Source organism: Armigeres subalbatus, chromosome 3, assembly GCF_024139115.2.
Source record: "Armigeres subalbatus isolate Guangzhou_Male chromosome 3, GZ_Asu_2, whole genome shotgun sequence".
NCBI classification, from domain to species: domain Eukaryota; kingdom Metazoa; phylum Arthropoda; class Insecta; order Diptera; family Culicidae; genus Armigeres; species Armigeres subalbatus.
In genome coordinates, this window is record NC_085141.1 from 199089292 (window position 1) to 199161380 (window position 72089).

General features: G+C 38.3%; 3 protein-coding genes and 2 long non-coding RNA genes across 9 annotated transcripts in view; 2 read left to right on the forward strand and 3 right to left on the reverse strand.

Moving 5' to 3' along the window:
• Positions 1-1685: 1685 nt before the first annotated feature.
• Positions 1686-8241, reverse strand: LOC134221017 (uncharacterized). Of its 3 annotated transcripts, none has more exons than XR_009982168.1 (5): positions 8194-8241; positions 7163-7349; positions 6857-7057; positions 3148-3438; positions 1686-2062 (listed from the first exon to the last, which is right to left on the reverse strand). It is a non-coding gene; the product is annotated as an uncharacterized LOC134221017 (long non-coding RNA). The 3 variants fall into 3 exon arrangements; XR_009982167.1 differs by having other exon boundaries at positions 1693-2062; positions 3148-3357; positions 7163-7342; positions 8194-8239; XR_009982166.1 differs by having other exon boundaries at positions 1695-2062; positions 3148-3357.
• A 7403-nt stretch (positions 8242-15644) lies between these two features.
• Positions 15645-21392, reverse strand: LOC134222227 (uncharacterized). The gene is made up of 3 exons (XM_062701369.1): positions 20927-21392; positions 20307-20591; positions 15645-20203 (listed from the first exon to the last, which is right to left on the reverse strand). The coding sequence occupies exons 1-3, from the start codon at positions 21390-21392 to the stop codon at positions 15645-15647; spliced, it is 5310 nt and encodes a 1769-aa protein (XP_062557353.1).
• Positions 21393-27209: 5817 nt separating this feature from the next.
• Positions 27210-29055, forward strand: LOC134221464 (uncharacterized). Of its 3 annotated transcripts, none has more exons than XR_009982353.1 (4): positions 27210-27347; positions 27405-27587; positions 27661-28166; positions 28229-28392. XR_009982353.1 is itself a non-coding variant. In XM_062700655.1 (4 exons), exons 2-4 carry the CDS (start codon positions 27622-27624, stop codon positions 28489-28491), a joined length of 381 nt encoding a protein of 126 aa, XP_062556639.1. In that variant the 5' UTR covers positions 27210-27347; positions 27405-27621; the 3' UTR covers positions 28492-29055. The 3 variants fall into 3 exon arrangements, 1 of the variants encoding a protein (XP_062556639.1); XR_009982354.1 differs by having other exon boundaries at positions 27675-28166; XM_062700655.1 differs by having other exon boundaries at positions 27405-27628; positions 28056-28166; positions 28229-29055.
• An 11467-nt stretch (positions 29056-40522) lies between these two features.
• On the reverse strand, positions 40523-41247 carry LOC134225527 (uncharacterized). The gene is made up of 3 exons (XR_009983268.1): positions 41175-41247; positions 40854-41104; positions 40523-40795 (listed from the first exon to the last, which is right to left on the reverse strand). It is a non-coding gene; the product is annotated as an uncharacterized LOC134225527 (long non-coding RNA).
• An 8916-nt stretch (positions 41248-50163) lies between these two features.
• LOC134225526 (pyruvate dehydrogenase E1 component subunit alpha, mitochondrial-like) overlaps positions 50164-72089 on the forward strand; it is a 155647-nt gene continuing 133721 nt past the window's right edge. The window contains exons 1-2 of the mRNA XM_062705693.1: positions 50164-50323; positions 50380-50433. Coding sequence (XP_062561677.1) covers positions 50279-50323; positions 50380-50433 — 99 coding nt within the window. The 5' untranslated portion in view covers positions 50164-50278. The remainder of the gene's footprint in view (positions 50324-50379; positions 50434-72089) is intronic.

Sequence of the window (72089 nt, forward strand, 5' to 3'; positions counted from 1 at the left end):
CTGCGCACACAGTTGCGTTTACTCCTTCGCACACAGTTGCGTAATCAGATTTGCTCACAAACCACTTGGTACTATTTTGGCCTGAACATCGCACACAGTTGCGAAACCAGATTTACCAACCCAAGCTTAGCAATATGATGCCTGTGCACACAGTTGCGTTTTTTCCTACCGTAGCCAAAATCAAAATAAAAATGGCGGATACACTCAAATGCTTCTACTGCAAGCAACGGGTTGAAGGTTATGTCGAAGGTTTGCGACGACATTTAAAAACTGTAAGTGTTGGTTAGGTTATGTCGAGAGTGTTACCGAGAAATCCGTGTTTAGTGTAGTGTATTTCGTGGAATAAATGTTGTAAATGCAGGTAATACTCGTGTCTCAGTGTAGGTTTTTCCCAGTCAGCTCCCTGTAGTAGGCTAGACCTTAAATTGAGCTCTACCACCACCCTACGCAGCCAACCACCCACTGAAGTACAGTGTCCCACCACCAGAGGACCAAGGAAAAGCCCATGAAGGGGTGGCGTAATGTGGCCATTTGGTTGGAAATGAGGTCACTTCCCGAGGGACGAGGTCATAGACCTCAATGCATGGTATTACCGTCTCCCTGTCCACAGAACTCTTCACTAACGAAAAAGTCGTCGACCAAGAAAGTTTGAGTTGGAAAATTAGGAGCTAGCAATTCGAAAGTATTACATAGTGAAAGAGAAAGTGGACAGTGGAATAAAAGTCGGTGCAGTGGACATCAGGTAAACGGTAGTTACCTCGTAGTAGCAAAACCTGAACGCATTATTCCTCCAATTATCAGAACCCCGCCGTTTTTGGACAAAACCAGAAGGCCGCCGTTTAGAGTCCCGAAGAAAGCCGTGGTGTACCGTCCTCGACCAATACCGGCATCGTATCCGCCGAAGGCCAATCCGTCACCATATTGGCAGGTCGAGAGTGCGCGTCTCCGTCCCGGAAACTACAACGGACGCCCAAGCCACCCCGAAAGACATTGGGACGCCATCGCTAGTCGCCGGCGTTCCTGGATTAGCCGCCATTGAAGAACAGGAAGCAGGAAAGGAAGGGAAGGTGTGGTGGAACTGTGGAAGGAAGTAGGGGCCCCGAAGTAAGGTTAGATTAGCGAATAAGGAAGTGGGAAGGAGAGATTAGAAGGGAAAGAGGTTAGAAAAGAGAAGCCGAATAAAGTGTGTCCTGTTAAAATACTGTGGTTTTCCTATTTGGAGTGCGAGAATTACCTGTCCGCGAGTTTCTGGAGGTGAGCGTGCCGACCCTGAGGCCGTTTGATTCAGGGAGTCTCTGTGTTGCTCGAGGTATACTTACCAGTAATTACACTTTGGCGCCAAACATAAAGTTGACTTACCATCAGTTTCTTGTTGGCAGCTCGGAAAATCGCACTTGAAATAGCTGGTCACTACAGAGGTCTCTGGGAAAACTTCCAGGCCTTCACGAAACAGTTGACATTAGACAGTATTTAGGAAGTGAATCTGTGACTTAACTGGTTCGGCTTCTAACCGTATTCGGAGGGGTTTTGATAGTCCAAAAAGAGTGAAAATAACGATTGTTTGAAAAACAAGTCGGCAATTATTTAAATAATATCGGAGCACATTTGTTCATGCGTGTGTGATTGCGGACTTTGTCAATAAAACACAAAAAGAAAAGTGGTTTATTCCCGATTTCTTAAACTAGGATTTTTTTAAATTATTAGAATATACAATTTTTCAATTTTTTAACGTGCAAAACCGTTCAACATAAAACTAGGTAGTTCTTTTCTAATTTTTCAATTTTTTTTAACGTGCAAAACCGTTTAACATAAAACTAGGTAGTTCTTTTCTAATTTTTCAATTTTTTTTAACGTGCAAAACCGTTCAGCATTTAACTAGGTAGTATTTTCAATTATCCAATTTGCATTATGGAGCTAGCCCATTTGCAGGTGCAGTACCACTCGCTGGATGCTGCACACCTCGCGGATGATGAACTTCATCATGAATTACTCATTCGTAACATCGACATGAGAGATGAATCGCGCAGCAAGCTGGAACGAAAATTGAGAACGAAGATGAAGGCTGAAAGAGAGAATAAAGAATGCATAAAGTACAAATACGACGATATTGACTCGATGAATGAACTAACTGAATGCGATGCGAAGCTACAGACAGTGAAAGTGGTGTTAGAGGGTAGAAAAGTGCTGAAAGCACCAGAAAGAAAGTTTAAATCTAAATTACTACACGTTCTGTTTAGAATGCAGCGATTGAAATCACGTGTGGATTCCGAAGAAGAGTTGAACAGCATAGCAATGATAGCAGGAGAATGTATTAAATTAGTGAACACGTTTTACTCTATTACTTCGCCAATAACAGCAGTGAGAGAGGCTGAGATGAAAATTTTAAATGATAGTTTGAAACAAATTCGTGAGCAATCAGATAAGCAAACTTTAGGAAAGGAGTCAGTTACGGTAGAAAACGCGAGTGAGGATACCAACAAAACACCGAAAATACCCAGATACGCGAAGATAGGCAGACTACTGAAGTTGCAGGCGCGGTAGGATTTACAGTTGAAACAAACAATAAGGAAAAATGGAAGAGCTTTCGCAGGAAAATGTAAAACTGAAGGAAATTGTGAATCAGCTGATTCAGCGGATTCAAGTTTTGAAACTCCGGCAGTTCCAAAGCCTCGCGAGATAGAACAAGCCAAGCAAAGCTCTAGTACGCCAATGGAAAGACGGTCGGTTCAAAATGAGAATGTTGTAGAAGAGAAAGCTAATAATGAGCATGATTTTTATGAATGGGTAAAAACAAAATATGGTTCGATGGAGAGTATATCTGAGAGAAGCAGGCATTCTCAATCCATCAATTTAGATGTTAATGAGAACGCACATCCGAGAGAAGTAGAAAGGCCAAGAAACAATCGATTACCAGTCCATAAATGGTCGGTTAGGTACGATGGAATGGACAACGGGAGAAAACTTAACGAATTCCTAAAAGAAGTGGAATTTAACGCGCGGTCGGAAGGTTTCTCGGATGCGGAACTGTTTGTTTCTGCGCATCATCTTTTACGCGTAAAGCTAGGTCGTGGTTTATGGAGGTCAACGGTAATAACGAATTGCGAACATGGGCTAGTCTAGTTAAAGAATTGAAGAGTGAGTTCCTACCTGTTGATATCGATTACCAATACGAACGCTTAGCCAATGCGCGAAGACAAGGTCCGCGGGAGAAATTTCAGGACTACTATCTAGATATGGTTCGAATCTTTCGTAGTATGTCCAGACAGTGGGATGATGACAGGAAATTTGACGTCTTGTTCCGAAACACCAGGATCGATTGTAGAACAGCAATGTTAGCTGCAAACGTGACTACCATTCCTAGAATGAGAGAGTTTGGTAAAAAGTTTGACTCTATCAACTGGCAAATGTACGCTAGAAAAGACATTCGATTTGAAAGGCCTAAAACAGAAATAGAAGAAGTTAATCAATCACAGTACAGAGGACGAAATGAGTCAGATAATAGGTTCCAATCTAATTACAAAGGAGGGTACCAAGGACGGAATTACAACCATAATTACAAGAAAATGGGCAACCAATATGAACCCACAAAATATAGAAAAGAAGAAGTTAGTATTCACCAGAAATTTCAACCCAAACCTAAATCAACTCCGGTAAATTTTCAACCGCAAGAAAGAAGGCAGGATGAACAAAAACCCAGTTCCAGCGGAACTAGCGCGTTACAAAGGATTGTTAAGGCATACACTCCTATCAAGCGTGGTTTATGTTTAAATTGCCATGATGATGGACATAGTTTTCGGGAATGTCCTGCGGAAAGACACGATTTTGCGAAAATGTGGATTTCCCGGTTTTCCCACACCAATGCCCGTTCTGTCAGTCAAAAAACTTGAAAAAGACTGGTCAGTGAGGCAGAACAGTCTTTTAAATTCGGAAAGTCCTCAGTCTAAATTGTCAAATGATCCAACTGCTATTCTACGTCAGTTAGGCTATTCTAGGATGGATGGCATTCCCGAAAAGCAAGACGAGATTGCCACTTTGCTTGTCAAACTAAGTGGAGACGCCAGGCCATTTACAAGAATAGATATGATGGGAATTGAGCTAATTGGTCTCCTTGACAGTGGAGCTGCACGGACTGTTCTAGGGATAGGTGCGAAGAGAATTATAAAACAATTAAGTCTTAAAATGGAACCCACTTCGGTCACTCTGCAGACAGCCTCTGGAGATGACTTAGAAGTCCTTGGATGTGCTTATATACCAATCACATTCAATGGTACTACAAAAATCTTGCCGGTAATAATTGCTCGAGACTTAACCGTCGGTGTGTACTTGGGTACGACTTTTGGCAAAAGTTTGGCATTAGACCAACAATCCAGGATCTACCAATTGATGCACTAGACGACGGTGTACAAAATGAGTTGGATATTGAGGAAGAATTAACAGACAGTCAAAAGGAGGAATTAGAAAAGGTTAAAAAGGAGTTTCTAGTAGCGATACCAGGCGATTTTGGAAAAACGAGCTTAATAGAACACACGATAGAGATGAAAGAAGAGTATGAGAAGGCAGATCCAATTAGGAAGAACCCGTATCCCTGGAGTCCAGAAATCCAACGGAAGATACATCTGGCGTTGGACAACATGATTCGTGACGGTATTGTAGAGGAATCAGATTCTGACTGGGCGCTACCTGTGGTTCCAGTCAAGAAAAGAGATAGCGAAGACGTTAGGCTGTGCTTAGATGCCAGAAAATTGAATGAACGCACAAAAGGGACGCGTACCCATTGCCACATCAGAACAGAATACTGAGTCAATTGGGAAGAGTTAGGTTTCTTACTACCATTGACCTATCCCAGGCCTTTTGCAAATTCCTTTGTGTCGTGGGTCAAGAAGGTACACAGCATTCTCAATCCCAGGTAGAGGGCTATTCCAATTCACTCGGCTACCGTTTGGATTGGTAAATAGTCCTGCTACGCTGAGTAAATTGATGGATCGTGTGCTGAGCCACGGTGCACTTGAACCAGCAATATTCGTGTATTTGGACGATATTGTAATCGTGAGCCAAACATTCGAAGAGCACATACAAAATTGAAAGACCTAGCGAAGCGTTTGAGGAAGCCAATCTGTGCATTAATTTACAAAAATCCAAATTTTGCTGCCAAGAATTGCCGTACCTTGGGTACATTTTGTCCCAAGAAGGATTGCGGCCTAATCCAGATCGCGTTCAAGCGATCCTTGGATATCAGGTTCCTAAATCGGTAAGACAGCTTCGTCGATTCCTCGGTATGATAAATTATTACCGTAGGTTCATCGCAAACTATAGCGAAATCACGGCACCTCTCACTGACCTATTGAAAAATAAGCCAAAGAGGGTGCAATGGAACGCGGCAGCCGAAAATGCATTTCAGATCATCAAAGAGAAGCTTATCTCTGCTCCTGTGATGACCAGCCCAAATTTTATGCTCCCTTTTACGGTCCAAACGGACGCAAGCGACAACGCTATCGCTGGTGTGCTCACCCAGATACACGACGGAGAGGAAAAGGTCATAGCTTACCACTCCGAGAAGCTCAAAGGAGCTGAATTAAACTACCATGCGGCTGAAAAGGAGGGACTTGCTGCACTGCGCTGCATAGAAAAGTTCCGGGGTTATATAGAGGAACCAAATTCACTTTGGTAACGGACTCTTCTGCCCTTACTTTTATTATGCGAGCGAAGTGGCGGTCATCCTCCAGGCTGAGTCGATGGAGCATCGAACTGCAGCAGTATGACATGGAGATTCGCCATCGTAAGGGAAAAGAGAACATAGTGGCAGATGCGCTCTCCCGATCGATCGAATCGCTTGATGAGGAGCCCGAAGACGGGTGGTACAAAAATTTATTTGATGCTGTAGAAGAGAATCCGGAAAACTATATGGACTTCAAAATAGTAGACGGTCTGCTCTATAAGTTTGTATCGGCCAGATCCGACCTACTGGACTACCATTTCGAATGGAAACAATGTGTGCCCGCTTCAAAACGAACCCACATTATGAAGCAAGAACACGACCAAAATCTCCACATTGGATTTGTTAAATGTGTCGAGAAAATCAAACGCCGGTATTATTGGCCTCACATGAGTGCCGATATAAAAAGGTACATTTCCAAATGCGTATCATGCAAGGAAAATAAGCATTCGACTGTGTCTACCGCTCCCGAAATGGGGAAACAAAGAATTGCCACACGACCATTCCAGCTAATTTGCATGGATTACATTCAATCACTTCCCAGGAGCAAGATGGGCAACACTCACTTATTAGTGGTCATGGACCTGTTTTCTAAGTATTGCCTACTTGCACCTGTGAAAAAGATTTCTAGTGTATCTCTATGCAAAATACTGGAAGAGCAGTGGTTCAGAAAGTTCTGTACTCCGCAAATCGTTAGCACCGATAACGCGACCACATTTTTGTCGAAAGACTTTAAAAATTTACTTGAACGATATGAAGTTCAGCACTGGGCCAATGCGCGACATAGAAGCCAAGCAAATCCCGCTGAACGACTAAACCGAACGATCAATGCTATGATACGATCGTATGTAAAGCAAGATCAAAAGCTTTGGGACACCAGGATCTCTGAGATAGAATTTGTGTTGAATAACACATTCCACTCGACAATTAAATTCAGTCCACATTGCGTTATATTCGGGACAGAAATAATCAGCAAAGGTTCTGAGCATAAGCTACACGAAACCGCTGACATATCAGTAGAGCAGAGAGTGGATAAGTTGAGAGGAGTGAGCAAAAGGATTAGTGAGTTGGTAAAAGATCATCTCCAAAAAGCTCACGTAGATACAAAAAGACGTTACGATCTCCGACATAAACGTTACTCACCGACGTTTGACGTGGGTCGACGAGTCTTCAAGCGGAGCTTCCGCCAATCGTCGGCAGGCAATCAGTTTAATGCCAAGCTCGGACCGCAATACTCGCCTTGCGTCATCCTGCGCAAAATTGGCACCAGTTCGTATGAGGTAGGAGATTCACAGGGGAAATCATTGGGCGTTTTCTCCGCCGCCGATTTAAAAGCTTAGGTACCTAAAACGAATGAAAGTTAAAGTTCTAATCGTCGATAATTTTGGATAGGGAACGAGGAAGAGATTTTGATAAAAATCATCTCGAAATACTCAGCCTTCTTGTCACCTGCCAGAAGTCGACAGACAGTCGAATCCCGGGTAGTAGAAGTAAATATGTACGTAGATGTCGTCAGTTGAGATGTCCAGTGTACGATCATAATTAGTTGCAACGTTGCTCAATAGTAGGCAGTTGTATTTTCGTCATAGTCATTTAGTCGTCGTAATTGTCGAAATGCATGTTTTTTTTCTGTAAACTTAGGAATTTTTTTTAATTAGCATGTTGTAGCAGTCAGTGTTGTGCTGAATCATTATCAGACGATAATGATTGCAATTTTCATGTGAAAACTTTTCACGTGAAAACAGTAGGCGAGTTGTCGCCGGCGACAACTTCTCAAATTATGTACTCAAACGATAATAAACACAAAATTTTCATTCAAACATTAATCTACACTAGAATCAGCTAATTGTCAACAGTCCCGTTATATCTTCTATTTGGCGTTATGGTTTCATGGTAGTAAGGAAAAAGTGTTCAAAATGTAACGGTAAGTGCTTCAAACCAAGATACGATTTTCAAACGATTATTAATCGCTGGCGAGTTTTTATCACTTGATAATTTAAAAGTAAGATCGCGGGTGAGTTTGATCATCCTCGATTTTTTGAAAATTTGATTTTTCCCAACCCTGGTAGCAGTAGTTTAGGTCTTGTTTTAAAATGTTTATTTGGAAGAGTTAGTTGGTCTCGTACGCAATATTGCAAGCAAGTTTTCGTTTGTAATGTATTTGAGCGAAAATTGTGTGTAGGAGATTGTAAAAATGTGAGTAAATTGTGCAGAAGTAATTCCGAAGTGTCGCTGCGTCACTGTATCACAAAAACAAAAGCAAACACTATTCATACCCACCATTCAATACCACGTGGTGCCCCATAGAGAAGCAACTGATGAGCTTCTAGCAGGAAATTAATTACGATCAACTTAGCGAAAAACCAGAACCAATGGATAGATCAATTGGCCAATATTTAATAAAACACTACCCACGATATTAAGGTTTTTCGTAGCCGGCAGATCATAAAAATTTCGTGCTAAAACCACATCGTACTTACCACATGATAACAGCATATTGTCCGTGCCACATTGAACATCTTTTTGACAGTTTTGACAGAACCGAATCACGCACACAAGAGTAAATGATAACGTTATCTCGAATAACGTACTAGAATAAAGTCCGACAACACAAATGAAATAATTCATTATACATTTTGTTTGAATTTATTATTATACAATGCTCCAATTTATTTATTAGTAGTATTTATTACATTTTAATTTGTATGCATGTTGTATTAAAGTTTTTTCCAAGCAATCGGTGAATAATTGGTAAAAATTGCACAGAGGTTGCCAGGTTTAAAAACCTTGGTATTTGTATGCTGGAGACCGGAGTCATAGACGGTGATGGTCAGTAGTAACACATGTTTATGAAACTGAGTTGAGTTGGTAATTACAACAATGATAACTTATGACCCCGTAACTCAATCGCAATGCTATCCAAATTCACACAATTTTACTGTTATTTGTTCTATTTTAATCTAGTACGTCATGGACGAAAAGTTTCTGATCTACAGTCAAAGAAGTTAATACTGTCTCTATGTTGGTTTTTCGTGTTGTGCAGGTTCAGAGGTACGTGTGATCAGTGAAAGCTAGTGAGGTTTGCAGATAAAAAATATTCACTTTGTAAATATTTTTTACCCGAGCTGGGGAGAGTGTAAGTGTTGGTTAGGTTATGTCGAGAGTGTTACCGAGAAATCCGTGTTTAGTGTAGTGTATTTCGTGGAATAAATGTTGTAAATGCAGGTAATACTCGTGTCTCAGTGTATGGTTTTCCCAGTCAGCCCCCTGTAGTAGGCTAGGTCCTAAACCACCACCCTATGCAGCCAACCACCTACTGAAGTACAGTGTCCCACCACCAGAGGACCAAGGAAAAGCCCTTTGGACGGCCCATGAATGGAGTGGCGTAATGTGGCCATTTGGTTGGAAATGAGGTCACTGCCCGAGGACGAGGTCATAGACCTCAATGCATGGTATTACCGTCTCCTGTCCACAGAACTCTTCACTAACGAAAAGTCGTCGACCAAGAAAGTTTGAGTTGGAAAATTAGGAGCTAGCAATTCGAAAGTATTACATAGTGAAAGAGAAAGTGGACAGTGGAATAAAAGTCGGTGCAGTAGACATCAGGTAAACGGTAGTAACCTCGTAGTAGCAAAACCTGAACGCATTATTCCTCCAATTATCAGAACCCCGCCGTTTTTGGACAAAACCAGAAGGCCGCCGTTTAGAGTCCCGAAGAAAGCCGTGGTGTACCGTCCTCGACCAATACCGGCATCGTATCCGCCGAAGGCCAATCCGTCACCATATTGGCAGGTCGAGTGCGCGTCTCCGTCCCGGAAACTACAACGGACGCCCAAGCCACCCCGAAAGACATTGGGACGCCATCGCTAGTCGCCGGCGTTCCTGGATTAGCCGCCATTGAAGAACAGGAAGCAGGAAAGGAAGGGAAGGTGTGGTGGAACTGTGGAAGGAAGTAGGGGCCCCGAAGTAAGGTTAGATTAGCGAATAAGGAAGTGGGAAGGAGAGATTAGAAGGGAAAGAGGTTAGAAAAGAGAAGCCGAATAAAGTGTGTTCTGTTAAAATACTGTGGTTTTCCTATTTGGAGTGCGAGAATTACCTGTCCGCGAGTTTCTGGAGGTGAGCGTGCCGACCCTGAGGCCGTTTGATTCAGGGAGTCTCTGTGTTGCTCGAGGTAAACTTACCAGTAATTACAAAACACACAGCGATAAAAAAGATTTTGACAAAAGTTTTATCCATTACACCTGCATGCAAGGGGGATGTCGAATAAGTTACAGAACATTTGGGAGCTTAAAACATCACATTGTTACAAAACACCCTTTCCCCAACAACCCGGTGAACCACAATACGCCTGGTGAACTACTAATAAGTCAATCTCCAGTTCTTCAAAACAATGTCGATACCGAGCAGCCTCCTGATATTTTAGTACAGAATGACCATGAAGCAGAAATCGAATACCTATTGCACTTCGGAAGCCATAAAGGAATTTGCAGCAATATCTGTTTGTCGGTTAAAAGCAGACTTGTCTTTCACCGACAAAAAGCTGAAGGAAGTGATGGATTTCTGTGAATCTATCGTTGGACAAATCAATACTTTAGTTCGACATAAAGTGTCCGAATTTATAGACCAATACGCACCCCAGATTCCCACAGAACGAATAGTTGAACTGCAAAACAGCATGTGGTTGGATGATATCTTAAAAAAAAGTCAGAACGCATGCTAAACAACGGAATTTCATAAACGAAACAGTAGGAACGATTCCGGAACCTCGTGCCGTCATGCTAAGAGAAAGGACAGGTATCCGATTCGCTATGGGCAAAGAGATATCAATCAAGGTAAATTTTTTTACAACTATTACAATGCCCAAATTATTCGCATATTCCAACATTGATGTTCCATTACGCTATTTATGTAATTTTATGTGAGCTGTTCAGTATCAGTTTGACGTTAGACTTTTCAATTGAGTTGAACAAGTCACTTGAATTGAACGAACGTGTAAACACCACCGCTCAACAACCGAATCTATCATTAAAAATTAATACATACTTAGCTTAAGCTGCTCTATAGTATACCCAAATTTTGATGAATGGTGCTAATTGTAAATTATTAAATTATTAATTAAGAAATTTCTATCCATTTAATTTTTATGGATAATGAATAATGAGTGGGATTTTTGAACTCATATTATCCCAGTATTCTATAAATAGAACAACTGTTTTATACGTTTGGCAAGCAATAATTATTCCATAAGATGGTATGCATAAAGGTGATATTAATTTGATTATTTCGACTATCATATGGGACAGATATGTACGAGCGAGTATGGGCAGAACTATAAATTAACCGAAAAACTATAGTGTGTATTTTATTGTATTTATAGATTAAAGATACATTCCAATACATACCGTTACAGTTTGTTTGGGTGATGAAAAAATTACCATTCGCGGGACAGTTGTTGTTGTAGCTGGTGATACATTGGCGATGCATGAACTGTTTGGGTTGTTAGGACCATCTGCAAGCTATTTTTGAGTGTACAATAACCCGAAATGAATTTCTTGATGATTCTCATTCGAACAATTATCCCTTGCGCGATCGCCAATGGTATGAAGAGAATCTCGGTCGACTACACAACAAACAAATAGCTCCGAAGGATTGTGGACTTAAACCAAACGGGTGTATCCTGAATGAATTACAACAGTTCCATTTGACCAACAACCATTCATTTGATGTAATGCATGATCTAGCGGAAGGAGTGATTCCCATTACAATACAACTAGTTCTTGCACATTACTACAGGGATAAGTCACTAGGATTTTCAATCGTCTTCATTAATCATCGTATAAAAACATTCTACTACGGCTATCGAGACGCAAAAAACAAACCGTCCGCCAACATAACTGCCTCTATGCTACTGCAACCGACAAAGCACAAGATGAGACAAACAGCTCCACAGTATCTATTACTGCTGCAAGCATTTCCATTTCTTTTTAGTCATAAAGTGCCACATGATTGCAAATATATGGAACTAATAGGCGTACTTATCAACATAACGCGAATATCCTTTTCGCCAACTGTTCCGGATTATCTAATAGCAGAACTGAAACATATAAAATTTACGAGAAAAATCAATTGCTGAAAAATCAGCAAAAGAGGACGGGACAGGTCAATTGCTGAAAAATCAGCAAAAGTTTCTCAATGAGCAATTGCTGATATGTCAGTAATCAAAATCAAATTGCTGAAATATCAGCAAAATAGCTGTCATTTTTCGAAATGTAGTTTTGCTGGTTGACAGTAATCTAAGTTGCGCTTTGCTGATAATTCAGAAAACGATCTGTCATATTCGGAAATAATGTTTTGCTGGTTTACAGTGAAAATAAATTTACCTTTGCTGATCTTCCAGCATAAGAACTGTCATGCATCTAAAATAAAATTTGCTGGAATGAACCAGCATTAATTTTTGCTGGAAAAATTGCTGGTTTAACAGCACAAAAAAAACCAGCAAAATTTTGCTGGATTTCAGCGAAAAAAAATTAGTGTGTACCTTATTCTCTTGCAGAGTAGCATCTTTCCATGAGCCAATCTAGTCGTCAGCCATTTTTTTTCTAACACGAGGCTGTATCCATTCAATGTCAGTAGCACTTATCAAAATCAATTTCTTTTAACCCAACTTTTCTCCACAAACTTCCACCTCAGTCGCTAGATACCCTTTTAAGGTGGTTATACAACAAAGCCACAAATCGGCCATCTTGGAAGCCACGTGTTTTTCTAGTGATTTTCCAAGAGCACGAATTGAGAGAACCACAACGCCCATGGGGATGAAACATCCGTAGATTGTTTGCTTACTCATGCTAAACAATCGACTTCAATATCAGCATTGTACGATAATTTTTACGCTAGATTTGAACTTTTGATAATAGCAGTATAAAACCGTGTGGTGAATTTAAAATTCACCATGGCTTGATTGTATAATCACCTTAAACCTGCACTCCATGTACTCAAATAACCACTATCAGAACAATTATTCACCATAACCATTTTTATATAGATTTTCCATTTGAAGAGCAGTTTGATTCCAGATATATTCACACTGATCTCATTTTTTTCGCCATTTTGGATTTGCAAGAATTTCCAACCCCACGACACAATCGCATTTTTAATTCGGAATTTGTTTCCGAGTATCATCTAAAAACTCACCTTCCACTTTATCGCCGAAACCGTAAAACCACAACAATCGAAAAACAAGTTAATCTAGAGATTTATTTTACTCTCGTCGCCAAAAACTGTAGTGTCGGATTGAATAAAGAACAACCGCGTCGCTTCGTAGCTAACAATCAACTCCCCGTTTATTTCATCTTCTTCTCTTCTACTCTACATGTTTACAAGTATATAATGCTTAAGGGTCTGTCTCAATTGGATAATTAAACTGAAATTAATCTTAAAAGTGACATTTCAATAATTATCGAATAACCCTGCTCGCAGAGCAAGATTACTTTTGACAGATATCGAATCATTTTCCATCGATGTCCTATTGGAATTGCTGGGTAGCACTAGCCATTCTTATAACGGGCTGATTTTTTAATTTTCGAGCTGTCACTTTTAAGTTTAATTCTCCAAATGAGACAGACCCTAAGTATATAATGCACTCTACGTATGCATACGTGTATTCTACACCACCCAGCCCTAAACAGTATTCCTCGAAGTTCCAATAACATTTTAGGGTGGCACAATAAGTGGAATACACTTTTGAAACGAGGAAGGCCTCCGTTTTACAGCGTTCCAACATGGTTACCACTGGAAGAAAGAAATGCGACCACTGCAGGCTAAGGCTTTGGTCCGATTCGTGAATCAAAATCGAATTAAACTTAAAAACTTGACAGTTCAAAAATTTCCAAATAACCCTGCTCGCAGAGCAAGATTACTTTTGACAGATATTGAATCATTTTTGATAGATGTTTTGTTGGTCTTGCTGGGTAGCACCTGCCATTCTTATGAGCGGGGGATTTCATAATTTCCGAACTGTCACTTTTAAGTTTAATTCGCTTTTAATTCACGAATCGGACCAAAGCCTAAGTTGCTTCGTGTCTCTGGCCTTACGATCACCTTCGTATACAATGGAGCTAAGGGTCTGTCTCATTTGGAGAATTAAACTTAAAAGTGACAGTTCGAAAATTACAGTTATTATTGAATTATTATCAGCACAGTTTGAGTATAGTTTTGCTTTAATTTTATTTTCCGACAATGGAATGAAACAGTGAAATTTTTGGGTTCCTTGGATCGTTTTGCATTATTATATTGCTCGCTGAGCTCTGAAGCCTCAGTAGTATTAAAACAAAATGATAATTTGGTTAAATCTTTTTCTTTTCTACGATTCGCCCAAATCAAAAAGTTCTTTCGCAGTTATAATTGGATGCTCACGTTCTTTGGCTAAACTTGCTCTTGTGGCCATGCGCTTTATTGTTCCTCCAATAGCACCACAAGGACCTTTGCTATGTGACGTAGCAAAAAAATGCCATTCTGCATCAATTCCGTACATTGATTTAAATTGACATAGGCTCGAAAAATTCTTATGATTTTTGTACTGCGACGCTGCTCCATCAGACATGAAATATATCTTTTTGACTACTTTATTCTTATCAACGTGTAAAAAGTTAATCATTTTTTCAATGAACAAGTTTACGGATACTGAATCGTGTCTTAAATCTTCGGAAATTATAATAAAACTTAAGTGTTCAATTTGCGTACTTCCGTTAAAATACATAACGAATGGATGAATTGTAGCTTGTTGTACGTTCCAGTGATGGGACTGCACTTCATCTTTTCAGAAAAAATTTCAGAAAAATCACAAATGACTAAAAATTCAACATTCTGTAATGTATTTTTCGTATTTTTTAAAAAGCTGGATTGTCTAGACGTTCGGACCTCTCGAAGGCAAACTCGTCCTTTTAGTTCAGAGTAAGCTTTAAGCTGAAATTATTTATTTTTACTTTTTGTTTAGGTTTTAATAGTTTTAGGTTACTCACAATATCTAGTCTTCTTCGTTCACAAATCCGTCCTCGTGTAACAAGTTTTTACGTTGAAATAAGTGTCCTTCAAACTATTTATTTAATGAGTGTTGAATGTACAATTTTAATGTGTTTGTAATACTTACGATAGTAATTTATTAATAGAAACTAAGCAAAACTAACTTTTAATTTATTGAATTTCAACGTGTGTCGTGTGTCTAACAATTTGGAATCACAAATGACAACGAAAATTGTCCTAATTTACTGACATTTGCATGACGTCTGCGAAAAGTTACAGTTTCAGTTAACCAGTCTCAACCGTCCTTAATGTGCGTTACCCAGTGACGAGGGGTCCACAACTGTTGCGCACATACTCCTCCCCGTATTGCTGCAAGTTACTTCAGCCATACCTCCAATATTACGCACGTCCAGGACCGCCAGCTTAGTCACGGGCCGTACGCAAATTCCTGTTGAAGTTCTTACATCTGCACTTCTTATTCGACCGTCTTTTCCAGGGTGCACTCCAACGACGACTCCTCGATTCCAGCTATTTCTCACCTTTTCGTCGACAGCAATAACTAAATCGCCAACTTGTAGCGGTCGCACCTCGCCGAACCACTTCGTCTGTCTTGCAATAACGGGTACATACTCCTTGATCCACCTTTTCCAGAATCTATCTAGCATTACCTTAACATGGTTCCAATTTGATCGCAGCACCGATTTTTCGTCCTGTGGTGCTACTGCTGGTTGGCATACCCCGTTGGAGCTAAGAAGCAGAAAGTGATTTGGGGTCAGCGCTTCATCCTCTGCAGCTTCGTGTGTTTACCATAGACTCAACTTCCGATAATGTAGCGAGCAGTGTATCTTCATCGGCATTTCTGGGGATCTCCATGGCAGTCAACCCATTTTTTTACTGAATTCACCTGCCTTTCTTATACGCCCCCCATGTGTGGGGCGTAGGGAGGGTTTAGGTTTAGCCACTGTGTAACTGCATTAGTAAATGACGTTGATAGTTCAGCGTTCATTCGACGAATTTGTTCTCTGAGCTCTTTCCTTGCTCCTTGGAAGTTCGTTCCTTGGTCCGAATATATTTCCAACGGAGCACCACGGCGAGCTATAAATCTTCGGACAGCCATCTTGCACGATTCTGTGGAAAGAGTGAATGCCACCTCCAGGTGAACTGCCCTGGTTGTGAGGCAGGTGAACAGCGCCACCCACCGTTTGACCTTAGCTCGGCCGATTCTCACCGTCAGTGGTCCAAAATAGTCAAGGCCAGTATAAGTGAATGGCTTCACGTATGGCGCAAGTCGCGCCTCCGGGAGTGAACTCATTCGTGGAGCCTGTGGAACAGCTTTTTTCACTTTGCACAGTTTACAATTTCTTGCTACTTTCTTCACCAGAGCTCTAAGAGTGGACACGTGGTATTTCTGCCTCACTTCATTGACGATCGTCTCATTATTGGCATGGCCAAACTTGCGATGAACTTCGTCGATGATCAACGCCGTAACGTAGTGCCCTTTGGGCAGAATCACAGGGAATTTTACATCGCTTGCTAACCAGGGGGCTGCACCAATTCGACCATCCTTTCGTATGACACCATCAGCTCCAATGAAAGGGCACAACTTGTAGATCTTACTAGTTTTGTCTAACACTTTCGATTCACCGGTTGGAGCCTGTTGGTTTGATTTCAGCAACAAGTATTCGCTAGGAAACGCTTCACGCTGGACCAAGCGGAGTATGGTCCATTCTGCTTTCTGCAACTCATCACTACTGAGAATTTTGGAAACTGGCAAGTGTTCTCTGTTGACTGCCTTATGAAGATTGCTGCAGAATCGCAGAACGTATCCTGCGGCACGCACTAATCTTCCCCATTTGGAGAAGCGCCTAAAACGTATAGTTTCTTGTGACTCATTCTGTAGGTGAACGTAAAGTGATGCTCGCGTTTCTTCATCGGTGGTCCAGTTTTTGTTTTGTTCGGGCCACTCTGATTCATCTTTGTAGAGGAATTCTGGTCCTTGCACCCACCTGCTTCTTTTAGACGCTTTCGGACCATTTCCCCACTTCGTTGCCTCATCCGCTACGTTCCAAGCCGATGGCACCTTTCTCCACTCTGAAACATCGGTGTCTTCCTGAATTTCGCCAATCCTGAACGCCACAAACTGATGAAATCTTCGCTGGTCAGACCGTATCCAGGAAAGCACAGTGTTGGAGTCACTCCAGAATATTTTTCGGCTGATAGAGATAGTATGGCTGTTGGTGATGGACTTCATCAACCTCGTCCCAAGCACTGCGGCTTGTAGTTCCAGTCTAGGCACGGAAAGTTGTTTGAGCGGCGCAACTTTGGTTTTCGATGATACAAGGCTGCAGCGAATGGTGCCACTGTCGACAATACGAAAATAGGAAACAGCGGCATAAGCTGCTATACTGGCATCCACAAATATATGCAGTTCCAAGGTTTCAAGTGCCATTGGATTATAGCCCGGAAAATAGCAACGATCAATACGTATTTGTTTAAGATCACGTAGCGATCGAACCCATAGTTGCCATGCCGGAAAGATGTCATCAGATATGTTTTCGTCCCAGCCGGTGTTTGCTCTCCATACGTCCTGCACTAAAACTTTGCCATGAATAACGAAGTTCGCCACCAGTCCGAGCGGATCGAAAATGCTCATCACCAAGCTGAGTAGCTCTCTTTTTGTAGGGTAGATACTCCCATCCAGCAGTCGATCAAGGTCAGATCGAAACTGAACAGCAAAGGAAAATACGTCCTCCTGCGGTAACCATATCATGCCCAAAACTCGTTCCGCACCGCAGTCCTTACCCATAACGAAGTTTTTTGTCGCTTCCGAAGGTTCCTCGCCAATTTTTTCCAACACTTCCTTCCGGTTGGAGAGCCAGTGACGGAGTTCAAATCCTCCATGCTGATGAATTAACTTCACCTCCTTTGCCAGCCGTGTCGCTTCCTCGACCGTATCGACGCTATCCAGGTAGTCGTCGACATAATGGTTATCAACGACTGCAGTGGCCGCCCTTGGGTATTCAGTTGCGTGTTCACTCGCGTTGAGGTTTTTTGCAAACTGTGCAGAGCACGGCGAACATGTTGCGCCGAATATGGCGACATCCATGACGAATACCTGCATCGGTTCCGTCGGGTTGTTTCGCCAGAGGAAACGTTGAGCTTGACGATCTTCTGTACGGATGAACACCTGGTGGAACATTTCCTTGATGTCCGCGTTAATGGCCACCTCTCTTTGACGGAATCGGCATAGGACTGTTGGTAGGGACTGCAGCATATCTGGCCCTTTGAGAAGAACTGAGTTCAGCGAAATTCCTTTCACTGAAGCCGCGGCGTCCCATACAATACGCACCTTGTCAGGCTTTTTGGAATTGTGGACTACGCTTAGCGGTAAATACCACACCTGCCATGGGACAGTGTGCTTCAATTCATTCATGGTGGCCTTATGAGCATAACCTTTTTCGACATAATCGATCATCTGTTGCCGCACCTTTTCGTACAATTCCGGGTTTTTGGATAGCCGATTCTCGAGGCATCGCAGTCGTTTCTCCGCCATCGGTTTGCTATCAGGAAACGCTACCCTGTCGTATCTCCATAAAAGGCCTGTTTGGAACTTTCCAGATTTCATACGCACCGTAGTTGCTTCCAGGATTTCTCGAGCTCGTTTCTCTGTTTTTGATTCGATGATTGCGTTTGCCTCAACACCTGCTCCCTCGATCGCAAAAAAAGATTTCACCAATTCGTGGAGATCTGCATCTGTTGGTTGATGACACACGTGTAAAACTCGATGTGATAATGCAATTTCAGTTCCTCCTGACTTCCCGAATACAGTCCAACCCAACCGTGTTCTTGCTGCGACTGGCTCGTCGCCACCACTTTCCCGAAGCTTCAGAGTTGTTTTCAGTTTAGTGTTGTCCAGACCGATGAGTATTCTCGGGATTGCGTCTTTGTAGCTTGATACAGGCAGCCCTTTCAGATGACGAAATTTGGATTGAAGCTCGTCGAAATCCAGCGTCTGCCGAGGAAGGTCTAGGGTTGAGACTGTGTGAACGCCACTCAAAGAATAGCGCATGGAATTATTTCCAGATATCTCCATTTGAACTCGTTTAGAATCATCTTCTGTCCGTGTTACTCCGTTTGTCCACTGCATACAGAGTGGAACCGTCGGCCCAGTAATGCCAAGCTCAGAAGCTATAGAACTTTCCACCAGGGTTGAGTCGGAGCCCCCATCTAAGAAAGCAAAGGTTTCTGCTGTTTTCCCATTCGCATGAAGAGAAACCGGAATAATACGGAATAAAACCTTCTGATGAGAATGTTGATGAACTGTTACGACTCCAGTGTTTGATGACGAAGAAGCTGCATTTCCCACATTGGTGCCAGGTCGCGGATATCCAGGGTGTAGAAATCTATGGTGGTTTTCCTTACATCCATCTGTTCCGCATGGAGGGGCTTTGCATGGCCACTTGCCGTGGGGATACAAGCATCGCTTGCACAGTTGAGCTTCTTGAACTGTCTTCCATCGATCGTTGATGTTCCTTGCTTTGAAAGTGGGACATTCCTTGGGCTTATGACCGTCCATTTTGCACACAGCGCACGGCCGAACTTTCGGGCTGATTGTCGGCTGTGAGTCGCTCGTCCTTTTGTTACAGCTACCTGCTGCTTCTACTTCAGCGCGCACGGAGTTGACGAACGCTTTTCCTTTCTGCCGATCCGGTTTGGGAATCTCTCCCAATCCGCTAGAGACGCTACTTGCCGCATTGATGATTAAGCTCATGTAGTCAGAAAAGCTGCGAAGATCTGCTTCCACCATCGTTTGTTTATGTAGTGCCCATCCCAGTTTAACGTTTGCTGGCAGCTTGTCCACTAGTTCCTGTAGAAGAATCGGATTTCCCAAATGCATGTGCTGTCCAGATGCGATTAGGTGCGCACACAGATTGCGCACTACTAATCCGAAGTTGACCAATGTTTCCAGCTTCTCTGGCTTCGGCGCTGGAGTGTTCCTGACTTCATTTAGCAGCGAACCGATGATAGCGTCCGGACGACCATACAGAGTGCGAAGCGTTGATAAAATCTCCTCCACGTTTGATGGATGAAGTAGAAAACTATTCACCGCCTTCCTTGCATCTCCTCTCAGACATCTTTGGAGCCTCAGTAGATTTTCCGCCGAAGTGTACCCACACATTTGCGTTGATGTTTCAAAGCTGCTCCAAAACAATGGCCATTCAGCAGGATTTCCACCAAAGGGTGGAAGGTCTTTCGGAACGACGTGACGCGCAGCGAGCTGTTGCGCATTCGGTCCCACATTTGCCCCATCTAACGGTTGCCACGGTGGCCCTAACACACTTGAAGTTGGATAAACCGAAACGTTCGGGGCCGAGCAACCGCTTTGTAATATCCCTGTTGACAACGGTTGAGATGGCGGAATCCTAATTTGCTTTCCCATGTGTCCCTGATATACCTGATTACCAGAGTATCCTATCGCGTGTGGTACAGATTGCGACATTGAAGGGTTGGGAATGAAATTCCACAGATTCTGTTGTGTATTTTGCCAATCATTACCCCAGTGTTGATTACTTACCGCACTGACCGAGGGAACATACTGACCAAAACAAGAATTCGCGGCAGCACCTAGCCCTATATGCGATGCACGGTTGTCTGATGTCGTCCGGTGCTGAGCCAGATAGGGGAAGTTCCCCGTCATTCCATTCGTTGTTTGACTTCTCGGCGGTGTGCCTGTTGGTGTAGACTGGTGTGCTGGGGGTGGCAATGATACATTCCAAGGAAACGTAGATGGCTGCACATACGGCACAGATATCGATGGCATTACTGCTGCTTGCGATGTGCGATACTCGGCTGCTGATGTCTGTGGGTGTAGTGGTAGAGTTGATGTGGGCATCATCGCAGTTTGTTTACTATACGATGAGACTGAAGCCGGCGCTATCGTACTACACGATGCTGTAGGTAGTGCGTATGCAACCGTCGTGGATGTTGTTGGTGAGATCACAAACAGACTGTTTTCATGGCTCGTCTGGCGAAACGTAGAAGCTGTGATTGCACTCTCTCGCGTGTTAGTCGACGGAGCAGGTATTGGTTTCCTGCAACACCACATAGTCGACATGTGATTTGTTGGCTGTGTTATTAACGACTGCACTGATAGAGGCTGACTTGGCATGAATGATATTGGGAGCGACGACACACAATTCGATGGAGCAATCAGCGAAATGTCGGGTGCATTGACTGCATGAGTGGATGTGCTGACTTGGGATGCTGCAGTGGTGATAGGAAGAACCGTGGTAGTTAAGGAGGTGCTTGGGATAGAACTGTGACGTGCCTCTTGCTGTAACGTAAGCCCAGTGGTATTACTACCAGGATTGGTACTTAGGGTTACTGGTGCATTCCGTTCCATCCAGTTGTTTACCTTGCTGGTGCCACTATTTACGCGGCTACGCACACTACGTACATCTCCGTCGTCGCTCAGCTGCGTGTGGAGCAGATTATACTTCTGTTGAATGTGCTCCCTCTCCAAAGCAAGCTTTGCCGCAATCGCCTTTTCTCCGCGTTCCCGCTCCAAGCGTATCGTCATTTCTTGCAGGACCCGTTCTTGATTTTCTCTTTCCTCTCGCAACCTTTCCTGGAGTAGCTTCTCCTCTTCCAAACGTTGCATCTCGAGTTGAATCCTCGCTTCTCGTACACTGTTGGATGTTGATGCCACGGACGGCTCAGGCTGGTTGCATGCCACACATATAGCTTCGATTTTCGTTCTCGATGCTATCGTTTACGCCAGCGCACATAAAATGAACCCAACGATCGCATACATCGCACTGGACCATCTTTCTATCAGCTTCATTCGGGAGACTGCATACCATACACCGATGCTGTACTGAGTCGGTAGATTGACTCGATCTGAGGTTAGATCTTCCTTTCGGCTCATCACTCGACATGGTTATGAAATATCCGTATAGATATTCTTAAAGTCCTTGTTACGGAGACACGGAGACGTTCAGCGGACCTCTCGAAGGCAAACTCGTCCTTTTAGTTCAGAGTAAGCTTTAAGCTGAAATTATTTATTTTTACTTTTTGTTTAGGTTTTAATAGTTTTAGGTTACTCACAATATCTAGTCTTCTTCGTTCACAAATCCGTCCTCGTGTAACAAGTTTTTACGTTGAAATAAGTGTCCTTCAAACTATTTATTTAATGAGTGTTGAATGTACAATTTTAATGTGTTTGTAATACTTACGATAGTAATTTATTAATAGAAACTAAGCAAAACTAACTTTTAATTTATTGAATTTCAACGTGTGTCGTGTGTCTAACAATTTGGAATCACAAATGACAACGAAAATTGTCCTAATTTACTGACATTTGCATGACGTCTGCGAAAAGTTACAGTTTCAGTTAACCAGTCTCAACCGTCCTTAATGTGCGTTACCCAGTGACGAGGGGTCCACAACTGTTGCGCACATCTGTTTTAATGAAATCGTGAGAGATAAAACTTTCTAATTTCAAGCAAAAATATGACACAAACTCATCTACAGGTTTTACAATAGTTTCTAGGTCACACCTATCCGTGGTCACCCATTGCTCAAATGATAACTGATCAATATATTTTTCTTCAAACTCAGCGAATAAAGTATTTTCCAATGATGAAGAACCTGGACAATACGAACAAGATCGCAGATAGCAATTTGATGTTGTATTTTCACACAAAAGACTACCAGTTAACATTTTAATATCCTTTGTTAAATTGATTCTTTTCAAACTATGTAAAATCATGGGTTCTCATTATGTGTTTCTGAATTGGAAAGAAGCTTGCATTGCCTTGGCCGAAGGCTTGCCATTGAGGAAAACCCTACTTTAATATTATCGTGAATGTCCTTGAAACGTGTGTACGCTTCTTTCAAAGTCGTCATCATTAATCGTTTTTGAATTGCTTGACGCTTTCCATCTTTTTTTACTGATACATAATCTTTTTGACCAGGCATAGCTCGTCTTACTTCATCATCTTCAAAATATTGAACTACTATTTCTTTTGTCTCATCTGTTAATGCAGTACTAGACCTAGTATTTTTGGTTGAAAGACAGTTATTCTTCAATTGTTTTGCCTCTTTTACTGTACTTCTATTGGTTTTGAACTCATCAATGGCATCCTGAATAGACCACGAACTTGGCAGCATCGACAAAATCAATAATTTTTCTTTCTTTGTCGTGGCTGCATTCGAGAACCTTTCCTTCATATTTATAATTACCTGTATTTTCTGTATTTTCCACATCATCAGGTCCTATTTTGAAGAGGTTTCTTCGTACAGCTTCGTTTATTTCACGGCATTTTTTCTCCGGGTAATAAACGTAGTCCATCTTACTCCATTTAATCAGAGTCACTTTTATCCCAGCTATGCCCTCTTTAAAGCGTTCGATGTTGACCTTTTGGATACACTCATCTTCCGATTGATTTGTTGAAACAGATTTCGCTGATGGTACGGTGGCAAGGCTCTCAGCACTTGATACTTCTGGTAATTCCTCAGTTGTTGTCGGTACATCTGGCAATTCCTCAGTTGATGTCGTTTTCGAACTTCCTGCGCTTTGCTCAACCGATGATATACAGATTGTTCTTTTGTCAATGTTTAGACGACAGGACGTGCAAATGCGTAAATTTGTATTCAATGTGGACATTGGATCATAACCAGTCACTTTCAGTTTATCTATGGTGCTTTCGGTGAGATTTCGTAACTCTTTTGAACACTTTTTTCCATCAAACGGCCTACAACAGTTGAGAAAGCGGCTTCTCATGTTGTTCGTTATATTCCAATAAACAAAATCACTTTTGAGTTTTTACTGACTAGTTTGGTGCCATTTGCTTGACTGAACAAAAAAATTACCATAAGATCTTTAACAACCTTATTTTGCTTTTTCGTGAGCATTGTCATGTATGTAGCTATCATGCATTTGTTGTTGTTGAAGATACCCGTTTCCTCCCGATCATAAAGTCTATTCTCTAAGAGGTTTCCCGTAACACGGTAGATCACTTTGACGTAGTGTGTTGCGGTGTAAGATCTACCAAACAGAGCCCTGTAGCATACTAAATATCTATTTCATCTGCAAAGATCATAAATAAGAGATCTTAACGTTTTCCAACAGAGCAAACATGCAGCTCAATTTCAGAATGTTCTCACGCGCAAGCCAGATGCGCTTATTCACATTCACTTAAGTGGAATTAGGGGAGAACGGTCCAAAATGCACCCCTTAAGCTTTTTCGATGTTTTCGCCCATATAAACAAAAATACACAACCATTTCAACGTATAGGTGCAACATTTACAAACCCAGCTACATTTCACAATGATCTCCTATTCAAAACAATAAGGTTTTCATGATTTTCTAACGGATTTAAAAAATGTTTTAAAAATAGGCCTAGGGCAAAACGCTCGAATGGTGGTCTAAAATGACTCAATTGCATGCAAAATGATGGTGAACGCATGGTTGTTTGTTTTTTCTTAATGGATTGAACTACAATCTTACGGATGTGGCGGAAGAATAACAAATCGTTGAATTCAAGTGAATATGAAGGGATTTTGCTAAATTTTTCCAATGGAGCTCACTGATGGATAACTAATTATGAAGTGTAATGGTAATATTCGTTCGTAAATGTACTACAACAGATTATATGAGTGAACTTATGAGTGAGGTCATTTTGCCCCAGGGTGCATTTTGGACCGTTCTCCCCTACAACAATTCCATGAATCCATCTGGAACATAATGTTCCATAGCTAATAAATTCCTTTAGGTGACATACAACATTTCTAAGAATTATTCTGTGTCATGTCACTTTACACAAAAGATATTTTAGTTCTAGATAAAGATTGTCGCTTCGGTTCCCTTTGTTCTGCTGTCCGAAACATGTGTGGTACATACCTGTCAAATCGTATGGATTTTTCTTCTTTGACATTTAGCTCCCCTATCCTCGCCAGCAAAAGATGTTCCGGACAGCGACGACAGCGACAATCTTTATCTAGTAACTAAAATATCTTTTCTTTACACCTATCGATTCCCATACCACACAAGTGCTTGTAACTAGAGCAATGCGCTTGTTTTCTTCAGTGACAACATGACAACAAGGCAAGCAATGTGAACACGCCCTTCGATACAACTATGTATACGTATTGGTTATTGCCTGATTTTCTCAAAATTGCACGCGGCGAACCTTTCATGAAAGGTACCGCCGCGCTTTCTACCGTTTACTTGATTCTTATGGGTGAATAGCATTGCGGTGTATTGTTTGGCGCGGCCGTATCTTTCGACAGTCATTCGCCGCGTGAAGTTTTGTGCAAGTACCCATTTGGGAACATTACAAACGCCGCGCAGTGTATCATATCCAGAAAATCTGACAATATTGTCTTTACGATTTTCACTCCTCTGATTGGTTAATTAGTAAATGGTTGTTCCTAGCTTCTCACATCATAGACAGAGAAAGCATAATGAAGAATTAACGATGTACTAGAATTAAGAAGTTTCTTATCCAATAAGACTGACAATAAAGAGAATAACTTTTCCAACCCCGAATCGAAGCACATCTTCATTCTTTAAGATCGAAGTCCAAAGATACCAAAGCCCTAGCCTAATCCATTTTTCTAGCTAGGGCAATAAGTTGTGGTAATTAAGGATTCATCGTATTTAGTTCTCGCTACCAACAGCAGTCTCAGAAATAAAACATAATTAATGTTACCTTGCAGACAGTTGAAAGACTCGAATTCTTATTGTTTGAGGCTAAACTGTATGCAGCGGAAACAACTTTTCAAGCAATTAGTTAAAAAACCTCGGTACCCGGTCCTGACTGACTGCTAGAAAAATCGGGTTAGGGGTTTAAATACGTACTAACTCTTCTTGAACTGGTGAACAATGGTAGTGAGAGGAACACACGGAAGTCCTCATGACTGAACAAATTCTCTTGCTTGAAAAGGTCTTGTAGACAGAGCTAAATCCCGGGTATTAAGAGTTTCACTGGTGATATTCTAGAAGCAAGACAAGGATGTGGATAGGGCTCCGATGCATGGCCAAAAACAGTATTACTGTTCTGTTTTCTCAAGAAAGGATTGATTTCCTATTGATAAGGGGCGCGCCTTCAATGAGATTGCTTTCTATGAAGGGTCTAAATAGCGGGACCTTGTCATGGTGGTCTTGAAAAAACAAAACAACAACTGTATCGAAACCGATACTGCATTGCTTCTCAATAGCACTGGAGTAATTCGATATGCACTTAAACACTAAGGATACGGGTAACTGTACAATAGATCTAATAATTCTCGGGTACTTATTCAAAAGGACGTATGTGATTTTGTAAACAAAGATTCAAATGTCGATTTGTCCAATCCGATAGCACTCCCACGCAAACCATCACCACAGACAGGTAGGTTAAGCCTTTGGCTAGCTGTTGGTGGTGTTGGTTTGCGTGGGAGTGCCATCAGATTGGACAAATCGACGTTTAAATCTTTGTTTACAAAATCACATACGTCCTTTTGAATAAGTACCCGAGAATTGGTCGCAGTGGCACACCCGAACAGGAAAAAAAGAGGTATATTTTTTGCAGGTAAACTATAGACGTATACGTGTATATAAATCTTTGATTTTGCAGCTTTTGTCTTAAAAATAACATTTCTGATATGTTTCTTATTATCAACAGGTTTCAAAACTATTTAAAGAATTTTTCGCCAGTCACGTATAATGAAAATTATGACATTATCAATACTTTTGATCACAACACTGGATCGTGTCTAAGTTTCTTATAGATGCTATGAATAATTAAATCAAAATATCATGAAAATAACTTGTTTAAATCACTCAAAGCCCTTAACAATAATATCTGTATCAAACTGCAATTCTCGAAATAACTTACACGGCAAATTTTTTTTTTTTTACTAAATGTGAAAATTGTGAAATGTTTGAAATGTCATAACTTTTGTGTTTATTAGTTTACCATCACCAAATTATAGCTAATATAATGGACTGTTTTCCCTAAAAAAAATTACGTTCGTAAAAAGATAGGGTTTTGAGATATTTGAGTTTTTGTGACAAAAATGATATTTTTGAAGGTAAAAAAAAAGTTTTTTACTGTGCACATTTTCTTAAGAATTATCATTTAGGGTCTGTCTCAATTGGATAATTAAAATGAAATTAAACTTAAAAGTGACATTTCAATAATTATCAAATAACCCTGCTCGCAGAGCAAGATTACTTTTGACAGATATAGAATCATTTTCCATCGATGTCCTATTGGAATTGCTGGGTAGCACCAGCCATTCTTATAACGGGGTGATTTTTTAATTTTCGAATTGTCACTTTTAAGTTTAATTCTCCAAATGAGACAGACCCTTAGTTGTCTAACTTTGCTGAAAAAGTCATAACAATCGAACATTTTTAAATATTTTTGAACCATTTTCACATACACCCTTTTGAAAAGTTAGCCGTGACTCAATATGAAGATTTGATATCGAAAAATGACGTTTTAGATGAAATTGAAAAACTGTGCAAAGTTTCAGATATTTTCGAAATGGTCACTCAGGATCGACCCCAAAGTTGAGCGAATCATTTCGTTGGAGGAGCAAATATGTTTGTGGCTTACACTTCCGGTCCGGTAGATAAATTGAATGTTTATGTAAGTTTTCTTAAATTTCATATATTTATAGGCAAGCCCGCAAGATCAACGGACGTCTTGAATGAGGATTGGGTGCCTTCATTAGGACTACCTGAATCATTCAGTGATAGCAACAGCGACAGTGTTTCACTTATTTCGGAATCGAGTTCCACAACTTCAAACAGTAGTCTTGCAAGACGTAGTAACGATCACTTCTCGTCACAATCAACTGATAGTAAAAATTCTTCTTCATCCCACACACAATCGAAATGTTCGGTAAGAGAATCATATTCAGGATCGTATCACAGTGGATTTGTTACAGACGCCGATGCATCCGGGTCAAGGTTGTCATCACGGACAAGTGCCAGATCTACGAAATGTGGTGATTCTATTTTATCACAGTCTCTTGGAAGTGACAATCTCAGTTTGCTTGAGGACGAGGACACGCAAACGATTGTAAACTGTGAAAAACAAATATCCATAGAAGAAGCATCTATCGTGTTATACTAATGACACACTGGTGGTACAAGTAGCATGGTACAAGAATCTTGAAATGAGTACCATACCAATTATTGTCTTTATTAAAGATAGTCTTGGAATAATTTTCTTGTTCTCTTGTACCATGGTACAAGTACCACAGGTGTGTCCTTAGTATTATCGAACGATACTGAAAATTATGTGATAAAACCCGCCGTATTCAAAGAGAATGTACCCGTTGCTGATAATACCGTTCAATCCGACCTAGTATCAAATGACGACAACTCAATATTGAATGCATCTCTGATTCGTAAAGAAGTCGGGGTGCAAGTAGGAGGTATTTCTCAATCATCACTACAATTTTCAGTTTCTCATTTTGTTTTTTTTTTTCTTTTTCAGCAAGGTGCTTTCCGGCGGAAACTTTTACGCAGTACTACAAAGAAATTATACGTTTACAGGAACATAATTATAGATTAGAAAATCAGATATCGCAGGCATGTAAGGGAATAGAGTTTTTAGTAGATGATGCCAAGTGTAATTATTATACAGGGATTGAAAAGCTATCGATATTTGCTAAGCTTTATCAGTATTTGACACCATCGCTTGATGAACCATATTGCAAGTTCAGCCAAGACCAAATGTTGGTTATGACACTAAGTTGAGACTGAATACCCAATTCACAACATTGGCCTATGAGTATAATGTATGTATCAACACTGTATCAAATTTTTTTCATAGGACATTGTACGTCATCTTCCAATGTTGTCGATGGGCAATTGAACCCACGAAGAGGGAAAACTTGTCCCGGCACATTCCATCCGCATTTCATAACATGTTTGGCAGTAAGAGAGTATTTATTATCGACTGTTTCGAGGTACGTTGCCAAACACCAAGCGATGTTAAGGTATCAGTGATGCACTTCAGTAATTATAAGAAACATGAAACGATCAAATTTTTGATAGCATGCCATCCGGATGGTACAATCGCTTTTGTATCCATTGGATACGCTGGCAGATGTTCCGATCGTGAAGTTTTCATTCAAAGCAAATTCTTAGATTTAATAGGACAAAGGGTTTGATATTTCCGACCTTATTAAGAGTAAGAAAGCCTCATTAAACATACCTACGTTCCTTAGATGAAAAACTCAGTTTACTATGAAAGAGTTAGAAGCTGACAAGCAAATTACTTCGCTGAGGATTCACATTGAGCGACTAATCGGATTAGTTCCCCAGCAAACCAGCAATCGTATAAGAATGTAAACATTAAATTATATATATTCACAGATCAGATCGTAATCATATATAGATCCAGCAGAAGTTGTGAAAAATTGTAGAAAGGTTACATATAATGCAAATGTACAATCTAATTATAATCTATGTCATAAGTTGTAAATATGTAAATTTAAACTCACAACGGAATCATATATCGCAAATATTTGAAAAAATGCATATATGAGCATCTGAAGTTACAATGTCGTTAAGATTTGATTATAAAGTCCTCTGTTATAATGATATCAAATATACATATAATAACCTTGAATGTTCAATAAAATATTCTTTTTCAAGAATATTAAAAACAACACATTTGTCATTGTCATTAAAAACAATTCGAAGACAAATATCAAAAGTGGTAGTTGTTTTATACAAATACATTCCTCAACATTAAACAATTGGTAATCACCCAGTCAATGTCTGCGAAATAGAACTACATGATAATGATCATTCAGTTATTTTTGTACTATTGGCCAGAATTATAAGGGAACCTTTTCGCACCCATTCTCCATGAACTGTGTTTTTCCGTACATCTGTACTAGCTATGTATAACTAAACCTTTAAAGGTAGATTTTTAATAGAGTACTTACTGTTGTTTGTCATTAGGCATAGTAAACAGCCTGGTATAGTTTTGACGTAGGACTTACGTCTCTCTTTACTATACCGGGTGTCATTTCAAAATTTCTAAAACGGCCGCGTTACGCTGTGTTGAAAGATTTCAAACGTTAATAGCTTTTATCCTAGTGAACAGATTTCTGCAGTTAACCCCTCAATCGTCGGTTTTCAAGTATGCCTTTCATATTAATGCTTGATAATATCCGAACACTTGTTTTAATAGGCCTAAAACTGTTTTCAAAGCAAAACATTGAATTCACGAAAACCTATAAATATGGGTACCGCATCATTCTTGCATCATTCCATTACCACGTTCTGATTGGTGCAGACGTCAACGAATGAGCTCACGCTAGGTCTGCTAAGAAGGCATAAAATAGCACAGCGCGATTTTTTCCTCTCAATCTGACCGAAACAGGCAAAGAAATAACAGCAGCGCATCGTCGGAATTTTCGAACGGTTGCATCATCGTCTCAGCCACGCATTCGCAAACCTTAGCCTTTTTAAGAGCAAGGCAGAATCTTCAGCATTCTCAGGTCAGCATCATCGGCATTTTCAGCCCGGCATTGTGGAGAAGCCAACAGTAAGCGCGGCACGGCGGTGTGTGACGATAGAGTGTCGACGACAACACTACTGATCAGTTGAACCGCTCAAGAGGAAATTTACATCTAACAGTGTGAATGAATCTTTTCAGAACCACTAATATACTTACTAAAGAGTTTTTCGCAATAGAATCATTTTGAAAATGTAGTACAATCAACTAATTAGAGAGCGTTTGCGTGACAATTTTATTAATTCGCGTTCATGGCGATGAATTGTTACAAAATTCTGTCTTTCTCGCTCACGACAAAAGAATATGCGTTTCTTATTCTAAGATCTCAACGAAAATTTTAGAAATTTCTCCATTAGAATTCCAAAAATTGTTACTGTTTTGAGTCTAAATATTTCAATTTAAAATTTGATTTATTTGTTGATGTGAATAGGTAAATAGCTACTGAATTTTGTGTAACTTTCAATCGTTGGTATAAAGCTTTTGAATATTCTTGGTTAACGTGATTTTGTGTTTCAGCAAGTATACTCTATTACCACTATTACCACTCTCGCTAATTTGAAGAGTTAACGCAGTAGCGTCGCGGTATTACAAAAGACAAGCAATGTAGTGAAGAGACATTGCGAGGGGTGCTTGAACGTATAATTCAATGTGCAGCATAACATGTCGAAATAATGTGCTAGAAATCATCACATGAACCCATTTTGGAATTTTAGTTTAAAAATGAAATGTTGAAAAATGTAATTAAAATTTTCAAAAATTGTGAAATTAGTGTAATATCTGCAAATATCGCACCTCTGGCAATCATTTTTAGGCGTTAGTCATCTTTGGTAACCCAAGATGGTGTGAATGTGCTGTCTGTTGCCCAATATATGGGGATTCTCGAAGTGGTCCATGTTGTTAATATACTATACTATATACTATATATGTGACAAATCATTTTTGCTTGGTTGGTCAACGTAAAGGTAGAACCAACAAATGTTTTGCGATGTATTCATCAAAGAGGTGGAACATCGGCTTAAGTTGCAATGCTATAATGAAGAAATCATTCGCTTTATTGATCAATGTAAAGGTGTAGCCATCAGCTGATTTACAATGGTATTATTCATCGAAAAGGCGGAGCTTCGGCGGATTTCCTATGCTATAGTTCATCTTTTTCTGGCAATTATGGCATTGAAAATACTTCGAATGTCCCATATATAATTATTTTGATAGTGAACTCTTTTATTCATTAGTTATTATTTAGAAAATAATAATTTTGAAATGTTTTGTCACTTTAATTACCCACGACTAGTAGTAGTAGTAAAATTCTTCTTTATTTAAAACATTTTTTGTTCTACAATCATTTTATACATGTACAGTGATCGGCCGGCTTGGCCCTCCAACTTCAATTATTATTATTATTATTATGCTATTACTTAATTTTTAAAATATAATGTATCATGACGGCCTTTAGGAGGCGCTGGTGTGTTTTTAAAATTTGATAACCTTACTACTATGTACACTAATATTTACAATAAAAAAAATGATAACCCAGATTGGAACTAGCGCCCTAATTAGAGCCTGATCCGAATGCAAGCAACGGACCCTAAACTTTTCTTTACACTCACCAAAGCGTTCACGTAAGGTTTTTATCCCGGCCAGACGGTGGACCTCGGATGTTCTTGTCCTGGGAGGGGTGTTGAGGATCATCCTCAGGAATTTGTTTTGGACCCGTTGAAGTTTGAGGTGGTGGGTTTTAGCGCAGCTCTCCCAGACAGGCATGCCATATTCGATCACAGGGAGGATGATTTGCTTGTAGACAGCAAGCTTATTTTTCAGGGACAATGACGACCGGCGGTTGATCAAAGGGTACAGTAGTTTCAACAAGACGTTACACTTTGTCACCGTTTTGTCAACCTGTTGCCTGAAAATAAGCTTGCTGTCGAGGGTCAAGCCAAGGTAGCCGGCCTCATTGGCCCATTCCACAGTCGTGCCATTGAGGATGATTTTACAGTCACCAGGCGGAACAAGTTTAGGGGATTTGGAGTGGGGAAAATGATGACCTGGGTCTTCGCCGCGTTGATACAGATCTTCCAGCTGGTGAGGTACTCTGTCAGGGCATCCAGGCCTCGTTGGAGTTTTGCCACTAGCGCTCTGATCACTCTACCGTTGTAGACGATGGATGTGTCATCTGCGAACAGAGACAGAATGCCGCCTTCTGGAGGTTCTGGCATGTCGGAGGTGAACAGATTGAAAAGCAGGGGCCCGAGGATACTGCCCTGGGGAACGCCTGCGACGATGTTGTGCGCATTGGAACTCGCTCCGCTGATTGAGACCCGGAATGTCCTTGCCGACAGGTAATTGTTGATGATTTTCACCAGGTAGCTGGGAAGATTGTAGCGTTGTAGTTTGTACACCAGGCCATCATGCCATACATTGTCACGACTAGCAGTGAGCAAACGATGTTCAATGGTCTTATACATCAAAGGGGCGGAGCTTCGGCTAGAGTTCTGATATAATGATAAAATCATGGCTCACGCGAGTTTAGTTCCTGCTCAAATTTTATCTTGAGCGGTCGGTAGCGAACCAACATCCAGCGACAGGGACAGGCCTGACAATAGTCATCGTCGCATCAAGAAAAACCGCAGTAGCGACGAGATTTATTGTCTTCATTGCTACTCGACGCATCGTCAATGACGCGCACAACGTTAGCTTTGGTCGTGCAACCAAATCGTCATGACGACAGCGAAGAACGAAGACTTCATACCATTATTCTTCAAGCGGCAGCTGCCCTGCGAAGATTTTTATTATTTCTTTGTGAAAATGAATTTGAAGTAATGTATGAAGATGATATAAATGCTATCGAAACATTTATGTTACCAAAGTTCGTACTATTTCTTCATTCTAGACGTCATTATGTTTTTAACTACTCCGTCTATAATGACGTGCAATCGATTATGTGAAGTAGTGACGACGGAAATCGTCTTTTTACTTTTGGCTGCACGACTATCTTCGTGGTAGGCATGCGGCATGAAGAAACCGAATAGGTGTCGCGTCCGGAAATGTTATGACGAAGACTATATTTTTTTCGCTTTCTTCATACGACGAGAATGACTATTGTCAGCCCGGACAGGGATGATGATATTGCCGTCTCTAGAAATCAAAGAATTATCTTTTTACATACTTTCATCAATGACAAAAAAAATCAACATTAGATGAAAAATCGATTGATAGCTTATCATTTTGTTTTTTTTTTTTCTATAGATTGGTAACGAAACGTGTAATAATGCTGAACAAAATATGTATTTTCACATGCATGGTTAAGCCAAGTCCTACGTCCACTTCCGGTTATGTCACAGACATTACCCACTGTTAGTTTTTTAAGTACTCACTAAATAGATAGAAACAGATTTGCAAAAATTCCGTTATTTAGTACTTCCGTCGTGCGGGGCTTCTTTTGATTCCGGGGGCTACTTTGGATTTTTGATTTTTTGAAAAAAATAAACGGAAAAAAAGTTGCCATCCAAGTATAAACACGACAACCGATTAGTGATGATGGCAAATTTATAGTAATTTTCGTTGTAATTTTTGTTTTAAAATGTCCAAAGTAGCCCCTGATTTGTCAAAAGAAGCCCCGCACGACGGTTATTGGAAATATGAAATTCAATTCTCAAATTTAGCAACCAGAAAGAGAGTATGTTCTATTAGTCGTTTTATGCCATACTATAGTCGACCCGGATACGAATTTGAAGTTTAGTTTTTCTCGATCTACTCAACCCTACTCGTGACTTTGCATGAGGAAATATCACATAAACCCGTCGGAAACTATAATGAACGTTTCGGCTGAAGGAATGAAGAAAATCTATTCAGCCATTTCCGAGTTATGCGGATACGAATACAGACCATTTCATTTTTATTATATAGAAGATTTTGTTCTCAACAATCAATTCACAACATCACTGCGATCTATAGAACAATTTAGAAATACAATAAACACGATTTTAGGGAAAACAAACTTTGAGGGCAATTTTGTTATATTGACAACGTTGTATTTCTCCCCTTAGAGATGATAATATCATGATGATATTATACACGTCAATATGAAATTATATATGTGTTCAAATAAATCACATATACTGGTTTATGCAATCATTGTTGACAATGTTGTATAAAATGTAATGGAATGTCTTTTCCAGATTGAATCCGCAGATCCAATATTATCAATAGGTATAAATGATTGCTTAACAACTGCGTACACATGGAGGAACCAGGTAGCTTCTGGACTATGAACTAGAAGGTCAAAGGATCGAAAGCTGGAGGCTAAATTTATAACATGAATATATACATTAGCTAATAATCAACTAACAGCATGTTACATAATGATTATGTTTCGACCTAAGAAATATTTTTGTTGCAAATACAATAACACGTATGTTTTTTTATAATAATATAATGTATGTATGTTTGAACTGTTTTTTACAATGCTAGATTTAAAGTTGTAACAGTCCAATTATGGAACTTTATAACTGAACATACGCGATCTCTGATAAAAACCATCATGATTGTATATTGATTCAATTCAAATCGAAAAACGTCGTATATCTTGTTATGCCATAACACTGATTTGTACGTATATGGCCTCCACTTTTGTTCACATAGAAGGAATATATGCATTTTATACAATCAAATTACATCGTATAAGAGTGCATTAAACAGAACTAAAAGTTAGTTATGTGAACCAATTTGTTGGCTGGGTCGTGGAATATATAAAATACTATCTAGTACCATTCCAGTAGAATCTGTTGCCCGTTTCCAAAATGGACTTACTGTTGTAGATTTAATAGTAAAGATTTCATGCATTCTTGTAAGTTTCAACAAATCTATAATAAATTGACATGAGTTCTTTTGGTGCTTATATAATCTAACTTTTATTTGAATAAAAGTTCGCCAATAGCTCTGGCAGAATAATATTTTTTGAAATAAACATCAGATTTATCACAAGCGTTCTTCCATACATCGATGTCTTTTTCCACTTTTATACAGATTTGGTCAGTATCACTCCAAACGTAGAACAATCCATAATCAGCATCCGAAATGGCAATCTGCGCCTGAACCTGCAGGAAATACGCATGCGTTTCACGCATTTTGAAGTTGTCGCCGTCCATTTTTTTAAATTAATTAGGTCCTTCCGTCAAATTGCGCATAGGGCTCATTCACAAATTACATAACGCATCAAGGGGTGGGTGGGTACACAATATTGCGTTACAAAATGTTACGGTTTGTCTAGGGGGTGGGTGGGTTTGTTTAGTTCTGTTACGGATAACATGAATAATAAAATAATATAAAAAACGAAATTTCTAATTAAATTCAAATTTGACAGTATTATTATGTACTATGAAGGAAGTTAATCAAGAGTTCACTAAAAATGCCAATTTTTTTCATTTTTGTGAAATTTTAGTAAGACGTTATGCGTCACAGATGGGGGTGGGTGGGTATGAGGCAAATGTTACAAACAAGTCACGGAGGGGTGGGTGGGGGTTCAAATCTGTGTTTTTTTGCGTTATGTAATTTGTGAATGAGCCCATATATGACTGCTTGTTGAAACGGCTTTTCTTGGAAAGACGAAAAGGACACTTGAATTCCACTGCAGCCTTTCGGCAACATTCGCATTGCATGATCAAATCTGGCGTGGCTGCAAGGTACGGTTGGTTTTTATACATAAATATACCGCAATCTAGGAATTTTACGTTACGGTGATGCTTGAACTCATTCTCGAACCACTGCTGCTGTAATCCCAGGCTTCGATTCGATGTCTCGGATCCTCGATCCTCGATCCTCGATGTTTTGTGGATTCGTTGTTCTGTCGAAAATTGATGTGCCGTTGCCCGGTGACGTCGTTGAAATAATCAGCTGCTCGTGTCTGAATTAAATTACAATCGACGACTGACGCGCGCCAAAGTACTGTATCGGATTCTGTAGCTGCGTTGCTACCGTTAAAACCGACGAACTACTAAAATAGTGAACTACTCGAAACCAATAGTCCCCCTAACAGCGACGGACACTGTTACCACGGTCCCGTGACTATCCCTTTCACGCACACTAACCGACCCGCTACGCAATTCTTTACAGTGCGACCGTACACGATTTCGCGAAACTTGCCTTGCCTTCTGGGTTGCTGGATTCACGCTATCTGGCTCGAAGGACCAAATGTACGAAAACGTCTTTTTCGGACAAGAAGGCAAACACTGGCAAGTTACTGTTAAATGAAAAGGCACACTTTATTAACACTTCACTTTACTTGTTACAGACTTACGTACGTTACGCGGGGTAAAAATATAACTCAAGCCACACGCGCAATGCGCGCATATTTATATCTCCACGCTTGATGTTCCAGAAGGACGTGGAATGTTCTGGCACAGCGTAGCTCCTCCTAGCACAGCGTAGCTCCTTGCGTGCATGATGTTGATGATAATGATGATGATGATGATGATGATGATGATAATGATAATATGATGATGATGTAATGATGATGGCGATGATGATATTGACTAGTTTCGCCTTCTATGCTCTCTCAATCTCTCATCGCTGATTGTTGCCGATGCGCATTGTGTATGCCGTTGTTGGTGCTATTTGAAATCGAGGAGCGCGAACACTTCGCGCTATCGGCGTTGGGCATGAATTCACTCCCTTTCTTTCTGAACAGACGTCATAAAATGTAAATTAGCCAGAGCGTAGAGTAAAGTTGCCACATGAGAACACACTTCACACACACCTGCGACGCAGTTACAATGTGCAGATTCGATGCATCCATCTTTTTTCACAAGTATCCATGCAGTCAGTAGTGTGTTATTGAGCCTCATAGAATGGGGCCCTCCTTAGCCGTGCGGTAAGACGCGCAGCTACAAAGCAAGACCATGCTGAGGGTGGCTGGGTTCGATTCCCGGTGCCGGTCTAGGCAATTTTCGGATTGAAAATTGTCTCGACTTCCCTGGGCATAAAAGTATCATCGTGTTAGCCTCATGATATACAAATGCAAAAATGGTAACTTGGCTTAGAAACCTCGCAGTTTATAACTGTGGAAGTGCTTAATGAACACTAAGCTGCGAGGCGGCTCTGTCCCAGTGTGGGGATGTAATGCCAATAAGAAGAAGAAGAAGAAGAATGGTACACCTAAAATAAAGCCTAATAATGCCATGGTATTTAAAAAAATATATTTTCATTACTTTTCCTCGCACTACGTACACGTTATTGATTATTCCACCGGCTACGTTCGAGACAAATCCATACTCAAACTTTCGGTATGCTTCGATGCTCCGCAAGTTCCTGATGTGCTGACCAAATGTTGGCACCAGAGCCGTAGCGTGGCCTCCCGGCGCCCTTGGCAAAACTTTATTGGGCGCCCCTTACTATCATGCAGATGTTCAAAACAAAGAACGCGCTAATCAGGGTGATTTAGAATCAATTAATTGAGTGATGTAAAATTTTCTTTATGAATTCCCTAAGCTCCTATAACTTTCATATGTTCCAATTAAGAGGTACGAAGTAAGGAATTTTTGAATTCCATAAACCTACACAAATATAAATAACTTACTAACTTAACTACCGGTTTATAGTGCGGACCTAGACAAATCGAAAAACCCTTCTTTGGAGTGGATTGGATGACGTTCAGAAACTCCAACGACTGGACCTAGTCGTATCAACCCCATATCGGATCTGGCAGCAGTTTGGTGGCACTGGTGGAATTGCTTGGATGAATTAAATTCAACTTTGAAGTAGGCTAGTCGCCATCATTATTGAAATCCCTCGATGCAGATTCTTGTGTTCAGTATGCTGTTAGATAAGTGTCATCATTCCAAATACTCATCCTCGTTTAAAGCTTAACCAGTTCATATACATAGAACCAATCTCAAACTAACATTATCAATGCTCATCGAATATTCAACAACTTCGATTTGTTTTTGCACCATTGAGCTCATACAAGTCTCTGGTTTAATGGAATCAGAAATATCACTGAATCAAATGTGATCGTTTTCGGACCTCAATAACCTCGCAGTAAATTTATCTCAAATCCCACAAACTCCCTATCATTTCTTTCGTGTATATGTTTTATACAGTCTACTCTGTGTTTCGCCTTTCGCGTATTGAAAAGTTCCCTTCTAGGACTCCCTCCCTAGAAGCCTGGTCTATGGTCTTTGCCATTTGCATTTCCTTTTCTTATCATTTTGTTCTTACTTCCACTATTGAAGGATCGACTGTTTATTGTTATTTCAGCTTAAAGTGGCTACGCAGTCTTTAAAGATTGAACCAAGATTTTTATTTGTCCAAAGGAGTCCTGTATGGCTGCCATTTTGTTTTGTGCTATTGAAGGATCGACTGTTTATTGACAGCATAATGGCAGCCATACAAGACTCCTTCTTTGGACAAATAAAAATCTTGTTTCAATATTTAAAGACTGCGTAGCCAGTTTAAGTTGTTCTAACTTCTTTATCTGTTTGAAGGCGATGGTTACTAGTCAAATGGTTGAATACGGAATCGTTGATTACCGAGGAAATCTACTAATCGCGAAATCCTTGATTTTGGCGCCCCCTAAGGCCTGGCGCCCTTGGCGGGGGCCAACCTGGCCAACCACACGCTACGGCGCTGGTTGGCACAGCTTGATTTAGCAGATATTCAATAACATGTCCCGTTGTTACCATAGTTGGGAAATCCGTGCTGTTCAATGTGGCTTCATATGCACGCAGAAAAATGTATTGTAGAAACAACAATATTCCGGGTTGAATTCAACAATAAATATTGTTAACTCAGGGCTAATAATATTTAGCGTTTGAATCAATCCATAATATTGTTGTTTTTACAATCATGCTTTGAGCCGCGATATTGTTAAATCAACAATATTATTGTTGAAATAATTGTGCCTGTATTGTTGATTCAAACTATAAACACTGTTGATTCAACAATTCTATATTGTTGAACCAATAATAATTTATACCCGTTTATACCATTAAAATTGTTTTCTTTTTTTAAATAAAATGAACAAATAATGAATTCCTAAGAAATGTGTTTCAATGTTTAATCTTTTATTATATATTTATTATACTCTGCCACAGCACATCTTCTGCTGATGTTCATCATGCATCACACGCCATGCGTAATGTATCATCTGAGAAAGCCCTTAAAATAAAATTGTGTTAAATAAAAATAATCTTAATGCTTTTCTTTTGGGTGAAAAATAAAACTTTTATTTACCTGACGTTTCAGTCATCAAATAAACCAGAAATAAGTCCATGATCTTGTCCGAGAACTTCTCGGAGAGCGTAGCAAGAAGTACCTTCAATTTTTTAGCGTAAACTCCAATTCAAATGCTTTGTTCTGAAAAAGGTATTTTAAAGTTTGGCATGTAGAATACATAATCATTTATGTTTATTGGAACTTACCTGTAGCCAGTAAACTGCTTTATCCAATTAGAACTTAGTATTTTATTTATTTTTAAAACAATAAATTCAGGAATCCATTGGAAAATTCCAGAGCTACTAATATGTTTAGACATTATTTACACACAATAAAATACACGTTTATTCTTTTTCTAACAAATGTGGTGAAAAATAAATATTGTGGAAATTAAATTTATATTGTTGTTTTAACAATAAAATATTGTAGAATCAACAATAACACCTTTTGATTCATTAATTAATGGATTATTGAAAACAACAATACATATGTTTGGTTTAATCGTATGAAATTATGCTGCGTGTGGGTCGATGTAATTGATCGACTTTATTTTCTCAGCGTACCGTCTCTTCTCCGCTGCTGGTAATGCGTTTGCATAAGCGGAAAACTTACCAATTGTAATTCCACTAATACTCATTATTTTTCGAATATATTATACGAAACTTGATAAAATAATCATTAGTTTTCCTGATACCAAGATTTTTTCTAAGTTCCTATAAACAAACCACTGCTAAACGTCAAAAGTGTGAGGTTAGATCAGCGAATGCAATACACGCTCGTTCAGCTGAACTCAAATTTGGGTCAGATTAACTCAAAATCGGAAAAACTGGCTCAAGACAAAATTGAGTTAAGGCCACTGAACTCAATTTTGTGTTATAAAGAAAGATATTCATTTTGAGTTACATTTACTCAAAATCATAAAATCAAATTTTTAGAATTTTGAGTTTGTCAAAACTCGGGCTCAGTTAAAAGAAGAGAATCAATTCAAAATAAATAATATAGTAAAAATAACATTTATTACAGCATAGTTAAAGAGGTTATAAACTACAGAGAAAGATTGTCACAGTCGTTACATTCTTTGCTGGCTGATATTTATATGCTGGGAAATGCTATTGCGAATTCTTTATGATTTGATCAAAGAATTGACATTTATGCGCTCAACATGTTTGTAGAGAAGAACAAAGGGAATCCCAGCGAAAATCGTTTTCTGTAGTACCTAACCTCTTTGAGCATAATACATTAACTATAGTATACTGATATTAATGAATCTCGGTCCTCAAATATCTCTGGCGTTCGATTTTCATGGTACGTCTGGGAGCTCGCCTGGGGGAGTGAAAAAATGTCATTATAGACATTCTCGTCATAACTATATGATTCTTACCGCGGGCATGAACCAATGACTATCCGACTATCCGACTATCCGTATCTGGTGCGAGATCACAGACCATTTTCACAAGTAAGGTCATAAAAACTGTTCACGCCGGTACCACCATCTTGGTAGTTGGTTATGGCACAGAGAAGTTATGGTCTGAAAACTTGGTCTTTCCCGCGATATTTCCAGACGTGGTTTGAGCGTGCGTTTCAATGTCCACATCGTATAATAAGGAGCAAATATGTTGTTTCTGGATAATGCTGCAATAATAAATGAATGAATAATCTATTTTATATTTTATATTTTAGACTTTAGTAATTCAAAACTTACTTGAGGATTTATAGGCGATCGTTGGACTTCTGAAATTTTCAAGGTGAACTCATTTTTGAGTTCAAATACAATTTAGATAAATATGAGTCGAAGCTACTCAAAATAATAATTCTCAGTTACTCAGCGTTTGACGTTTCAAAAGAAGTTATTATTTTGAGTTATGCTAACCCAAATTTGAGTTCAGCCGGACGAGCGTGTACTCTATATAAGATTGTACTGTACTTCTTTGTATCTTTTTATCTCGAGCCATTCTTTTCATTCCAATTATTTAGTTGCCACGTCGCGTCATAAATGCGACTGAAATAAAAAGTAACACATGTCGTGCACGAGGTATATTTTATTAATTCTTTCCAGTAGTAGGCACTCATGATAGCAATAAAAAATGCCACAAATTAGGCCTGAATCGTTCATATGAGCACATACGTTTGTGGTAGAAATTTGGTGAAATAATATTTCTATCCTTGGTTTTTGCCTTTCTCGTATACTAAGTATACGGAAAGGCTATAGAACTGCTCCAAAACCGAACTTTTTATAGAAGGCTCGGAGACCCATAGTGTTATATACCAATCGACTCAGCTCGACGAATTGAGGTGATGTCTGTATGTGTGTATGTATGTGTGTGTGTGTGTGTGTATGTGTACAAAAATGTGAGACACGTTTTTGGGCATTTATCATTATCCGATTTGCTCGCAACAAGTTGCATTCGACGCGGAATGCAGTCCCATTGGTTCCTATTTAAAATTAGATCGATTGAACTTTGCGTTTCGGAGTTATGGCCAAAAAACTGTTTTTACGTGCAAAAAAAAGCAAAATGCTCCAATCTGGATTCGAACTCGTGATCTCTTGATCGGGAAGCGGCTACTACACCACAGCACCACCGATACACATAGAATGTGACAAGATACATACAAATATAAATCATCGAATTGGGCATATATTCATTACCTCTGTAAGCATCAGAGTTTATCCTGCTAGAGTACCGATTCCTATTCTGGAAGTATTAATGGATCGAGAAAAGAAAATATTAGCTTTTACCGTTGGTTATTTAAATATACAGTTTCAATACATTAACTTAGAGCAAGATTGCCGGTGGTGAGTATAAGCCGTTTGGCAGCGCAGTATCATTACTTGACACTTTTCCGATCGCTACTGCGGACAGGTGATCAAATTTGGTAGCGCGATAACAGCGCTGCTATTTGATGAACTATTAAATGTGCGGAATGCAGCCACCAAACCACCAATCGAAAATAGTGACCAGTGCGAAAAAGAGTGACTAAACTAAAATGACAGCGCTGCGAGGATGATCAAAACACTCGCGCCCAGTAATGATGCTCTAATAGATGAACTATTGAAATCGCTTGGATACGCTGTTTCTTTAATTGAGATAAAAGTAGATTCACTATTGATTTGAGGATGTTAATGCAAAATTTTATTGGTATAATTGCATAATTACATCCAAACTAGTGGACACATATGTGTATAATAATGGGAAGTATCAATAAGAATCCCTCAGGTTACGCGTGCCCTATGCAAATTACCAAATAGTAATTTGGGGTGACCTTTTTACGATAGGATATCCGCTCAATAATTAAAAATCCTCTTCTCTGCTAAACGTTAGACATAACTTTTCTCATGTCTTATTGCTATCAAGCGCTAAGAAAAGCACAAATACCCTATATACTGTAAATACTCCTCAGTCCTCATATAGCAATTTCAAAAAGCATCGTGCTTTGTTTAACACGTTCAACGCTCTCCCATTCGAATGCGCCTAAAAGAAGGAATGGCAATGTGCCGTCGCGCAGTGGTGGTCCCCCATACAAATACTCGACTAAACCTACGATTGCGCTTAAAATTTAGCAACAGTAATTTTGTAACGCTGAATTCATTTTGAAATTTAAATAGTTATCCGACATATGCTATGCTATCCATAGACTCCCGGAAGCCCATGACTTAGGATTACAGCAGCGTCTTAATTCTAACCTTGAAACAGTAAATTTCCCGCTTTGGCGCAGCAAGGCGCAATTCGCCAAACTAACCACTGTTAAGTGACAAAATATATATTTCAATGCATCATATCAGTTCTTTCCGAATCTTTCCCGATACAAAATTCAGTCAAATTTAATTTTCCCATACATATATGTTTAGGAGATACTTTACACCATCAACTTGAACCAAGTCACCAAAAATTAAATTTACTAACTACAATTAACAAATTGAGGAATTATCATTGACTAAATGTGCAAATTTGAAATAATATCAGCTTCACGAAAGGGGCTTGTCTGGGTTTCCGCCACTGTGGATAGGTCGGCTTAACCATCGTAGCATCAGCGGCAAGCCGTGCTTCTGTTCTATTTTTACGCATATGCATGCATCATTCTTTGTGGCGTTCAATCAGCATATGGGAGCGCAGCTGGTGTGCGGGAAGACGCGGGACGCATGCGCAGTCACTTCAGTCTCTTGACGTCGGATGAATATTGCCGTATGAAGCATCACCAACACACATCGCATTGCGTGCGGCAATGTTCTATTTTTAGCTCAGCTGGGTTGAACGTTGATCCGAGCAAATGAGATTTGGGGAAACTAAAGACACTATATACAAAGACGCGAAATCTGATCCCTGAACAAACAAATCACCAGGCAACTCTGCGTGCGCAACACTGCTGATGCTGGATGTACTTTCCACATTGGTCTATATTGTTTTCCAAATTCAAAAATATTTAATTTGCAACGTGTTCAACCACGTAAAACAAAACGCAAATTCACCATAAACAAGTATAAGGTTAATTATCAACCATTCGCGAACATTTATTTGCCCAAATTGGTCAAAAAATATTTAAACAATAATGCAAATATATTCATTCGTATTACTTCAAATAAACCCTTGCCAAATGTTCCGCGTGATTTTTTGGAATGAAAGGTCTCTTGCTCGATTGGAATGACATTGACAGTAAATTTGGAATTCCAATTGGAACATTTCCCGTCTTTGTTTATAGTGTCTTTAGGGGAAACTGGTTCATGAGTATTACGAAAAAAAAAAGAAAAGCCCAGATTAATCCACCTACAGTGAGATTTTGACCCTTCCTTAGTTATAAGGAATTTTTTTTCCGGTCTCCAGTATTTAAAACGAGATAAAACTACTCAGCTTCCCACGGCGATTTACCGCGAAAGTGACAATATAATTGCCTACCCAAAGGCGGATGTCATGGATTGAGTGACAACTCAACGAATGATAACGTACTGTACTTCATGCTGCCTATCTATAAGGAGCTCGTCGGATTGAATAACTATTGTGACATGGTTAGTAACTATCGTAACGCTGGTTGCATATATTGCACTCGTAATTCACATAGACCTTGATATTAATTAATCCAGAACTAACTAAATCAGTCATTGATCTGAGCGAAACTCAATAGCGTTCAATAATAACATATATTTCGCCTTAGGGTCTGTTCACAAATTACGTAACGCTTTTGGGGGAGGGGGGAGGTCCAACTTGCGTTATATTTTGTTACACCAAAAGGTGGGGGAGGGGTGGGTACAATCAAATGTTACGCATAACGCGAATAAAAATTTATTTTTAATGCTTCTTTTTTCATCACTGATTGAAGTAATTGCTGATAGGCGTTAATCAAGACGGGGAACACGCATCACCCTTTCCTCTTCACTACCATACTACCCATAATTGTCCGAAATTAGTCTTTGTAGCTTTTTACTTTTTATCTCAGAGCAGGCTACTCCGGTGTTTTTTTTTTTGAAAATAGTAAAGACAGTGAGTGACAAATTGTTGCTTAATGTCGAGGCATTTGTGACAGTAAACAGTTCAATTTAAAAATTATATTTTATCGCTATCGCATCCGTCATCACCGAAATCAAGCACATAGCTTGATATGCGTAAAAACATCACGCAAATATTGTATTTCTCGACAAAACAGCCCCGCTAAACTTTTTGAATGATCATGATCACAAATTCTATTTTCGTTTCTACTAGCTGCATTCTTGGTTTTTGATCATGTGTCGTTCGTGTTCTAACAGTGGTAAAAAAAATACTAAAACCCACATGCTTCAGAGAAGGAAAAAAATCTGCATTTAAAATTTTCGCAGTTACGCGTTACATGGGGGAGGGAGGGGGTACCAAAAATGTTACTTTTTGTTACGAGGGGGAGGGAGGGGGTCAAAAACTCGGATTTTTGCGTTACGTAATTTGTGAACAGACCCTTATGGATGCCTAATTTGGTAAAACTAAACTTGTTCAATACCTTAAAAATGAGCTAGATTTTTATGGTAGTAAATTTCAGAATTTGCACACATTCGCACACATACATGCATACAAGTGGTCTATTAGTGTCTCAAAACATGCTCACATTTGCTATCTAGCTTCCACTGAAGAAATTTTTGAAATCCCTTTCAATTTTTACGTTTTTGCTTTTCTGAGAAGATTTTTTTGTACATGCTTCTATATGTTCCTCAATTAAAATCATTTGTTTCCTCGAAACAAATAAGAAAAATAGGCATAATTCCATATCATATCATTTGTTATAATTATATTTTCAATATCAAAGTGAATTTGTTTCAAATATCATACATTTTATTTAATAATTCACGAGATTTCTTGATAGATTAATACGTAACACATCTGCGTAACGCATACAAAGTGAAATTATAGACACTTCCGAAGGAAGGGTCAAAAATTGGATGTCTGCGCGGAAATAACGCGCAGAGGGAAATCCCCGGTCTTAATTCCTTGGATATAGCATCTGCTGCCCCATAAACTCGCAAGCTTCTAATTTGATTGAAAATTTTGTCTTTTCTATTCAGTAAGGCATCTTTTCTTTGTGCATTGAAGCAATCGAATATAATTTTCCACTTATGTTTACTCTCTATTGAAACTCGGTGGGCAAGTTTGATTACTACCAAGGTAAATCAAAAGCTATTTTGTTTCTGCTAACAATCATTAAAGAAAACTGTTATGTACTCAACTCGATTCTCAATTTATGCATTTATGTTTCATTTCCTACCTCCTTCATCATCTTAAGTTCAGACCTGAATTCTTTCAAATATCCCAAATAATCAGATGGATTCAATTATAGAAATGTCTCGAATATAAATATAAACAATACACAGCATTAGGTTCCATTGATTATTTGTTAAAGACAAAAATTTTGTTTGAATTTTCTAGTATTCAAAACTTTTCTTGCAATGCGTAATATTATACCACACTCCTAGAAAATATGAGTTTTGAAAAAAAATAAGACGGCTTACACGAGGACCGATCATAAATCCTCTGATTGAAAGCCTATCACGTTACCCCTGAGCTATCTTTGTTTCTTGAGAGGGCAGTGTTCGAAGAACAAGAGGCTACGCGATTTGCAATAAATAACTATTTCACTGCATCAAGACATTGGCTGCTTGTGCATACGTGCGGTAACGCACCAGGTGCTGTGGTTTGGTTCGGTGGGATTTAATCGGGTGTTGAAAAATATAAAGCGTTTTGACTCAAGTCGCGAAAATGACTCATATTCCGAACACTCGCATTTAAATGGCTATATTCGCGTGGTTCTTTCCATAGGATATTAATTTCGTTTGTAAAGCACTCGGATTATGTAGGAGAAACTGAGTTTTGGAAGGATTCGGAGAAAACATTCTATTTTAGGAAGTCAGTAGAAAAAGTATCCAAACTTTTCTATAATCCAAGTATGTTTTAGATCATTTAATAGTCTTAGTTCGATCATTGACAAACTACAATGACTCATTCCAGAGGTTAAATGTCAAAACGTGTTACAGCGGAGTTCTAGTGCGAATATTTTACTACAGCTCTGCCTAATAGTTTGTTGTTTTGATTCAACTAATAATAGAGTTAAAGCACTAGTTACTAATACTAAATGATAACAAAATTTCGATCAGTCTGTATAATAAGTTACTGCAACTAGCGCTATAACTCTGTTATTAGTGCAATAGAAACAACAATTAGGCAGAGTTGTAAAAACCTTCGCTCTAGAAGTCCTCCACATATCACGTTTGAAATTTAACCTCTGGAATGAGTTATTGACAAACTACTAAATTATCGAACCTATATAAAACCGCTCATAAAAAATCTACTCCTCCGCTCATTTTGGTCGCAACGAAAATACGCACCAGATAGTCGCCTAAGAACAACATACCTCCAGAAAAAAAGCCAATTCGATATTTTTTTAATTTGGCCGCCACGTGGTACTTTCCGGCGGTGAATGCTTGGATAGCACGTGCTATTTGTACTGCGGAGAAATTTTTCACATCTTTGAGAGCCTTGGAAAATGATAACGAAAGTTGTCATTTACAATACTAATGATCGAAAACATCCTTGCCACAATCCATAACAAATTACACGAAGGCAAGCAACGATTATCGATTTTCTGATAGTATATCAGGTATGTAATCATTACGATGTAAATTATTGCACAATATGAGCTCAAAATTCTGATTTTGGTAACACTAGCTCTGTCACGCGTAATCTATCAGATTTTGTACTTGGATAGTTTACCTGTAGAGTGATCTGATAAATAGTTTTGGTTCAGTTTAGAAATCAAAATAATCAATTTTAACCATACATTCATAATTACTGCGAAATGCTTTCCATATAAAGAAAAGCAACCCCAGTAGAATTCTGATCAGATTTTTTTTAAATCAGATCAAATTCATAAATCTTGTTGAAAAGTGCTTGAATGATAATGACAAAACGGAACTACTCATTAGCAAAATTGACCTTTCCGTCAAAAATTTGATTCGCTTAAGTATTTTTAAATTTAAAACAAAAATCGAAAAGTGCTGTTTCTCTAAGATTGGCCCGATTTTGAACGAACATCGAGTAATTTTTTTCAGGTCGGTTAACACGTGCACACGTTTTCGGTTTTTGTTTTCGATTTAATAGTTAGAGGCTTCAAAGAACCCATATTTTCTTTGGAAAAGTTGACCTTAAATAAGCCAAAGAATCGACTGAAACAATGAAACGAAATACAATTTTTGACGGGGATGGTCAACTGAATTTTTATCTATATGAAGAATCATATTATTCAAAACAACAATTTCAGCTGGATTCTGGCTTCAAAACGGAATTTTCAGAAAAAGCGTGTGTATGTGCATGTGTGTGCGTGTGTGTGCAAAAAAAATCTAACTCATTTTTCGAAATCTTATCCTGAACCGATTATTTAAACGGGGAATCCTGTCCCATTGTTGACCCTTCCTTCGGAAGTGTATATAATTTCACTTTGTATGCGTTACGCAGGTGTGTTACGTATTAATCTATCAAGAAATCTCGTGAATAATTAAATAAAATGTATGGTATTTTAAACAAATTCACTTTGACATTGAAAATATAATTATAACATTTGATATGACATGGAATTATGCTTATTTTTCTGATTTGTTTCAAAGAAAAAATGATTTTAATTAAGGAACATATAGAAGCATGTACGAAAAATCTTCTCAGAAAAGCAAAACGTAAAAATTGAAAGGGATTTCAAAATTTCTTCAGTTGAAGCTAGATAGCAAATGTGAGCATGTTTTGAGACACTAATAGATCACTTGTATGCATGTATGTGTGCGTATGTGTGCAAATTCTGAAATTTACTACCATAAAAATCTTGCTCATTTTTAAGGTATTGAACAAGTTTAGTTTTACCAAATTAGGCATCCATAAGGCGAAATATATGTTATTATTGAACGCTATTGAGTTTCGCTCAGATCAATGACTGATTTAGTTAGTTCTGGATTAATTAATATCGAGGTCTCTGGAAATTACAAGTACAATATATGCAACCAGCATTTCGATAGTTACTAACCATGTCACAATAGCTATTCAATCCGACGAGCGGCTTATAGATAGGCAGCATGAAGTACAGTACGTTATCATTCGTTGAGTTGTCACTCAACCCATGACATACGCCTTTGGGTAGGCAATTATTTTGTCACTTTCACGGTAAATCGCCGTGGGAAGCTGAGTATTTTTAACTCGTTTTAAATACTGGAGTCTGGAAAAAAATTCCTTATATCTAAGGAAGGGTCAAAATCTCACTGTAGGTGGATTAATCTGGGTTTTTCACATTAAAAATCAGGCCGAACAATGGGCTCAAAAGTTATGGCCAAAATACAAATTTTTATACTATGTCTGAAACTCGATTTGTGCAATTGCACAACCTCATCACATTTTCCGGGCACTTAACCTCATCCGATTTGCTTGCAACAAATTGCATTCGGCAGCAATTATTACAATGTGTATAAACAAATGTGAATTTTCAATTCAATCTATCTTTATTTACGAGATTTTCGACCCTAGGCCGGTTCATCTGGTACAAACAAATGGCAAAAATAAGTCTTATTCACCAATTGTTATTTTAGACTTTTCATATATGTTTATTAACCATTTTGAACGAGCGAGAAAGGCATCATCACCGCTAGGTGGATTAATCTGGGTTTTTAGTCTGTGCCGGGAATTGTGGACCATATCAGTCGTAACTAATGTGACTAGCAAGCGTCCTACGAAACGCGGGACGCCTATCTTTATTACGTTACTGGCTTGGCAATTTACATAAAATAAGTACATTCCGCATAGATTTTGGGCCAAAAATATATAAAAAATATTTATGAGACCGTATAAATTAATATAAATTTGGAAAATGAAAATAAAAAATGCAGCGTCCCGCGAAACGCAGGACGTCTGGTCACATTAGTCGTTACCCTATTTCTTTTCGGTAATAAAAATCCATTTTGGAAAAGGTATTGAACGTATTGAATTTTGTTTCTAAGTTTACGTTACACTTAGTCACTTTCGAGTCACAGACTTTCGAGTCACAGACTTTCGAGTCCATTTGGTAATTATATATTCCGAAAGAAAGTTCCTAACATACCCTATTCCATACACTACAACCAAGATCAACAAGATGCACAGTGTGTGCAGTATTAGCACACAAAGTAGTGCTATACGTAGCTACATTTCTTGCTGCATCTCTTCCTATGAGTACTATTTTCGCCTACAGTTGCATCTTAAAGTCAATCTTATCTGGTTCGTTGAATATCATCAGGTTTTGAATTATAATTTATTGTATCAATTTGATACAAAAGTGCCTTATGAAATGTTTCGTTCAGTTGTAGCAGGTGCACCTGTTTTATTTCGAAATGTAATGGCAGCACCAATTTCACCGAAAAAGCGAAATAAATTTAATCTTAATTGCAGGTGTTACCGAAGAATGCAAAAAATTATGCAACAGAGGCGAAGTTCGACATCAAGGTATGTGTCTATTTCATTCTCAAGGTCATTAAAGAAATCATAGAAAAGTAAACCAGGCGTCAAAATTCGGATGATCAATAATTTTGAATATATTTTTATATGTGTTGATTGAAAGATTCAACTGAGAAAGAGGCGATGGATTAAATATTTTGGTTTTTGTCTTTTACGTTTAATAATAAGCATACGTGAAGGCTATACTGCCAGTCGTTGGGGATAACGAAACTTTGCAATTAATTTTTGACAAATCTGCAAGTTTAGGATTGAATCAAATCTATAATAGTATATAAATATATAAACAAAGTTGGCATTTGTACGACCGCGCATCACACAAGAATAGGTAGACAGCCCAATTTTTGCTAATTAATAGGCGTTTTCTTCTTCTATTTACGAGGAAAACTTTATGATGAAATTGATATGCTTTGAAAATCAAAACTCAATCTTTTCGATGAAATAGTTTTTCGCACAATTTGCATGGAATTTTAAAATTTCGATCATCTATTTTATCATCTTCTATATATATAAAAAACAAAGTTGGCATTTGTACGACTGCGCATCACACAAGAATAGCCTAATTTGTGCTAATTTATATTCGTTTTTTTCTTCTCTTTACGAGGAAAAACGTTATTATGAGATTGGTATGCTTTGAAAATCAAAACTCAATCTTTTCGATGAAATAGTTTTTCGTACAATTTGCATGGAATTTTTTGATCATCTATATATAATAAACAAAATAGTAAAACAATGAGAGATCATTCTGAAGAACCGATTTGTTTTCTAGATAAATTGTGGACGCAAAAAATTGCATCAGAAAATTTACCAATTTTGGCGAGACAAAGTTCGCCGGATCAGCTAGTTAATTGTTAAAACAGAATCAAAATTGCTATTTGGACAGCAGAATCTCTCAATCCATTGTGGAAAAATGAAGCGTTCCACACAGCAATCGAATAAATACTCGTTATTCATGAAACATTGCATCACGACGTCATTGACAAAAAATTTTACCCGTGATCAAATGGCGAGTGAAGTTTCAAGAGGGCAATGTTTACATTTTTTTATATGGAGTTTTAGGCTCGTACAATCGTCTATACAACAACAACAAAGATCCAACGATTGTGAGTATGAGGATGTCTTTGAATAGAATTTAGCGAACTATGAAAATATTCTAGGTAGGTTAAGCAGTGTAAGCTAGCAAATAGTTTTAAGAAATGAAGAAAATGTAGAGGCATCTGTTGACACTTTTTACAGATTATTATCTGACATAATCTCACAATAAACTCCACTAAAACGAAAACGACGTCATAACAATAATAAAGACCCAGCGCCGTAGCGTCCGGTTGGCCGGGTTGGCGCCCGCCAAGGGCGTATTTTTCTATCCTTCTATCCGTCGAAAATTAATTTAAATATTTAGAGTGAAATCAGTAGTGATTCAGTTTGGTTGCAAATTTTCGAATACTATTCTAGTTTGAATATGAGCCAAAATAGAACAAACTCACAGGCCTACCCAGCAGTGTTCTATTCATGTTTGATTGTTTTTCCATTAAATGAAATGATTATGTTGGTGCTGAGGAAGGCGCGGTAAATGCAAAGTGGATTGATCCGTACATAAAATGACGCATTCATGCACCAAAACAATTGAAAAATATTTGAATCTCGTGATTCATTCGTGGTTCAAATCTGCAGAAAATAGAACTGAGCGGTATAACAGTTTTAAGCTTTTGAATCTCGACTGTTATAAAAAATGAATCTTGAACCACTGCTGGGAAAGTGCATCATTCAGATTCATATTCAAACTGACAGCCCCGAACGATTTGAATCACTGCTGATTTTACTCTTAGAGTTTTTTAGGAATGTTATGGATATTTAGCAATCCATACTGCTTTGACCATACAGAGGGATTTCAGCAATAATTGAAAAAAATATTTATAAAGTGCATTGCGATCAATTTTTTTGATTTTGATCCCCGCCACTCTTCTCAAATCACTCATCATGGCTCTGCTGAGGACCCAGAATATTTTGCGAATAGTCAAAAGAAAATCCAACATTCTTAGGAGGATTTCCTGCAATCTATTTTTCCTGAAATTCAAATTGTTATCCAAATGTAAAATATTTTTTTCCTTAGTAGAAAAGAGGCGCCCAGGGCGCCGGAATTCCACTCTACGGCTCTGTAAAGACCCAATTTGGTATAACCAGCAAACGAAGAATTTAAGAAATCGCAAGTAAAAGGCACACACAATTTACAAAAATCATAACAGTAATGAAAATTCAGTATATTACTTGGACTTATGCGATCAATTGAATTACGCTATCAGAAACGCTTTTGTGTTGGCCATAGGAAGGGAACCCCCTCACAAAGAATAACAATTAGAGTTCCCTCTCACTACACCACGGCAGGCTACTGACTGATACTTCTGCCAGCAGCTGCAGTTCTCTTTATTCAACAATAGGTATATACAATACATCCATAACAATATTCCTTAATCTACCCAAGAGCAACTACAACCAACTGGCGCCCGCTTCCTATCCATCTTCGATCTACAGCGAAGCGTCTCACACTACCTGATATTCCAACATTTTGAAGATTAAAATTCAAGCGAAATAAAGTCCTGTCTAAAGAACTTCATCAATTACGTAAAAACTAAACAGAAATCTAGTAACTTTCCATCAATTTATGCATCTTGACGAAAATGCTGGGGATAGCTCGGAAAAGAACTGTAATCTTATTGCAGGTTTTTTTCCAGGAAATCTATTTTACATTTTCCGAAAATGATCGTGACCGCGACTATTTTGCATTTTTCCCAGACTTTTCAAATGATTGGAGTGAATCAACTTCATGTCCAGGACATTTTGCAGGCCCTACGAAGTTTAGATGCTTCGGAAGGTCCTGGTCCTGATGGAATCCCTCCTATATTTATGAAAACACTAGCAGTGGAACTAACCACTCCATTATTTTGGTTAATGTAGAAGCCAATATGTCACTAGAATCAGGAAAATCCCCAAATATATGGAAAAACTAATTTTTCATACTTATTTTCAATTTTTTTTATTAAATAGCTATTATTATCAATTTCCCACCTTATCGGCCGCGACGATTTGAAATCGTCGCAAAACAAATTGACGCCAAAATCGTCGCCAGCAGAAATGGCCCTAAGATCTGTCAAATCAACTGTGAACAAAATTTTATATACTCAATAATCACATTATTTCCCAAAATTGAGCCCTATTTTTAATGCAGATTGACATTATTTTCTAATAAAACTAACATAATTTTAGAATAAAGATGTTGGCGACGATTTTGATAGTGCCTAAAAAATGGTCGGCGCGTTTTGTTACCAAGGAAACAGACAATATCTCTTGTATTCCAAAACTTTTTGAGGCCATAGTAAATGAAAAATTATTCAAACAAGTAAAAAACCTAATTACAGACGCACAGCATGGCTTATTTAAAGGGCGTTCACGTTCAACCCAAGCATAATTTTTCATAAGGACGTATGTAACAAAAGTAAACAAAACGAGGTTTTAAATACAACATAATAATCACACATCACATCGATGTTACTGATTTTAGATCTTAAAATTCTTTAATTCGATCTTTTTACGAATCGACGTATGTATAAATTTCTATTTTTGAAGTCTCACTGTTACATTCGTCGCTTTAACATATGGGAACTAAGAGCGACCTATGTAACAAAAAAGCAAACCAAAACAAGCGTCCAGCGATGGAAATAGGACGAACATGATCCGATTCGACGTTCATCCTAAATTGTACAGATCGCGATCTGTACAGTTTACGAACAACATTGAGTTCCCATCTTTCAAGATTGAGTGTTTCTAACTTGGACACTCGCACATAACAAAATATTGCAAGATTGAGTCTTGCTCTGAGAAGTGAGTTACTCTAGCCGTTCTATCTACACTAATAAAAATCCACACATTTTTATTGGCAAAAATCTAAGGTAATTTACAAATAAATTTTATGTGTGCGTTAATAATCACACGCTATAGGATAATCCACATAAAGGTTATTAGTTAATAACGGTTATGTGTGTTTCCACATATAGGCTATGCGAATTCACATAGCCGTTATGTGGGAAATGCCATAGTCAAAATTTATGTGTGCCACACATAATGAATATGATTGGATTTTTGTCAGTGTATGAACGAATCATGACAAACATTTGCCCCTAGAGCGTGAGTGTCTTTCTGTTTTGCCTTTCTCGTACAACAAAGTTGTACCAGAAAGGCTTTCATTTCACTCCCAAAACGTACTTTTTATAGAGCGCTTGTAGACCCATAGAATTATATACCATTCGATTCAGCTCGACAAACTGAGCAAATGTCTGTCTGTCCGTGTGTGTGTCCGTGTGTGTGTGTGTGCGTATGTGTGTGCACATTGAAACATTAGCCAATTTTTCTAGTACTAAACCTGAATCGATTTTGCTACAACAAGCTGCATTCGATGGGGAATGTTTTCTTCTTGTTCACTATTGAGTTTCATAATGATGGCACTTCTCAAAAAATAGTAAATATTCAAAGAGTTATGAGACATCATTATTTCGTAACAAATAAGCTATCGATTTTCTACACGGACAGATAAATCAACCCAAACTTTGAGTTCAATATACGCACTGATGAGAATATCGCAGAAAAAATTTACCCAAATTTGGGTAGTTTTCCCTTTCTTTCCCATGATTGCTATCAAAACTAGAGCAAGATGCAAACACCTCACCAAGGTTGCTCAGCCCAATAACCCAAATTTGAGTAAATTCAATATTCTCTATTTTGGGTTGATTAAGGTCCGCTTTGGATAAATTAAACTCAGCTTTGGGTAAATTGTTTACATGGGATTAAAGGAAAACTACCTAGTGCCAGAAAAGTCATTTTACTCAAATTTGGGTTATTGGCCCGAACTACGGTTTTGAGTGCAAACAACCCACTTTTGGGTAGTTTTGGTTTTCAGTGTACACGCTAACCTGAAATAACTCAGTCGCTGGGTCGTTTGTACTCGGATTTTTCTGATATTAGCAGTTGTCAAAATCTGGGTATGTCAACAAAATGGATCTGAGTCAGACGAACCCGAAATCTGGGTAACTGGGGACATAAACATTTTCAGATGTATCAACATGGCGTCGACCGGCGTCTAAGCCGCATGCAAGAAACAGGTAAGAAGTGTTGAATTTATCATGGCGGAGCATTGTCGGCACATCCGGCAAATGATATGCGTTGGGGAATTTGTTTTATTTAATATTTTTTACACAATAATAATTTTCGGGAGCGAAAAGAGCTGGGTACCGGTTACCCAGATTTTTTCGCTTGTACGGTTACCCAGATTTGAGTCAAGGTACCCTTACCCATATTAGAGTAACCACGGTTTTGCCGAATCTGGGTCACTTTGACATCATTTTGGGTAGATCCAGGTTAGCGTGTAGGTTATGTTCTCCCAAGACACAATTTATTCGAAACCGGCACACTGACAGCATAGAATACACAGCTTAAGGTTGGTATCGTGTTCAAAAGAAATTTCTTTTTCTATCTCAATCACATGTTAAATTCCGTTCACTGAATCGGAAAAGTAAAGAATCGAAACAAAATTCTTACAGCAGTATCCACATGAAAAGAACAAAAAACAAAATTGGCATTTGTAAGGTTCCCACGCAAAGTAATGGGAGCTGTCACTTTACTTTCGGAAAAATAGGCCTTTTCATGTGACACTGCCGGGACTGCACTTGTTTACAACCGCTGAGCAAACCGTTCAAATCCGACGCTGTCACTTTCATATAAGAACTGTCAATTGACGGTAAAATCAGCTGTTTTCAAACGTCTCGTGAAAAGGCCTATATTCTACTCGATTATTCCGTAAGTAAAAGTGACAATTTGCTCCATGCAAATCAGTTGTCAAAATTCCTCTTGGTAATATTGAACAAAATTCCGTAACCTCTCTACTTTTCAAGACAAAATTTTCAAAACGACTTATCTGCTTTTGTAAACAAAGATTCAAACGACGATTTGACGAATCTGATAGCTCTCCCACGCAAACCAACACCATCAATAGGTAGCGGAGTCCTTCACCTACCTATTGATGGTGTTGGTTTGCGTGGGAAAGCTATCAGATTCGTCAAATCGTCGTTTGAATCTTTGTTTACAAAAGCAGATAAGTCGTTTTGAAAATTTTGTCTTGTTTTTAAGTCGATACTGGCCTTTACACGGAAGAAAAAAACTTCACAAAGAAACATAGAAACCCATTAGAGCACCTCCACGGGAGTCCTCATCGCTATTCTCATTATAGCGCTCCCTCCCGAGTGCTATTTTAGGATAGCGCCCCATCTTCCCACCGGTGGTTTTTGTTTTAGGTATAGCGACTTCGTAAACATATTGAGTTCTCACCGGGCGTTGCTAAAAGTAGTCAACATCTTCTTCAATGGCTCTACATTTCAACTAGAACTTGGCTAGCTGCTAAAATTAGTATTCTATTAGCATTTTATCAGTTATTAATTTAAAGCTTTTCTGTGCCCCCATTGCATGCGTATGTATTTTGTGTGACAACTGACAACTATTTCCAAGGAGCCCATAGGTATACTCGAAAGTATCCTTGACCGAATCGGGAATAGAACTCGCCATCTCCGGAGGGCAATTCTACGCTTTTGATCCCAAGGCTAGCTGAAGACCCGTCGTAGTAAATTATTCACCGTTAATCCTTCTGGAATTTCTTCCGGGGATTTATACTTGCAGTCGAAGAAATTCCTCATGAAATTGCCACCAGTTTTCCCACAAGAATCTCTTGACAAATTCCAGCAGGAATGCTTCCACAGTTTTTTTTCTCTGAAGGATGTCTCGGAGAAAAAAAATTGTAACAACATCCGGAAGAATCCGGAGAGTTTTCAAATGAAACCACAAAAAATATATAGGGCTTTTCCAATAAATAAAATCCCGAGAGAATTTGGAAGAAATCCTAAAACTATTCTCGGAAGATTCTTAAAAGAACACAAGGATTACTGGGGAACTCCCGGAGGGATCCAAGATGATTTTCCAAAACAAATCATCTTTAAATGAATGACAAAAAAGATAAACTTGCGGGAGCTTTTCTGGAGGAACTACTTAAAGAACATACTGAACAATTACTAAAGGAAACTTCTGAGGCATTCCTGGAAGACCTTCCCTTGGAATAACTATAATAACAAAATAAAAACAGTGGAATTTTCTTTCGCGAGAAATCCATGAATATTTCGGGCTCTAGCGGGCGCCGGTGCGCATCGCTCCTCATTATAGCTGATCCATTACTGTAATCATTTCTTCGCGGAGTTGAACTGGGGCACTAGTTAAAAAAAATGAATATCTCCTTGTTTTTTAATTTACGTCGAAATTGTTCTGAAAAAAAAAACAGATTTTCTGCAATTTTTTATCAATACCAAAGTGACGTTTCACAAAATAGCGACCCTGTAGGAAATTTAGCAACCCAGTATGGGGCGCTAAATTTGGAGACTCACAACTAATTTAGAGTTGCGTTCTTATTTTACATTCCCGTTTAGATACCTCCGGTGTAAAAGTGGGTCCCTACCAGGGGCCCGGAAATAGCGATAGGGACCCAGATGGGGACTCCCGTGGAGGTGCTCTTAATGAGTTAAAAAGTACCTATTTTAAGATTTCATGTATACACTGAAAATTCTCGTTTATTTTTTCAAAATGACCTAAGAAACATATTTTCATGAATGAATTTTAATATTGCGATCAACAGACCAATATGATAGCTTTTGATTGCAGTACACAAATTAATTCATGAATAAAAGGTGACATATGTTCTTTTTAAAAGTTAAGCGTCATTTCTGCCATTTCTTTCCCCTATGGGCCGATGTGAGCAGTGAGAAGTGAAAAGTGAGACGTGAGAAGTGCGAAGTGAGGAGTGAAAAGTAAGAAGTAAGAAATGAAAAATGAGAAATGAAAAATCACCAGATGATCCGAAATGAAAACAAAAATGTTTTTCCAAATTTCCAAAAATTTCTTTGAAAAGAGCTGAAATTTTTTTGCTAATATTTTCAAATGGATATAATAGAAAAACGACGCATCCCACAAAAAAGTGTTGTATGGGTGACCATCGCAAAATCAGTCAAACTTTCTAGTGAAAATATCGGAAACAATCCAAATTGAGCCCTACACTGAAAAAATCAGTTTAAAAATTTTAAAGTCGATTTGCGAAAAACGCCCTTTTTATTTAAATGAAATTTTGTCTCAAGATAGGTGATTATGTTCCCTACCAACCGTCCATACATCGCAAGCTGGGCACTCTTAAGGAAAAAAGTTTTTCTAACAAAAACTTTTCTTGTCGGAATTATTTTCAGTGTATTTTCATCTGAAATTAAACCAATGAAAGCCATCGTTATAGAACCCCAAGCAAATCTATTTTTATGATACATTGTCTAATTTAGTCACTAAATATAGTTATTTTTAAATTAAGAGTAATATTAAGAAGGGGTTTATATCTTCAAAAAAATATTATATTCCATTATTAGCTTCTTTAGTTGCGACCAGTTACGACCAAAACATTGTACTCTGCCTGACTGTACAGGAATACTTAATATGAATATATTATGTATACATATGTTAAATCCACCCTTAAAGACACTGAAAAATCAATTCCGTCAAGAAAAAGTTTTGTTAGAACATTTTTTTCCTTCAAAGTGCCCAGCTTGCGATGTATGGACGGTTGGTAGGGAACATAATCACCTATCTTGAGACAAAACTTCGTCCAAATCGAAAAGGGCGTTTTTTGCAAATCGACTTTTAATTTTTAAATCGATTTTTTTAGTATAGGGTTCAATTTTGAGTTTTTCAAAAAGTTTTATTAGAAAGTTTGACTGATTTTGCGATAGTCACCCATACAACACTTTTTTGTAGGAAGGGTCGTTTTTCGATTATATCCATTTGAAAAAAACAGTAAAAACAAGTTTGACCCTTTTCAAAAGATAGTCTGAATCAAATTTGAATAAACTAAGTATGCACTTTTCTTTTAACTGCACTTCTTAAATATTGACCAATAAATTTACAAAAAGTCAACTTAAACAATCAGAACAATTGCAAGTTTCCAAAAAGTTCTATTTTGGCTTTACGCATTTTATTACATTTCCCTCATAACTTTTCAAAAGGACCTAAGTAAAATTTTTTCATGAATTCTCGCTTAACTTTTCAAAAGGACGTAAGTAACATTTTTTTTCATGAATTAATTTGAATACTGCAATCAATATTGTGATTCTCGCCGCTAAGGTATTGTGTCATATTATGGTACTTTACTCAATTTAAGTGTAGAATATTACATCACAAATTAAACATAATTGCACTACTAATATCCACTTAAACAATATCCCGAACGCAACACAGGCGAAAGAAAAGCAAAAAACTACTAAACCTCGAACAATTTCACTTAAAAATATCTTTTCGTAAAGGGACGACAATATGCTACATACCTTACAAGCGAATGTGGAAAAGCTTACCGAAAGCTCACATCTATTTGACATTGGTTTATTTACTTTTTGCATGGCGCACAACTCGGCGCATGGGACCCGGCGCGTAACTGGTGAGCCAGTATGCTAATTTTAGAAAAGAATCGCAATAGCTTTCATGTTGTTCTGTTGATTGCAGTACTCAAATTAATTCAAGAAAAAAATGTTACTTAGGTCCTTTTGATAAATTATGCGAGATCTATAGTATACAGCAGAAAGTCCATTGCTGATAAACGTTCATTTCGAACAATACACCGCAGATTGCTGGTTAATTTTTTTTTGACATATACTCTGTCTCGCTCAAACCAACAGCGAATAATCTAGCGACTACTTTAACGAACTATTTAAGGAACAGCTACTTTAACCGACCGTGTCCATTTAACAAGTACGGTGTTGAACATAATCTGGAGATTAAAATAACACTTAATAAAGTTTTAAAAAAACTTAGCAAGTAACCGCACAATATTGAGTAAAACAAATTAAGGGTGTAGCATTTCTGCATGCGGTGAATAAATTTCGCACCGTGTATATAACTGACAGCATGAATGTTTGTGTTGCTTCTTTCGTGCTTTATTGATGATGCTAACCTCTCAAGCAAAGTTTTCCAAAGCTTCAAATGTGGAACACGAAAACTAATGGACGAACACACACGCGCTAGAGACCCGAAGCCGATGACTTCATCCGCCTCAACACAGCTGTAAAAGTTTCGTCGTTGGAAATAAAAATCGCATACCTACGTACATGCTTTCTCGTGCGCTCGTTACGTTTGCTGCCATTTTGTTTCATGCTTTGGAAGGAAAGAAGAGGCGTGTCATTAAGGCAAACTGCTTGTTGGTTGGTTTGGGTGGAATGATGGTGTAGTTTGGGCATATGGGTGATTTGAACATAACGTTCGTTTTCATACACCTCCTTATTTCCATATTATGCGGCTTTTTTTTTCATTTATATTTATGTGAATTGTTGGTTTCATTTTCACAAATGTACTTGTACAATTATTACACAAAGGGATGCAAAATCAATGTATGACATACAACTATGTAGTATGATTGAACTTTAATATTACATTGGTGAAAAAACACTACGTGGGAATCAGGAAAGTTGGAAACATATCGAATTTTAATCCATATGTATTTTTCAAAACGCGCCGTTGCGCTAATCATTGTATTTACTATCGCTAATCATTGTACTACCGCACGATCGCATATTTGTAACATATGCATTTTTTCCTTTCTCGTACAACAAAGTTGTACCGAAAGGCTATATGATTGCTAAAAAAAAACTTGATAGAAGGCCCGGAGACCCATAGTGTTATATACCGATCGACTCAGCTCGACAAACTGAGGTGACGTCTGTTTTTTTGTGTATGTGTGTGTGTATGTGTACAAATTTTGTAGGCACACTTTTTAGAACTTAGAATTATCCGATTTACTCGCAACAAGTTGCATTCGACGGGGAATTGTTTGCTATTGGAAATGGGCCCGATCATTGCTTTTCGGAATTATTGAAAAAACATTGTTTTTCCCCAAAGGTCCCCCTAGAAAATTCAAAGAACAATTTTTTTTTTGAATGGTGGCAAGGCAAAAATATTAAAAGTGATCGAAAAAATGTGATCTATTCCCCCAAAGAGCTTTTTTGACCTTTCTAATGTGATTTTTTCAATATATTTTATAATGCACGAGAAAGGCATCATCACTGCTAGGTGGATTAATCTGGGTTTTTTTTTGCATGACTACACGTGGGACGTCGAGCGCGCTTGCCTAATTATGTGCACTATAGATTAAAAGTTACCCCCAACCCAACATACGCGACTAGACAATTGCGACGCGATTCTATCGCTTGGCGACTGCGATTCTGTCGCCGTTGGTATGGAAGCGTAAGTGAAACATGCCTGCAGCGACCCAACAATAGAATTGCAGCAACTAGTTGTCGCCCTCGCGGCGATGAAATCGCTTAGGTCTGAGGGAGCCTTAAAGCCCCTCAACTCATTATTTAGCATTATGTGTACTTTATTCCCATTTTATTTCTTACCAGCGAAATTTCCTGTAGTTTCGAGAACTTCGACAGTTAGATACTATTTAAAATCTTCAAAATATTGACGTGGGATGAAGCAATGTCTTTAAAATTTGAAAGCAAAAGCTGAGTAGCTTTCAATTTAAGTGCGAACATGGTGCGATGCTAATTGGGATTTGGAATTTTGTTTAGCTAACAGAATGAAAAAGCAAAAAGGACGCAAATGATGCCGAAATTACGAATTCCATTAAGGCTCAAGACTCCATCACAATGTTTTGAAAATTAATGACTGTATCGCTTGTTTGTAATAGTGAGGCAATTGGTACGGAAAAGTGCAGCAGCGATAGATAAATTTTGTTTACAACTGGGGTGGGTGGAAATGGGGTGTTAAAAATATGCCAGCTGATGCATAATGTTGCCAGACTTGACGAAACGTTTATTCTATATCATAACACATGTTCACGGTGTATCAAATATATATAGGTATTTATCAGTCTAAAATTGTTTATACACCACTTGGAATGTAACAGAAGCTTACATAACATGTTTAAATATTTATTTCTGGTATATTTGTTCAATCCGACAAACAGCAATGCCTTTTCCAATAAACAAATCTGGCAACGGAGAAGAGATGATTATTTTCTTTTGTATGCACACCTTTGTTTGCGTGTTGGCTGGCGTATACGTTGTATTGTTCGGATTGAATGAAGTTGCATCGCGTAGATTTTGAACTCACCATTTCACTTATTGCGCTAGTGAATTTGAGTCTTCCGCATTTTATTGCATTCACAATACGGTCGTCAAATTTGTCTCTCACTTCGATTTTTGGAAAGCAGTTTTCGACAGTTTTTGGGCGTGAAGTGAATTAATTGGTAGTCAAGGTTGAAGAAAAATGTGAACCTCAGTTAGTGAATATGTTTTAGGAGTGATAAAATCAAGGAAACAATGGGAAAACAATCAAGTGAAAATCAAGTGAGTGTGTATGTGTTTGATTCGAACGTTCGAACGTTAGTATGCGTTCGATGAACATAAGAATATTGGCCTAGGAAAAACGCAGTTTTCAGCGTTTTTCCAGCAGTTCCTCAGTAATTGCTAGTTTTGGTAAGTGGAAAATTAATATGGAAATGCCATGAATATATTATGATGGAGGGTAAGTCCGTAAAAAGCCCCAAAATGTTGAATTTAGTTCAAAACTTTATTAGTATTAGTGCGGATTCGAATAAAATCATCGTCATTACCGGATTGATTACGGTTTATAGAGCCTTAATATACGAGCATGTTATTGGAAAAAATATCCTGCAAGGCCTTAATATACTTCTATTTCAAGACGTCGTTTCCAGACGTTGTTCGGCCCCCATGCATGAAACCCTGTCTAGTATTTGCGGACGATAAACTTTTCAAGCGGACTCAATCTGTTAATGCTGGACATAATGTTGTACGCCGAATTAAGTAGGGTTATTCCTCGGTAATTGACACCAGTCTGCGCCCTGTATTAAAGAGAGGATCATTATATTGCAACCTTCAAAATCAGTAAAAACGTTAGAAACGTAAAATCTGTGACCTTAATTTCTAAACAAAAAATATGAAAAATATAATTTAATTCATTCACTTGAAGCAGCAAGTTCATTGACTTATTTAGGACGATACACAAATTATTCTTAACTTTTGTCCCTCCCTTTCGATTTGTTTACTTGAATTATCCGAGAATTGTTTTTATGTATGTTCTAGCAGATTTTTTTTCTCTTGCTTTTCAAATATTTTTTCATATTTTTTATGGAAAAATAATGGTTCTGGCAGGTTTGGACCTATTATTGCTTAAAATGGGTTATTACGATCAAGAGGATAAGAGATTTTCATAGCGTCTTTTTTGTCAGTAATGAATTTCCGAGCCTCGGTAAAAAAAAATATGTTGATTATTTTGGTGTTTAGGTACTTATTCGGTACTTTTCATTAAATGCATAAAATGCAGAACAGCACAAAAAGCCGGTAGAAATTTATACAGTGCCACCGAAAAAAAAACGAAAATTTGCCGACCAGCCTTTAAAAAATATTAAACGCGGTTGTAGAACTTCTCGCTCTTGTTTTGTTGCTTATTGTAAATTGTTTCCGTCATGCTACATGCACACATGCGTACATGCGTTTCCAAAAGTGAACTTTTTTGTATTTTGCAAAACTCAGCCACAGATCGCACAGCTGTGTAAAACAAGTTGAAATGTATCGATGCCCTCTGGCTTTAAATTTTTTTTAAAGAATTTATCATGGAGTATTGTTTCCTGAATTATCGTACTAAACATCTTTCATAGTATGCTACATATCGTAAAAGATCAAAACTGCCAATCAAAAACTGCCAAAGTCTTCATTATTCCATTCTTTTATTTTATGCAAATGAACATTGATTAAATATACTGTCCAGTCAGTAAAATAGGCTTCCAAAAAACAAAACCTCATTTACTGACTAACTCAGTTATGGTCATATTTATTTGACTTTTTCGTTTATGCTGAACTCTCTGTAGGGATCGTACACTTATTACTAATTACGCCATTTTCTTACGCTCCATATACATAAAAAATTATTTGTATGGGAAAATCTTACATGGGCGGAGGAGGGGTTGAAAAACTCAGAAAAAAATGCTTACGTAATTAGTGTACGGCACCTAATATAAGATTTTGCTGGAAATTACTGGGTGATCCGTAGTTCAAAAACCCGACTTAATCCACCTACAGTGAACGCAACCCTTCTTACACTTTTGAATGGTTGTGTGTGCCCAGTGCATATTACAATTTCTATGCATATGACCTTCAATTGAATATAAAATAACTGATATTATCATGCTTTTATCGATTTCAAAATAAAAAACCCGACTTAATCCACCTACAGTGAACGCAACCCTTCTTACACTTTTGAATGGTTGTGTGTGCCCAGTGCATATTACAATTTCTATGCATATGACCTTCAATTGTATATAAAATAACTGATATTATCATGCTTTTATCGATTTCAAAATAAAAACCCGACTTAATCCACCTACAGTGAACGCAACCCTTCTTACACTTTTGAATGGTTGTGTGTGCCCAGTGCATATTACAATTTTTATGCATATGACCTTCAATTGAATGTAAAATAACTGATATTATCATGCTTTTATCGATTTCAAAATAAAAAACCCGACTTAATCCACCTACAGTGAACGCAACCCTTCTTACACTTTTGAATGGTTGTGTGTGCCCAGTGCATATTACAATTTCTATGCATATGACCTTCAATTGAATGTAAAATAACTGATATTATCATGCTTTTAACGATTTCAAAATAAAAAAAGGGATATTTCCGGAAATTAAACAATTTTTAAAAAATACAAAAAGACTGCAGATTTGATTTGCCGCCTTAAATGGCAATATTACAGCTTCTGTTTAAGCCCAAAAGAGTTCAAATCGGGTCATAGACGGCTGAGATATTGGTGTGACAATTCTTCATTAGTAGTCTGAAAATATGTCTCATATTCGTATTTCACAGATATCTCTGAAACCGAATTTCCAATTGCAGAAAAAAAAATGAATGGGTCCAATGACAAAAACATAGCTTTCGTTTAAAGATAAAATCGCATAAATCGGTCCAAGGACGACTGAGATCTTGATGGGACATATTTTACCAATGTGTGAAGTTGATACGTCTAATGCTTTATGTTCGTATTTCAGAGATATCTCCGGAACCCAATGTCTAATTGCAAAAACAAAATACAATGGGTTCAATGGCAAAGTCATAGCTTTCGTTTAAAGATAAAATCATGCAAATTGGTTTACAGACGGCTGAGATATTCATGTGACATTATTTTGTTAGTTTTCTGAAAATGCACTTCATGTTCGTATTTCTCACATATCTCTGGAACCAAATGTCCGATTGCAAAAAAATTGAACTCGTACAATGACAAAGTCATAGCTTTCGTTTAGTGTTAAAATCGTGCAAATCGGTCCACGGACGGCTGAGATCTTGATGTGAGATTTTTGTAACGCACACACATACGCACACACGCACACACGCACACACGCACACACACACACATACATACATGTGCTCAGTTCGTCGAGCTGAGTTGATTGGTATATACGACTTGGGTCTCCGAGCCTCGGATAAAAGTCGGTTTTTCAAGCGATCTTTATACCCTTCTTAGGGTGTAAGAAGGGTAAAAGGGATATTTCTGAAAATTTAACAATTTTAAAAAATACAAAAGGCTGCAGATTTGATTTGCCGCCTTAAATGGCAATATTACAGCTTCTGTTTAAGCCCGAAAGAGTTCAAATCGGGTCATAGACGGCTGAGATATTGGTGTGACAATTTTCATTAGTAGTCTGAAAATATGTCTCATATTCGTATTTCACAGATATCTCTGAAACCGAATTTCCGATTGCAGAAAAAAATAATGAGTCCAATGACAAAACATAGCTTTCGTTTAAAGATAAAATCGCACAAATCGGTCCAAGGACGATTGAGATCTTGTTGGGACATATTTTACCAATGTGTGAAGTTGATACGTCTAATGCTTTATGTTCGTATTTCAGAGATATCTCCGGAACCCAATGTCTAATTGCAAAACAAAATACAATGGGTTCAATGGCAAAGTCATAGCTTTCGTTTAAAGATAAAATCATGCAAATTGGTTTACAGACGGCTGAGATATTCATGTGACATTATTATGTTAGTTTTCTGAAAATGCACTTCATGTTCGTATTTCTCACATATCTCTGGAACCAAATGTCCGATTGCAAAAAAAATTGAACTCGTACAATGACAAAGTCATAGCTTTCGTTTAGTGTTAAAATCGGTCCACGGACGGCTGAGATCTTGATGTGAGATTTTTGTAACGCACACACATACGCACACACGCACACACGCACACACACACACACATACATACATGTGCTCAGTTCGTCGAGCTGAGTTGATTGGTATATACGACTTGGGTCTCCGGGCCTCGGATAAAAAGTCGGTTTTTCAAGCGATCTTTATACCCTTCTTAGGGTGTAAGAAGGGTAAAAGGATATTTCCGGAAATTAAACAATTTTAAAAATACAAAAGACTGCAGATTTGATTTGCCGCCTTAAATGGCAATATTACAGCTTCTGTTTAAGCCCAAAAGAGTGCAAATCGTGTCATAGACGGCTGAGATATTGGTGTGACAATTCTTCATTAGTAGTCTGAAAATATGTCTCATATGCGTATTTCACAGATATCTCTGAAACCGAATTTCCAATGGCAGAAAAAAAGGAATGGGTCCAATGACAAAACATACCTTTCGTTTATAGATCACATCGCATCAATCGGTCCAAGGACGACTGAGATCTTGATGGGACATATTTTACCAATGTGTGAAGTTGATACGTATAATGCTTTCTGTTCGTATTTCAGAGAAATCTCCGGAACCCAATGTCTAATTGCAAAAACAAAATACAATGGGTTCAATGGCAAAGTCATAGCTTTCGTTTCAAGATAAAATCATGCAAATTGGTTTACAGACGGCTGAGATATTCATGTGACATTATTTTTGTTTGTTTTCTGAAAATGCACTTCATGTTCGTATTTCTCACATATCTCTGGAACCAAATGCCCGATTGCAAAAAAAATGAACTCGTACAATGACAAAGTCATAGCTTTCGTTTAGTGTTAAAATCGTGCAAATCGGTCCACGGACGGCTGAGATCTTGATGTGAGATTTTTGTAACGCACACACATACGCACACACGCACACACGCACACACACACACACATACATACATGTGCTCAGTTCGTCGAGCTGAGTTGATTGGTATATACGACTTGGGTCTCCGAGCCTCGGATAAAAGTCGGTTTTTCAAGCGATCTTTATACCCTTCTTAGGGTGTAAGAAGGGTAAAAGGGATATTTCCGGAAATTAAACAATTTTAAAAAATACAAAAGACTGCAGATTTGATTTGCCGCCTTAAATGGCAATATTACAGCTTCTGTTTAAGCCCAAAAGAGTTCAAATCGGGTCATAGACGGCTGAGATATTGGTGTGACAATTCTTCATTAGTAGTCTGAAAATATGTCTCATATTCGTATTTCACAGATATCTCTGAAACCGAATTTCCAATTGCAGAAAAAATGAATGGGTCCAATGACAAAACATAGCTTTCGTTTAAAGATAAAATCGCATAAATCGGTCCAAGGACGACTGAGATCTTGATGGGACATATTTTACCAATGTGTGAAGTTGATACGTCTAATGCTTTATGTTCGTATTTCAGAGATATCTCCGGAACCCAATGTCTAATTGCAAAACAAAATACAATGGGTTCAATGGCAAAGTCATAGCTTTCGTTTAAAGATAAAATCATGCAAATTGGTTTACAGACGGCTGAGATATTCATGTGACATTATTTTGTTAGTTTTCTGAAAATGCACTTCATGTTCGTATTTCTCACTTATCTCTGGAACCAAATGTCCGATTGCAAAAAATTGAACTCGTACAATGACAAAGTCATAGCTTTCGGTTAGGGTTAAAATCGTGCAAATCGGTCCACGGACGGCTGAGATCTTGATGTGAGAGTTTTGTAACGCACACACATACGCACACACGCACACACCCACACACACACACACACACATACATACAAGTGCTCAGTTCGTCGAGCTGAGTTGCTTGGTATATACGACTTGGGTCGCCGAGTCTCGGATAAAAAGTAGGTTTTTCAAGCGATCTTTATACCCTTCTTAGGGTGTAAGAAGGGTAACAAGGGATATTTCTGAAAATTTAACAATTTTAAAAATACAAAAGGCTGCAGATTTGATTTGCCGCTTCAAATGGCAATATTACAGCTTCTGTTTAAGCCCGAAAGAGTTCAAATCGGGTCATAGACGGCTGAGATATTGGTGTGACAATTTTTCATTAGTAGTCTGAAAATATGTCTCATATTCGTATTTCACAGATATCTCTGAAACCGAATTTCCGATTGCAGGAAAAAAATAATGAGTCCAATGACAAAAACATAGCTTTCGTTTAAAGATAAAATCGCACAAATCGGTCCAAGGACGATTGAGATCTTGTTGGGACATATTTTACCAATGTGTGAAGTTGATACGTCTAATGCTTTATGTTCGTATTTCAGAGATATCTCCGGAACCCAATGTCTAATTGCAAAAACAAAATACAATGGGTTCAATGGCAAAGTCATAGCTTTCGTTTAAAGATAAAATCATGCAAATTGGTTTACAGACGGCTGAGATATTCATGTGACATTATTATGTTAGTTTTCTGAAAATGCACTTCATGTTCGTATTTCTCACATATCTCTGGAACCAAATGTCCGATTGCAAAAAAAATTGAACTCGTACAATGACAAAGTCATAGCTTTCGTTTAGTGTTAAAATCGGTCCACGGACGGCTGAGATCTTGATGTGAGATTTTTGTAACGCACACACATACGCACACACGCACACACGCACACACACACACACATACATACATGTGCTCAGTTCGTCGAGCTGAGTTGATTGGTATATACGACTTGGGTCTCCGGGCCTCGGATAAAAAGTCGGTTTTTCAAGCGATCTTTATACCCTTCTTAGGGTGTAAGAAGGGTAAAAAGGGATATTTCCGGAAATTAAACAATTTTTAAAAAATACAAAAAGACTGCAGATTTGATTTGCCGCCTTAAATGGCAATATTACAGCTTCTGTTTAAGCCCAAAAGAGTTCAAATCGGGTCATAGACGGCTGAGATATTGGTGTGACAATTCTTCATTAGTAGTCTGAAAATATGTCTCATATTCGTATTTCACAGATATCTCTGAAACCGAATTTCCAATTGCAGAAAAAAATGAATGGGTCCAATGACAAAACATAGCTTTCGTTTAAAGATAAAATCGCATAAATCGGTCCAAGGACGACTGAGATCTTGATGGGACATATTTTACCAATGTGTGAAGTTGATACGTCTAATGCTTTATGTTCGTATTTCAGAGATATCTCCGGAACCCAATGTCTAATTGCAAAAACAAAATACAATGGGTTCAATGGCAAAGTCATAGCTTTCGTTTAAAGATAAAATCATGCAAATTGGTTTACAGACGGCTGAGATATTCATGTGACATTATTTTGTTAGTTTTCTGAAAATGCACTTCATGTTCGTATTTCTCACATATCTCTGGAACCAAATGTCCGATTGCAAAAAAATTGAACTCGTACAATGACAAAGTCATAGCTTTCGTTTAGTGTTAAAATCGTGCAAATCGGTCCACGGACGGCTGAGATCTTGATGTGAGATTTTGTAACGCACACACATACGCACACACGCACACACGCACACACACACACACATACATACATGTGCTCAGTTCGTCGAGCTGAGTTGATTGGTATATACGACTTGGGTCTCCGAGCCTCGGATAAAAAGTCGGTTTTCCAAGCGATCTTTATACCCTTCTTAGGGTGTAAGAAGGGTAAAAGGATATTTCCGGAAATTAAACAATTTTAAAAAATACAAAAGACTGCAGATTTGATTTGCCGCCTTAAATGGCAATATTACAGCTTCTGTTTAAGCCCAAAAGAGTTCAAATCGGGTCATAGACGGCTGAGATATTGGTGTGACAATTCTTCATTAGTAGTCTGAAAATATGTCTCATATTCGTATTTCACAGATATCTCTGAAACCGAATTTCCAATTGCAGAAAAAAATGAATGGGTCCAATGACAAAAACATAGCTTTCGTTTAAAGATAAAATCGCATAAATCGGTCCAAGGACGACTGAGATCTTGATGGGACATATTTTACCAATGTGTGAAGTTGATACGTCTAATGCTTTATGTTCGTATTTCAGAGATATCTCCGGAACCCAATGTCTAATTGCAAAAACAAAATACAATGGGTTCAATGGCAAAGTCATAGCTTTCGTTTAAAGATAAAATCATGCAAATTGGTTTACAGACGGCTGAGATATTCATGTGACATTATTTTGTTAGTTTTCTGAAAATGCACTTCATGTTCGTATTTCTCACATATCTCTGGAACCAAATGTCCGATTGCAAAAAAAATGAACTCGTACAATGACAAAGTCATAGCTTTCGTTTAGTGTTAAAATCGTGCAAATCGGTCCACGGACGGCTGAGATCTTGATGTGAGATTTTTGTAACACACACACATACGCACACACGCACACACGCACACACACATACATACATGTGCTCAGTTCGTCGAGCTGAGTTGATTGGTATATACGACTTGGGTCTCCGGGCCTCGGATAAAAAGTCGGTTTTTCAAGCGATCTTTATACCCTTCTTAGGGTGTAAGAAGGGTAAAACCGGACTTAATCCACCTACAGTGAACGCAACCCTTCTTACACTTTTGAATGGTTGTGTGTGCCCAGTGCATATTACAATTTCTATGCATATGACCTTCAATTGAATATAAAATAACTGATATTATCATGCTTTTATCGATTTCAAAATAAAAAAACCCGACTTAATCCACCTACAGTGAACGCAACCCTTCTTACACTTTTGAATGGTTGTGTGTGCCCAGTGCATATTACAATTTCTATGCATATGACCTTCAATTGTATATAAAATAACTGATATTATCATGCTTTTATCGATTTCAAAATAAAAACCCGACTTAATCCACCTACAGTGAACGCAACCCTTCTTACACTTTTGAATGGTTGTGTGTGCCCAGTGCATATTACAATTTTTATGCATATGACCTTCAATTGAATGTAAAATAACTGATATTATCATGCTTTTATCGATTTCAAAATAAAAAACGCAACCCTTCTTACACTTTTGAATGGTTGTGTGTGCCCAGTGCATATTACAATTTCTATGCATATGACCTTCAATTGAATATAAAATAACTGATATTATTATGCTTTTATCGATTTCAGAATGAAAAAGGGATATTTCTGGAAATTTAACAATTTTTTAAAAAATACAAAAAAACTGCAGATTTGATTTGCCGCCTTAAATGGCAATATTACAGCTTCTGTTTAAGCCCAAAAGAGTTCAAATCGGGTCATGACGGCTGAGATATTGGTGTGACAATTCTTCATTAGTAGTCTGAAAATATGTCTCATATTCGTACTTCACAGATATCTCTGAAACCGAATTTCCGATTGCCGAAAAAAAATAATGGGTCCAATGACAAAAAC

What these genes read in the sequence shown, in the direction of transcription:
- LOC134222227 (XM_062701369.1), bottom strand. Translation starts at nt 21,392, where the DNA reads ATGCAACGTTTGGAAGAGGAGAAGCTACTCCAGGAAAGGTTGCGAGAG. An exon ending in GCTGATTGCTCCATCGAATT is followed by an intron (nt 20,592 to 20,926) that starts GTGTGTCGTCGC and finishes CTACACCCACAG; the next exon opens with ACATCAGCAGCCGAGTATCG. An exon ending in ATGTTCCCTCGGTCAGTGCG is followed by an intron (nt 20,204 to 20,306) that starts GTAAGTAATCAA and finishes CACACGCGATAG; the next exon opens with GATACTCTGGTAATCAGGTA.
- LOC134221464 (XM_062700655.1), top strand. An exon ending in AGTCGGGGTGCAAGTAGGAG is followed by an intron (nt 28,167 to 28,228) that starts GTATTTCTCAAT and finishes TTTCTTTTTCAG; the next exon opens with CAAGGTGCTTTCCGGCGGAA.